Source organism: Trachypithecus francoisi, unplaced genomic scaffold (genome assembly GCF_009764315.1).
Source record: "Trachypithecus francoisi isolate TF-2019V2 unplaced genomic scaffold, Tfra_2.0 Lachesis_group21, whole genome shotgun sequence".
NCBI lineage: Eukaryota > Metazoa > Chordata > Mammalia > Primates > Cercopithecidae > Trachypithecus > Trachypithecus francoisi.
Window position 1 is genome coordinate 8287551 of NW_022681467.1, and position 71281 is coordinate 8358831.

General features: G+C 47.2%; 1 protein-coding gene and 2 pseudogenes across 2 annotated transcripts; 1 reads left to right on the plus strand and 2 right to left on the minus strand.

Moving 5' to 3' along the window:
* Positions 1–7146: 7146 nt before the first annotated feature.
* LOC117068418 lies at positions 7147–8336 on the minus strand (annotated as a pseudogene). The gene has a single exon (XR_004431115.1). The product of XR_004431115.1 is annotated as a thioredoxin-like protein 1 (transcript).
* Positions 8337–16773: 8437 nt separating this feature from the next.
* Positions 16774–52161, plus strand: OVOL2 (ovo like zinc finger 2). The gene is made up of 4 exons (XM_033185529.1): positions 16774–17663; positions 18322–18542; positions 34704–34893; positions 51466–52161. Exons 1-4 carry the CDS (start codon positions 17564–17566, stop codon positions 51780–51782), a joined length of 828 nt encoding a protein of 275 aa, XP_033041420.1. The 5' UTR covers positions 16774–17563; the 3' UTR covers positions 51783–52161.
* An 11496-nt stretch (positions 52162–63657) lies between these two features.
* On the minus strand, positions 63658–64587 carry LOC117069088 (annotated as a pseudogene).
* Between the last annotated feature and the right edge of the window lie 6694 nt (positions 64588–71281).

Below are 71281 nucleotides of genomic sequence, written 5' to 3' on the forward strand. Positions count from 1 at the left end.
CAAAAGTTAGCCAGGCATAGTGTCCCGCACCTGTAATCCCAATCCCAGCTACTGGGGAGGCTGAGGAGGGAGAATCACTTGAACTCAGGAGGCAGAGGTTGCAGTGAGTCGAGATCATGCCACTGCACTACAGTCTGGGTGGCAGAGTGAGACTCTGTCTCAAAATAAACAAACAAACAAATAAATAAATAAATAAATAAAATTTGTGTATCTCTAATGAAGAGCTTAAAAGCAGGAACTTTTGACCTTTCTAATCCTTTGTTTTCTCACTTGAGAAATGGGTATGAAAAGAGTACTTCTCTCCCACAAGGGTTGCTTAGGGAACAATATCCCAGAGCATATTACCCAGTAGCTAGGTCACAGAGAGCACTTGATTAACATTGGTTATTGTCTTTTTTTTTTTTTTTTTGAGATGGAGGCTTGTTCTGCCGCCGAGGCTGGAATGCAATGGTACAATCTCAGCTCACTGCAACCTTCACCTACTGGGTTCAAGTGATTCTCCTACCTCAGCCCCCTGAGTAGATGGGATTACAGGCATGTGCCACCACACCACCACACTTGGCTAATTTTTGTATTTTTAGTAGAGACTGAGTCTCATCATGTTGGCCAAGCTGATCTCGAACTCCTGACCTCAAATGATCCAACTGCCTTGGCCTCCCAAAGTGCTGGGATTATAGGTGTGAGCCACTGCGCCCAGCCTTGTTATTTGAACAGTAGCATAATTCTTCCTACAAGCACATACACAAATATCATCCCATTTGATTTTCCTAGTGTGATGGCTAGTATCAGGTGTTGGCTTGACGGGGTTGAAGGATGCCTAAATGGCTGGTAAAGTACTGTTTCTGTGTGTCTGTGAGGGTATCGCCAGAGGAGACTGACATTGAGTCGGTTGACTGGGAGAGGAAGACCCACCCTCAGCATGGGTGGGCACCATCTATGAGCTGCCAGCAGGGCTAGAACAAAGCAGGTGGAGGATGGTGGATGAGCTGGCTTGCTGAGGCTTCTGGCTTTCATCTTCCTCCCATGCTGGATCCTCCCTTCCACTCCTTCTGCCCTTGGACATCAGACTCCAGGTTCCTCGGCCTTTGAACTCTTGGACGTGCACCAGTGGTTTGCCAGGGACTCTAGGGCCTTTGGCCATGGACTGAAGGCTCCACTGTCAGCTTCCCTGCTTTTGAGGCTTTCAGACTGGACTGAGCCACTACATCCCTAGAGCTTGTCAGTAGCAGAGCCAGGTTTCAAAGCCAAGTCACTGGCCTTTCAATGCAATCTCCTTCTCATCCCCCATTCAATCAAATGCTAATCAGGAACATTTGAGGACTACCTGAAGTGAGCCTTCCAGAACAATACAGGCTCTTCATGCCAGTCGAAATAGTCTAGAACCACTGTCCAGTAGAAATGCAATGTGAACAGCCAGGCGCAGTGGCTCACACCTGTAATCCCAGCACTTCTGGAGACCAAGGCAGGCGGATGATGAGGTTAGGAGTTCGAGAGCAGCCTGGCCAACATGGTGAAACCCTGTCTCTACTGAAAATACAAAAACTTAGCCTTGGTGGAGGGCGCCTGTAATCCTAGCTAATTGGGAGGCTGAGGCAGGAGAATCACTGGAACCCAGGAAGCAGAGGTTGCAGTGAGCTGAGATTGCACTGCTGCACTCTAGCCTGGGTGACAGCATGAGACTCCATCTCGAAAGAAAGGAAGAAGGAAGGAAGGAAGGAAGGAAGGAAGGGAAGGAGGGAGGGAGGAAGGGAAGGGAGGAAAGAAAGAGAGAGAAAAAGAGAGAAAGAAAGAAAGAGAGAGAGAGAGAAAGGAAGGAAGAAAGGAAGGAGAAAAGAAAAGAAAGAGAAAAGGAAGGAAGGAAGGAGGAAGGAAGGAAGGAAGGACGGAAGGAAGGAAGGAAGGAGAAAAGAAAAGAAAGAGAAAAGGAAGGAAGGAAGGAAGGAAGGAAAGGAAGGAAAGGAAGGAAGGAAGGACAGACTGTGTGAACCATGGGTGTATTATTAAATTTCCTAGTATCCACACAGAGAGTTTTTTAAAGAGCCACACATGGTGGCACGGCCCTGTAGTCCCAGCCACTAGAGAGGCTGAAACAAGAGAATCCCTTGAGCCTAGGAACTCGAGGTTGCAGTTAGCTGTGATTGTGCCAGTGAATAGCCACTGGACTCCAACCTGGGCAACATAGTGAGATTCCCATCTCTTAAAAAAATTTAAAATAAATAAAAGTTTAAAAAATTGATTTTAGTAATATATTTCATTTACCCTGATGTATCCAAAACACTATCATTTCAACATGTAAATGAATATACAAATGGTTAATGTTTTACTTTTTTTTTTTCATGTTAAATATTTGGAATCTGGTGTGTATTTTACCCTTATAGCACATCTCGTTTCAGACTATCCACCTGTCAATTTGGCTCAATAGCCAGCAGCCACATGTAACCAACTGCAGTTCCCATTTGGACAGTGCAGGACTAGAGGCAGATTAGGCATAAATTTAGGACACCAAAAAAGCAGGAGGACAAAGGAGAGGGGCTGAGAAATAGAGAGAGACAAAGAGAGAGAGATTCTGCTTTGATGAGTTTAACCAGAACCTTGCAAAATAGCCTAGAAAGTGGAGATTTAAGATAAGCATAGGCCAGGCATGGTGGCTCACATCTGTAATCCCAGCACTTTGGGAGGCTGAGGCAGGCAGACCACCTAAGGTCAGGAGTTCGAGACCAGCCTGGCCAACATGGTGAAACCCTATCTCTAAAAATACAAAAATCAGGCAGCATGGTGACATATGCCTGTAACTGGGGAGACTGAGGCAGGAGAATTGCTTGAAGCTGGGAGGTGGAGGTTGCAGTGAGCTGAGATCGCACCATTGTACTCCAGGCTGGGTGACAAGAGTGAGACTCTATCAAAAAAAAAAAAAAAGAAGAAGACAAGTACATATTTTGTGGTTTAGCATTGCTTTTATTTTGAATTGCGATGGGGTGGGGACGATGAGACACCATGATCTTGTCCTCGATCAGAAGACAGCTGAAGGTCTTAATGCTGTCCTAGGGCACCAATGGCAGAATCAATGACCCAAGATGTGGCAGCAGAACCCACTGCAGCCAGTTGAATCAGAAAAGGAATGTGTAAGCACTGCTAGGTAGTTCACGGAATCTCGGGAGATGGAGACTCCATCTTGGAAGGGAGCGTCCTGAATCGATGCTCAAATTAAAGTGCAGGCCACTCCTGTGAGGGCATCTGTCTCTGCCATCTCTGGCCAGGATGCCTGAGTAACTAACTACCATTCTTGCTGAGCACAGGGCTCGACCACCAGGAACCTGGCCACAGCACCCTCCAAGCTGCGGACGTCTCTCTCCATCACCCTTGTCCCAGCAGACACTGGCAGCTCCTCTTGGTTCACGTTGTTTATGTTGTTTGTTTTTAACTGGAGTCTATGGGAAAATCCTTGTCATAGAACCTGCGTTACACGCTTGCATTCAGTAGCATGGAGTCTGGGAAAGTAATGTGCAGACTCTGTTGTGAGGAAGTGAACTCATAAGTGTAAAATTGCCCAAGCATAAAGGTGTGCAGCAGGTTCCTAAAACCATGACGCGTGCCCACTATGCTAACTGATTGGGTTTTCTCTTTTAAAAATTACTGTGACAGCCAGGTGCAGTGGCTCACACCTGTAATCCCAGCACTTTGGAAGGCTGAGCCAGGTGGATCACCTGAGGTCAGGAGTTCGAGACCAGCCTGGCCAAATAGTAAAACCTTGTCTCCACTAAAAATACAAAAAGTAACCCAGTGTGGTGGTGGGTGCCTGTAATCCCAGCTACTCGGGAGGCTGAGGCAGGAGAATCTCTTGAACCCAGGAGGTGGATGTTGCAGTGAGCCAAGATCATGCCATTGCACTCCAGCCTGGGCAACAGAGTGAGACCTTGTCTCAAAAAAAAAAAAAAAAATTCTTGTGACAATCAACAAAAGGAGAAAGCAACCCATGGAATAGGAGAAAATGTTTGCAGTTCATATATTCAATAAGAGTGTACCCAAAATAAATAAGGATGTCATGCAACTCAATAAAAAAAACCCCAAATAACCCAATTAAAAAATGGGCGAAGGACATGAATAGACATTTTTCCAAAGAAGACATACAAACTGGCTTGACAGGTACGTGAAATGACTAACAGTGATGTAGTCAACATCACTAATCATCAGGGAAATGCAAATCAAGACCACCATGAGATACCACCTCACAACTGTTAGGGTGACTATTACCGAAAAGGCAACAAATAACAAGTGTTGGCAAGGATGTGGAGAAAGGGGAACCCTCAGAAATTGTTGGTGGGAATGTAAATTGGTACAGCCATTGTGGAAAACAGTAGGGAAGTATCTCAAAAAAATAAAAATAGAACTACCATATGATCCAGCAGTCCTACTTCTGGGTATATATCCAAAGGGAATAAAATCAGTATCTCGAAGAGATATCCCATGTTCACTGCAACATTATTCACAGTAGCCAAGATACAGAAACAACTGAAGTGTTCATCCACAGATGAATGGATAAACAACATGTGTATATATTACATGGTGTATATATATATTTTTTTAATTAATTAATTATTTTCTAGATGGAGTCTCACTCTATCTCCCAGCCTGGAGTGCAATGGCGTGATCTCCACTCACTGCAACCTCTGCCTCCCAGGTTCAAGCCATTCTCCTGCCTCAGCCTCCTGAGTAGCTGGGATTACAGGCATGAGCCACCACGCCTGGCTATATTTTATTTATTATATATAATATATATTTCCTTTGGATATATACCTTTCTTTCGTGACTTGTTAATATATAATATATAAACATAAAATATATATATAATATACATATATAATGGGATGTTATTCAGCCTTAAAAAAGAAGGAAATTCTGCCATTTTCTACAACATGGATGAACCTGGAGGATGAGAAGTACAGATATTGCATGATCTCGCTTACATGTGGAATCTTAAAAAGTCAAATTCATAGAAGCAGAAAGTAGAAGGGCGGTTACCAGGGGGATGGGGTGGGGGAAAAGGGATGATGTTGACCAAAGGTTACAAACTTTCTGTAATTAGATGAATAAGCTCTAGAGATCTAATGTACGGGATAGTGACTATAGTAAATAATACTGTATTGTATACTTGAAATTTGCTAATGGAGGAGATCTTAAGTATTCTCACCACACACATACACACACACATGTATCTCTGTGAGGTGATGAATACGTTAATTAGCTTGACTAAAGTAATCATTTCACAGTGTATATGTATAGCAAAACATCACCTATACCTTGAATGTATACAATTCTTGTCAATTTTACCTCAAAAAAAATTGTTGTAAAATATATTTTACAGACAAGAGTGTGTGTTATATATATATATACACAGTGAAACAATAATAATTATTCTGGCTGGGCACAGTGGCTCATGCTTGTAATCCCAGCACTTTGGGAGGCCGAGGTGGGTGGATCACTTGAGGTCAGGAGTTTGAGACCAGCCTGACCAACCAGATGAATCCCTGTCTCTACCAAAAATACAAAAAATTAGCCTGTAATCCCAGCTACTTGGGAAGCTGAGGCAGGAGAATTGCTTGAACATGGGAGGCAGAGGTTGCAGTGAGCTGAGATCATGTCATTACATTTCAGCCGGGGCAACAAGAGCAAAACTCCATCTCAAAATAATAATAATAATAATACTTTTTCTTACTTTCCTGGTTTAGAAATCCAACATTACCAGCCTGAAACCACAGCCTCTCTTTGTCCTTCCTTGGAATTTTTGTTGAAGTTTTTTGAAAACCCAGCCTCTCTTTGTCTTTCCTTGGGATTTTTGTTGAACTTTTTTGAAAACTCAGCCTCTCTTTGTCTTTCCTTAGGATTTTTGTTTTGTTTTTTTGAGACAGTAATAAGGATTCTTATTGTCAGAACAAGAGATCATAATAGAAGACACAATTAAATTAATTTTCTGATAATTTTAGACTCCAGGGCCTCTCTATGGAAAGTTCAGCTTCTTATTCAGAGAAGATACTATCCAAAACAAAAAACAGGTATTTGAGACAGTGTTCAAGACAATGACTGAACTTATACATGGTAAGGAGAAATAAAAAGGCAGTTTCAGCTGGGCATGGTGACTCACGCCTGTAATCCCAGCACTTTGGGAGACTGAGGCGGGCAGATCACTTGAGCTCAGGAGTTTGAGACCAGCCTGGCCAATATGGTGAAACTCCATCTCTACCAAAAATACAAAAATTAGCTGGGTGTGGTGGCGTGTACCTATAGTCCCAGCTACTTGGGGGGCTGAAGCAGGAGAAACGCTTGAACCCAGGAGACAGAGGTTGCAGTGAGCCAAGATGGCACCACTGCACTACAGCCTGGGCAACAGAATGAGACGCCATCTCAAAAAAATAAATAAATAAAATAAAAAGGCTGTTTCCCTATTTCCTTTAGTGTGTGTGTTTTGCATAAAGGGATGAGGCTCATTTTGGTGAAAAATGCTTTCATACAGAAAATGTTGAATTCTTTTGCCTCCCCCATCGCAGACGTTTCAGGCCCTGAACTGATCAAGGAAATCAAAATAAGGTAACACTGGTTTCACATGAACCTCAAGACTATAATCTAACGGTACCTACCAACTTTAAAGAAAGTTTAAAGTCCATTTACCTATTCCAAATCAGTAGACTAAATTTTCTCTTTTAGGAAGTTTTTAACCAAATTGGAATTAACAATCTCACTTTAAAGTGAAAGAAAGGCTTTGCAAGACTGACTAGTGGTTTGTTCTGTGGCAAAGAAAGAGGAGCATGCTTCCCCCAGGACCGGCCTAACAGGTACCACATGAAGAACTGGCTGCAGAGCAGTAATCCATTAGATCTACCAAAAGGAACAGGACTCAAGGTTCAACCTAGAAAGAGGGGTTGCTGTCAAGTCTGACTCTTACCAGACAACCCAGGTCCCAAACAGATCTTGAGTCCCCTAACTGAGAAGGCTGGAGCACAGCGTCAGCAGTCAACAGGGCCAGAGTCATCTCAACAAGTCAGTGAGCTTTGTTGAAGTTATTTATTTATTTTTTTATTTTTTAAGCTTGGCAAAAGTAGTGACTTTAATTTACAATTGGACGTGTCAAGATTACAATGGAAACACTAGTGGTACTATTTGAACAAAAGCAATGATTTATTGGTCATGGCAATGAATGAAACATTGACAGTCTCTGGCGAGAATCAAGCAATTATCCAGAAGCTGTAGATCTGATTGCAATATGGTTGTCCAGTGTCTTTTGCACGTTAGTGGCTTTCTCCTTTTTTGCCAACTACTCATTTGAAGTCATTCATATTTGTTGTCTGGACTGGAGTACCAATAAAAGTAAAATATGAAATTCTTGTTGTTTCCTCTTCACCTTGATTCGACTGAACAAATATAGTTACACTGTTAACATTCTGAAACTTAACATAACAAAGTGGAACAATGCCATCTTCTTTAATATCATCCTCTTGTCAGTTCCAGAGCTTGAGTTGGTTCACTTCTTTCTGCCTCTTCAAAATCCATAGATCGGGGTAGGTTGATAAAAATTTTTACATATTTAGGGCCCTGACCATTATCTGGTCCTTGAAATTTCATGGAATAAAGCTTAACAGGCTGATTGAATGCCACAGTAATAAGTAGCTGTTCATCACAGTCAGATTCCAAGAAGGTCGTGTCTTCCTAAACCGTTGTCAAATCCATGCTCATCACTTTCATTAAGACATTCACAACCAGCTTTGTTAATAAAAGGCATTAAATCCATATAGCCTTTTGGAATATCTGTGTCTTCACTGCTTCCAGGGTCATTTTCTAAGTGCTGCTAGATCTTTTCTTTTAATCCCACAGCAACTGCTCCTTGATATTGATCAATTCTCATTTTGTTTCGAAAAAACAAAAATGTAGGTGTTACTGATATATTGTTGCTGCTGTTCCCTGACATTGATGTACATCGACTTCCAAGAAAACAGCCTGTGGATATTTATTACTCAAAGAACTGAATGCTGGGGCAATCCTCAAACATGGCCCGCACCCTTTCATGGTGAACTTGACCACGGCGAGTCTGGAGCCCGCGCCGCCCAGCTCTGGCTGGAAATCTGGGTCTCTCCCGACGGGCTTCACCTCCACCATCCTCATAGAGAGCCCGGCAGGGTGGCCGCAACGCCACTGGCTTCGAAACTGAAGGAGAAGACGATCTGGGAGAGGAAGCAGAGACGCTCAGGAAGGCCGAGGCCTGGACAGAAGAGGTGGCGACCGCGGCGTCTTCTCCCGGGACTCTCAGTGCCGAGTCATGCCAGGGTGCGGAGCGGCCCAGGGGGCGGGGAGGGATCGTTGAATTTATTTTTAATTTTTTTTTTTTAGTAGAGACAGGGTTTTGCCATGTTGGTGAACTCTTGGCCTCAAGTAATCCGCCCATCTTTACCTCCCAAAGTGCTGGGATTACATGCGTGAGTCACCGCGTCTGGCCATTTTGTTGAATTTTTTTATTGACATATGATAGTTGTACATATTTTGGGGGTACCTGTGATATTTTGATAGATGTATACAATGTGTGATGATCAAATCAGGGTAATTGGGAAATTCATCACCTCAAACATTTATCTTTTCTTTGTGTTGGGACACTCCTTGTGTATACCCTTTCCTCTCCCCCTGATAGTCACTACTATCCTGACTTTTGTTATTAATCATTTTCTTACTGTAACTAATGATTATTTAAATTATTAATTTTGAGATAATACAAATTCATAGGCAGTTGTGTGCCCTTTTCCTGTCTTCTCCTATCGTAAATCTTACAGAATTAGAGTATGATATCACAAGCAGGATATTGACATTGAAACAATCCACAGCTTTTATTCAGATTTACCCCATTTTACCTGTACTCATTTGTGTGTGTGTGTGTGTGTGTGTGTACTTAGTTCTATACAATTTCCCCACGCAATATAGGCTTGTATATCAACCACCACAGTCAAGATACTGCACAATTCCAATGCCACAAGAATATTTTGTGTCTTCCTTTTACAAATCCTTAACTCCTAGCAACCACTAATCTTTTCTCCATTTTTGTAATTTTGTCATTTCAAGATGTTATATAAATGGAATCATAAAATATGTAAACTTTGAGATTGGCTTTTTTCTTCATCATAATTCTTTTGATATTCTTCCATAATTGTCCATTGTTGCCTAATAGTTTTCTTTTTGTTGTTGTTGTTTTTGCTTTTTTTTTTTTTTTTTGAGACAGAGTCTTGCTCTGTTGCACAGACTGGAGTACAGTGTTGGGATCTTGGCTCACTGCAACCTACGCCTCCTGGGTTCAAGCAATTCTCTTGCCTGAGCCTCCCGAGTAACTGGGATTACAGGTGTGCACCACCATGCCCAGCTAATTTTTGTATTTTTGTAGAAATGGGATTTTGTTATGTTGGCCAGGCTGGTCTTGAACTCCTGGCTTCAGGATTTGAACTCCTGACTTCAGGATCCCTCAGGGGATCTGCCCACCTCGGCCTCCCAAAGTGCTGGGATTAAAGGCCTCAGTCACCATGCTTGGCCTGTTGTGTAATGGTTTTAACACATATGTTTGCTTTCCTAAATAGCCTATTATTCACTTTTATTTTAAAAGTTATATAAAATTATTTTAAAATTAATTTGAATATTATAAGTTGTTTTGTAATTTATTTTTTTCATTCAACTATATTTTTGATTGTGTGGCTTTGTTGATGTGTGTGGCTGTGGGGTCATTTATTTTTATTGCATAAATTTATCACAATTTATTCATCCAATTAGTTATTGACAGATAATTGGGTTGTGTCTTTTATTTTTAGGTTGAGTTTTTATTTTTTGGAATATTATGAATGAGGATACTATGAATATTCTTGCCTGTGACTCTTGGTTCACTAATGTATGACTTTTTCTAGATTAAAAATGTGGATTGGAATATCTGGCTCAATTTTACTAAATAAAGTCAAACCTATTGCTTAGTGCCCTCACCAATACTTGGTATTTTCAGACTTCTCGATTTTGTCAGTCTGACATAAAACAGTATTTCATTGTCATTTTAATTTGCATTTTATTGTTTATGAATTAGATTGAGCATCTTTTATATGTATGTTTATATATTAATGTTTTCCTGGAGACGCCCGTTCATGTCTTTTGCCATTTTTCTATTGAGTTTGTCTTTTTTTTTCATTGATTTTCATAAGAGTTCTTTATATATTGTGGATTCTCATCATTTGTAAGAGAAATGTGTTCAAAAAGTTTACTCAGTTTATTGTTTAGCATATCATTCTCCTTATTGTGTGTTTTGATAAAGACATTCTTAATTTGTCTACAATTAAATTTATCAACCTTTTCTTTTCTTTTTGAGACAGAGTATGGCTCTGTTGCCTAGACTGGGGTGCAGTGACATTATCTCAGCTCACTGCAGCCTCTGCCTCCTGGGTTCAAGCAATTCTCCTGCCTCAGCCTCCTGAATAGCTGGGGCTACTGGCACACGCCACCACGCCTGGCTAATTTTTTGTAGTTTTAGTACAGACGGGGTTTCACCATGTTGGCCAGGATGGTCTCGATCTCCTGACCTCATGATCTGCCTGCCTTGGCCTCCCAAAGTGCTGGGATTACAGGCGTGAGCCACCGTGCCTGGCCCCAACCTTTTTCTTTTCTTTTTTAAGTTCACAATTCTTCAAGGTGAAAACCATTTTTCTTTTGTGGTTTATTTTTTGGGTCTTATTTAAGAAATTCTTTCTTACCCTGTGGTCATAAACATATTCTTCTACATTGTCTATGTGCATATACGTGTATATGTATTCACACACATCTAAATGTTTAATCCACCAGAAACTGATATGTATTATTCAGTTTCCTTTATTTTTCTTTTATTTTTCCCAAATGGATAACCACTTGTTCCAATTCCATTTATTGAATATGACATCTTTCCCTGATGCACTGCATACCCTCTCTCATAAATCAATGCACACATATGTGTGGGGCTGTTTCCAAGCTCTCTCTCAGGTACCACTGGTCCCTCTGTGAATGAATGCCACATCATTTTAATTACTATTGATATCTGATCGAGCAAGTCTACACACCTTGTCCTTCAGGAGTGTTTCGACTCTTCTTTCACATAAACTTTGAAAGACATTTATCATGTCCCACAAAAAGACTGTCAAGTATTTTTTAAAATTGTATTACAGCGACAGATGGATTTGGAGATTTTTGGCCTCTTTGATTCTGAATCTTCCAATCCATTAATATGGTAAAACTTTCTATTGATTAGTGCCTTCTTTAATGTCTTCCGATAAAGATTTTTGTTGTTGTTGTTGTTTGATTGTCTTTTAGACAGGGTCTTCTTTTTCTGTGGCCCAGGCTGGAGTGCAGTGGCGCCATATAGGCTCACTGCAACCTCCACGTCCCAGACTCAGGTGATCCTCCCACCTCAGCCTCCCGAGTCTCTGGGACTACAGGTGCACACCACCACGCCCGGCTACCAATAAAGTTTTCTAATTTTATACACAAAGAGCTTGCACAATACTTTTAAAAAATCAATTCCAAGGGGCTTTGTATTTTTGTTGTGTTTTAAATCATTTTTTGATTAGTCTTTTTATTTTTCTGACTGTTGCTGGCATGTAGAAATTTAATTGACACTCAAACCTTACACACCCAGATTTTCCTTCCCTCCCTCCCTCCCTCCCTCCCTCCCTCCTCCCTCCCTCCCTCTCTCTCTCTCTCTCTCTTTCTTTCTTTCTTTCTTTCTTTCTTTCTTGACGGAGTCTCGCTCTATCACCAGGCTGCAGTGCAGTGGTGCGATCTCAGCTCACTGCAACCTCCACCTATTGAGTTCAAGTGATTATCCTGCCTCAGCCTCCCGAGTACCTGGGACTAAGGCACGCGCCACCACGCCCAGCTAATTTTTGTATTTTTAGTAGAGACGGGGTTTCACTATGTTGGCCAGGATGGTCTCAATCTCTTGACCTCGTGATCCACCCACCTTGGCCTCCCAAAGTGCTGGAATTACAGGCATGAGCCACTGTGCCCAGCCCACATTCAGATTTTCTACACTGCGACCTTGCTAAACTCTCTTATTAATTCTAATAACTTATCTACAGATTCTTTTGGGTTTTCCATAGACAATGATATTGACTACAAGCAATAGTAGTTTTGCTGTTTTCTCTTATAATCCTTATATTCTTATTTCTTCTTTTTTGTGGATCACCTGAGGTTGGGAGTTCGAGATCAGCTTGACCATCATGGAGAAACCCCATCTCTACTAAAAATACAAAAAATTAGCCGAGCATGGTGGTGCATGCCTGTAATTCAAGCTACTCGGGAGGCTGAGGCAGGAGAATTGCTTGAACTTGGGAGACGGAGGTTGCAGTGAGCCAAGATCCTGCCATTGCACTCCAGCCTAGGGAACAAGAGCGAAACTCTGTCTAAAAAAAAAAAAAAGTTTAAATAAAGTTTCCTTAGGAATATTTTCTCAATATCTTACCCTCTCCTTATTGCTCTGTGCTCCAGGGATGCCACTGAGCAGGTTTGTACCTGCCTCCTTTCAACCTGACTATATATTACTGGAGAAAAGAAGTCTTAAGTGAGGGTGCAGATGGCTGCTTTCAAGAATTTGAAGAACTACCAGGGGGAGGGAGTGCAGGAGGAGGAAGTGCAGAGGGAGTCTCAGCAGCCCTGGGTGACAGAATAAAAGGGGAGATGGAAGGGCAGGAAAGCAGATTTCCACAAGCAGAAAGAGAAGCTTTTTAGCATCATTGTTGTCTAACCAGAGAATAGGTTGCTTTTTGAGACAGTGAGCTTCCCAGCTCTGGAAGTACTCAAGCAGGGCTAGATACACACCTACCAAGGATGCTGTACAGACCCCTCACCCCCAATATTGGGTGGGGTGTGGACCACATTCTGTCTCCTGTCTCTTCGAACTTCAGTCTTGAAATTTGTAAAGAATTGGATTCATTTCTTCTTTTTTTAAAATTGAACTTGGTTTTATTAACATCTTGTGGGTGTTTTTAAGTTCTGAGTATTCAACTTTGACTATGACCAAAATGTCTACATTTAAAGAGGTAACAAGGTATTTAACACATTGTGTAATATGAGCCAGATAAATTGCTTTCATAATGAGGGCTCCGTCCAAATAAGGCAGAGGCCACGATCCCAGGTGGAAGGAATGGAAATGAATCTATTTCAAGGCCAATAGCTACACCCCAAATTCACTCAGCTCTACCAAACGTACCTGCACTGTCTCAGCAACTCATCTCTACGATTTGACAAATCAAAAGTACATTTTGTACTTAATGTAATAAGAGGCTCAGATATAAATGTCTACTTTTATATATTTTTAACTTATGCAGATAGTTTGTTATTTAACAAATAGGTTAAACTGACTTTGTTGCAAATGAGATATGAGGATGTGCATATGAAGAATAATTGGACTGGGAGCAGTGGCTCACACCTGTAATCCCAGCACTTTGGGAGGCTGAGGCGGGTGGGTCATGAGGTCAGGAGTTCGAGACCAGCCTAGCCAAGGTGGTGAAACCCCATCTCTACAAAAAATACAAAAATTAGCCAGGCATGGTGGCGGGCACCTGTAATCCCATCTACACGGGAGGCTGAGGCAGGAGAATCGCTTGAGTCTGGGAGGCAGAGGTTGCAGTGAGCTGAGAGCATGCCATTGCACTCCAGCCTGGGCAACACATTGAGAATTTTTTTAGACAGAGTCTTGCTGTCACCCAGGCTGGGGTGTAGTGGGGTAATCTTGGCTCACTGCAACCTCTGCTTCCTAGGTACAAGTGATTCTTCTGCCTCAGCCTCCCGAGTAGCTGGGATTACAGGCATGCACCACCACATCTGGCAAATTTTTGTATTTTTAGTAGAGATGGGGTTTCACCATGTTGGCCAGGGTGGTCTCGAACTCTTGACCTCAGGTGATCCGCCTGCCTTGGCCTCCCAAAGTTCAGGGATTACAGATATGAGCCACAGCGCCCGATGGAACTTGAATGCTACTTAGTTTCTCATAGCCTATTTTCCCTCCTTCTTAAAAAATGGGACAAATAATATTACCAAATGAACGTAAATAAAGGCATTTAGGAAATAATGTGAAAAAGTTTTAAAGTGTTATTTACTTTTTCTTTTCTTTTTTAATTTTAGGTTCAGGGGGTACATGTGCAGGTTTGTTACATTGGGTAAATTGTATGATGCTAAAGTGTGGGCTTCTAATGATCCTGTCTCCCAAATTGTGAACACAGGCCGATCGTGGTGGCTCATGTCTATAATCCCAGCACTTTGGGAAGGCGAGGCAGGCAGATCACTTGAGCTCAGGAGTTCAAGGCCAGCCTGGCCAACGTGGCAAAACCTCGTCTCTACTAAAAATACAAAAAGTAGCCCGGTGTGGCGGTGCATGCCCGTAGTCCTGGCTACTTGGGAGGCTGAGGCACGAGAATTGCTTGAGCTCAGGAGGCGGAGGTTGCAGCGAGCTGAGCTCTCACCATTGCACTCCAGCCTGGGAACAGAGGGAAACTACGTCTCAAAAATAAAATGAAAATAACAACAAATAGTGAACATAGTACCTGATAGGTAGTTTCTCAAACTTTTCCCCCTCTCTCCCTCCTCACTTTTGGAATCCCCCTTGTTAATTGTTCCCATCTTTGTATCTGTGTGTACCCAATGTTTAGCTCCCACTTCTAATTGAGAACCTGCAGTATTAGATTTTCTGTTTCTGAGTTAATTTGCACGGGATAATGGCCTCCAGCTGCACCCATGTTGCTGCAAAGATGTGATTTCATCCTTTTTTTGTGGCAGCATGGTATTCCATGGTGTATATATACCATATTTCCTTTATTCAGTCCACCATTGATGGGCAACTGGGTTGATACTATGTCTGTCCTATTGTGAATAGTGCTGCAATAAACACACAAGTGTTTATTGGTAAAGCGATTTATTTTCCTTTGGTTGTATACCCAGTAATTGGATTGGTGGGTCCAATGGTAATTCTATTCTTAGTTCTTTAAGAAATCTCCAAACTGCTTTCCACAGGGACTGAATTAATTTGCATTCTCACCAACAGTGTATAAGCATATAATAGCAGTGCAAGAAAATAAGAATTGGGTTCATTTCTTATCCTGCGTTCTGGGATACTTCATCAACGCCTCTCATAATACTTAGAAAACCGACCTTACAATGGAGGCAAGTCAACCAGGATGAAAGCTGGTTCTTTGTATATGTTAATAATTTTGATAGACCCCATCACGTCTGATCAAGAAAAAAAAAGAGAAATAAAACACATTAAAATTCCTTTCTCCTCAAGAAGCACCCAGCAAATATAGTAGGTGTGCATCCAGTGATCATAGAATAAAAGTGTTGTTATCCTGTTAAGTCTTCATCCCCAAACCTATACAGGTTGCATTCCTTTGGAGGTTTCTAGCCTTATACCTCATTGTCCTATAATCTTTTTAAATAATACAAGTAGGTAAAGTAGTCAGGGCACTCACTGGTTTGAAAACCTGTGAAAGAAAAAAAAAAGCTTTATAAATGGAGTTGACAGCCTCTTCCGTATAATTGGGACTTCTGAACCAAGTGAAGTTTTGAAGGTTTTTAAAGACTGGGAATAATTCTGTAGCTTCATAGTTGTACTTTATTTTTACTCTTCCATTCACCCAAGCTCCTTCTTTCTAGCAAATCTCGTTTGTTGGCGGATAAAAATACATCTGCAGAGTCTCCCGGAAGCTGCCCCATCAGCCTCGTAGACAAGAAGCCTTGTTTTCCTGCACCGCCACAGAAATGTCTTCCTCCTCCTCCTTCTCCGGCTCACTGGGATCAAAGTCTTTTTCGTTATTAGCTGGTTTTCCTTAGAGAAAAGCTGGAGTTTAGGGTTCAGTTCAGAGAGGGTGGCTCCTTGAGGGCAGACCTAGAGGCGCCGCGCACCGGTCCCGCCCGCAGCCCCGTCAGAGCTGCGCCCCGGCTCCCTGCGCCGCGAGAGTCCGCCAGTAGCGCTGAGAAATCCGTTACCAGGCGGCTGTGTCCCCAAGGGCCATTCAGGGCGGAAGGGAGCAGGGAAAACCGCTGTGTTGATTCCCGGGCGCTGTAGGCTGCGAGCGCAGAGGGTCAGGTTACAGACAGGTGAGGCTGGCTGTTGGGTGAGCCGTGGGCTCCAGGGCATCCCTGGTCAGACGCGCCCCCGCAGCACTCGGCAGCTGGCACACGTCTGACGACCTCCTGGAGGAGGGCGGCCGCAGCGATACAGGAGGCTGGGCCCGTTGTCCTGGGCGCACCCGAACAAGGCCTTGGGAAGGGCAGCGCGCCCCCCAACGTGAGCACAACTGCTTTAGAAACTTGGCATATTTTACCAACTCCCCCTCCTTCTCTCCCTCTCTCCTCCAGGCATAAAGGTTGATAGGAACAAACAGACATAATAATAAATGCAAAGCTTTCCTACCTCCCCGGTAGGGGCGGCGAGAAGATGTAGCCAATGTTCACTATGCTGGCTTCCTGGAAAGGTATTTCCCAGTCTCAGAATTTGGGGATCGGGTGGTTAGGGGAGGCAACGGTGGGAGTGGACGAGGACTGGGGGCTTGTTTTGAGGCTGCATTTGCTTAATATGCTCCTGGCTTTTGTTTCTATTGTGTGTTTACTTGGGGTGAGGGGGCCTCGGGGTGCAACATCTTGTGGGGAGAAGCTGCTTTGGCGGGGCAAGCCTTATTTTTCTTAAATTATATGATACTAGTCAGAAAAATAACGTGTTCTAAAGATGCCGAATTTTAAAATTTATTTTTACTGCTTTTGGGGGGGGGAGTTGTAGTTGATGGATAGCTTAAGCCCCTAAGCCCCCATCCCCCATTATTAATAATCAGAATCCTTGGAAGTCTCCCGCCGCCTCGCCCTTCTGACCTCCCTGATTTCATCAAGCCCCGGGAAGGCTCCACGAGGTCCAGAGGAACTGAGCCATTTTCTGGCTCGTCGAAGACAAATCCACCGGGCGGGGGAGGGGGACAACTCGTGGGAGGCCCCAGCTCACCGGAGGGGTGCCCTGGGAGGCGAACCTGGGGTTTACTTCGAAGAGCTCGCCTCGAGGTGCAGGTGATGGGGGAATGGGGCGGGGGTTGATTAAAAAATGTTCTTCCTTTCTTAAAAAGAGGAGGGGGAAGAGCAGACTTTAAATTCTTTTGCAAACATTCATGCCTAAGGAAGGGCTGGAACAGGCAGCCCCGGCCGCCGGAACCGGTCGGACAGGTAGCGAGCTTGTTGACACCGTTATGTTGCAGGGCGCATGCTCACTCCCAAGTTTCCTGGTGCCTTTTCTATTCCACCTTATGAAACTTTTTCCCCGGCGTGGTCTCACTCGCGATTTAAGGCATAGGTGTCGCCCAGCCGGGAGGCTGGGAGTCGGCAGGCGTGCGGGGGAGAGGCCTGGGCCACGCCGCGGCGGGGGGTGGAGGAAGAGGGCAGGCGAGGCGGGAAGGTGGGCTTTGGCCGCCGGGAGCCGGGGACGGAGCCGCCGCCGTCGCCCCTAGCGGGGAGCAGCCGGGAGGAGGGGGCCGCTGTCGGGAGAGGGGACCCCACCATGCCCAAAGTCTTCCTGGTGAAGAGGAGGAGCCTGGGGGTCTCGGTCCGCAGCTGGGATGAACTCCCGGATGAGAAAAGGGCAGACACCTACATCCCAGGTGAGCGCGCGCGGGGGCCGGGCCTGGGCGCTGGGCTCCCGGGGTGGGGGAAGGGGTGGCGGGTCTTCTCCGCTCATCGGCAGGGGCGGGCTCCCCACCTCATTCCCCTCTTCCGGGGGGCACGCGGGGGTCTTCTAGGCGAGGGAGGGCGGGCAATGAGGGACTGGGATGCCCGGGACTCTGGGCGCCCCCTTCCCCCTAGTGGGAGCCTCTAATTGCCCGGCGGCGGGACCGTTGGCTGCAGCGCGGGCCGAGGTGGCCCAGGAAAGTGATTGAAAGCCAGCAGAGGCTACCCCCAATCTCACGTCCTCATGGGGGTGCACAAAGGCCCGCCAATCCTTCTGGGGCTAGCTGGGGAGAGGTCAGACCCGCCTCCCCCGCCCAGAGAGGAAACTTGGCGCGCAGGGTCCTCCGCCGCGCGTGGCCACCCGGTTCCTCGTGGGCGCCAGGGCTGGGACTGGGAAGAGGCCCCCAGCACTCCAAGCTAGCCGTGGGGGTCGATCCGGGGCTTACTCGCCCACCCCCGCGACGTTGCCCACTTGGCGAGGTGCCCAGGTCCGGGGCGGGGCGGCGGCTGCACCGCCCGCAGGTCAAACTGCCGCGGGCGTACGGGCTGACGCCGAGTGTGTATGTCGGGGCGCGGCCCCTCCCTCCGCAGTGGGCCTGGGCCGCCTGCTCCACGACCCTCCCGAGGACTGCCGCAGCGACGGCGGCAGCAGCAGCGGCAGCGGCAGCAGCAGCGCGGGGGAGCCTGGAGGAGCCGAGAGCAGCTCGTCCCCGCACGCCCCCGAGCGCGAAACCCCCGAGCCCGGCGACGCCGAGGGCCCCGATGGACACCTGGCGGCCAAGCAGCGCCCGGTGGCCAGATCGAAAATCAAGGTACTGTGTCGACTCTGCCCCCGCCGCCACCTGCACCACGCCCTGGCGTCGGGCTCCCGGGGCCGGTGCCCCTCCCTGCCGCGCCCGCCCGCGCAACCCGGCACCCGCGCCCCGAGCGCGCCCGCCGCGCAGCTCCTGCACCTGCCCCTGGGCGGCGGCCAGGGCGCCTCGGCGCGTACTCCCGCCGGCAGGGTAGCTGCTACGCAGGGGCGGCCGGTTCCCGGAGTGGGCTCCGTCCGCCCGGGGGCCCCGCCTGATGCCGAGTGCTGCCTCTGGAACTGCCGAAAAGGCACTGGCATCGCTGCCTTCCGCCAGCAGCCCATTCTGTGCGCCAGGCCTGTAGAATAACCAAGGCCGTCGGAGTTCCCGAGGTCAGAAAGGAAGCCCCGGCGCTCTCAGAAATTCCACCCTCTGAAACGCAGTTCCTGGCGCCGCGGTTCTGAGAGTTCACCCCCCATGCTTATGTTCTGGATATGGGCGGCAGCTTGACACATAGTGGGCCTCTCCCAACACGAGCGGTTCCCAGTGTCTGTCAGACAGGAGGCTTGTGCACGGCACTTTAGATCTGTCGTCTTTCCAATCTTGAATTAAATTGATGGGTAAAAGGGTTCAACTACCGATTTCTCGAGCGCCCTTACCCCAGTGGATTGGAGTGTTTGCTCCCATCTATGGTCGCTTTTCAGGGCCCCCTCGAACATTCTGGAAGCCCACCTGCGCTTTCGGGCAGAACTTCCAAGATGGTCTGCTGAAAGGTATCCGCTACCCACCAAGATTTAGGAATCCCATTCCACTGACTCAGCCATTTGGAGCTAGTGGGTGGTGGTTTATGATAACTTGACCCCACTTTCTAGCCTGGTGGGCCGCAGTGAGACGCTGTGCACCCCCAGACCACCGGTATAGGTGGTAATTCCAGGGTTCTCCGGTGCCCTCCCGCCACCCAGACCGGGAGTAGAGGGTAGGGAGGGAGAGCCTGGGCTTTGCTGTGGATTGAGAAAGCAGTCCTCATTTTCCTGGGAGAGGCCACACCTCCCCTATGCACATTCCATATTCCCAGGGTTTGACTCCGGGGTGGGCTGAAGCGCATTTGGTTATGAATTGAGGTTTGAGGCTTCAGCTGAGATCCAAAGGAAAGACCTCTTTAAAAAAGAAGTGCCGATACTGTGCGGGCCGGTAGCCTAGCGGTAAGTGTGAGGGTGAGGTTCAAAGTCAACTGGCCTGAGGCTTTTCTGGGCCAGGTGGGGTTAAATGGGAGGGAACAATTTGCCTGAGGCTGGTAGCTCTGCCCTTCGGGAAATTCTACAAAGTGTCCCACTTGCATATTTATCACCAGGCTGAAAGGACAATTGCAACGTTGTTTTGGGAGCCTCTGCAGCTAGTTTGCCCCTCTGTCCCCCAATTGCCCAGATTCCCCTGGAGAGAAAGTGACAGATTCTCATCCAGTCTCTTAACCAACATTTTAGGCAATCTTTTCTGCCTCAGGCACACAGGGCCGTTGGAATCCTGGATTAAAGGAAGACGTAAACCAATCTGATTTCCTAGATTAGCTGCCTGTGCTCTGGGGGAAGCGGGGCGGAGAGGCACAATTCACTCCTGAACCGTTAAAAGTCTTCTTTCCATAGTTTCCAGGGGAGTTTTTATTTACTGGGGATGTTTAGCTTCCTTCTTTCTGCCTCTACCCTCAAAAAGGAGACATTTTGGTGTTAATATGCACCAAGCCTCCAGAATTATTATTAGCCGTGGCATTGGCAGTTTTCAAATGACTGAACGAATTGCCTGTATAATTATAAAGTTCTTTCCAAGGCATGCTGAACTCACAGAGTTTCTCTAAGAATTAGTTTCTTTTCTTTCTTTTCTTTTCTTTTTCTTTTTTTTTGAGACAGAGTTTCGCTCTTGTTGTCCAGGCTGGAATGCAATGGCTCAATCTCAGCTCACTGCAACCTCTGCCTCCTGGGTTCCAGTGATTCTCCTGCCTCAGCCTTCCAAGTAGCTGGGATTACAGGCATGTGCCACCACCGCCTGCTAATTTTGTAATTTTAGTAGAGATGGGGTTTCTCTGTGTTGGTCAGGCTGGTCTTGAACTCCCGACCTCATGTGATCCGCCCGCCTCGGCCTCCCAAAGTGCTGGGATTACAGGCGTGAGCCACTGTGTCCAGCCAAGAATTTGTTTCTTAGGCAGTGGGCTCCCAGGACCACAAGAAAGGCAGGTTTGAGCCATTGCCTGGCACAGAGAGGCAACACTCCGCCCATCTAACACCTGGGGTGTGCAAGGCAGCAGGAGGTAAAAATGCTCCCAACCTGGTGTTCCTTCCAGAATCATCTGGCAGTAGCCGTTAAGCATGTAAGCGCTGGCTTTGTCACTTATTAGCTGTGTGACCTTGAGCAAGTGGCTCACCCTCTAGGCCTCAGTTTCCTTATCTGTAAGATGATAATAACGATACCTACTTGATAGGATTGTGAGGATAAATGAGTGGAGGGTAGAACATGGTTTGTGTCCAATAACCGGAGATAGTATTTGGGTTAAAAGGGAGACATAAACATTATTAACTCTGCTGCAGGACCATGAACGTGAAACCAGAATTCCAAGCAAAGATATGACCAGTTTGAGTGGGGAAGGTGTCCTGATGTGGATTTGAAAGCCGGGGAGAAGGGAAGGGGTGGGCCTGAGGGCAGTGTGGGCTGAGTCCCGCAGCTGGAGCACAGAAAGGATAAAGCTGTGGTGGCTGAAGATAGGAAACAGGGCTTGCTGGGGTCAGGGAGAGAGTTGGTGGTAAAGAGCTGGAAATGTAACCAGGACAGGGTGAGATGGTGAATGGGCCAAGCCAAGAAGTGTGGGTGCTCCTGCTGGGCAGAGGAGAAGCTCTGGATGATGTCAGAAGGAAAACCTCAATCGCGTTCCTCTTTTTTTTTTTTTTTTTTTTTGAGAGAGTCTCGCTCTGTCGCCCAGAGCTGGAGCGCAGTGGCACAATCTCAGCTCACTTCAAACTCCGCCTCCTGGGTTCAAGCAATTCTCCTGCCTCAGCCTCCCGAGTAGCTGGGATTACAGGCACCTACCCCAAAGCCTGGCTAATTTTTGTATTTTTAATAGAGACGGAGTTTCGCCAATTTTTCCGGGCTTGTCTTGAACTCCTGACCTCAGGTGATCCGCCCACCTTGGCCTCCCAAAGTGCTGGAATTACAGGTGTGAACCACCACACCCGGCTGGCCAGTTGGGCCCCTCTTAACGGCTATGGTCATGGATACATTATCTCCTCTGGGCCTCAGTTCCTTGATCTGTAAAGTGGAGGACTCAAAGAATCAGCCTCCTACAAGAGTTGCATAGATTAAATGAGATGGTGAGTGTAAAGTGTTTAGCTTTCTGCATATGTGTAAACTGCCCAAGAGGAAGTTAGCTGACAGTGACATATAGCAAGTTTTAATACCCAACATTTTGTTGGCTGCAGTAAGAACACGGGATTCACTAACTTGATCGCGTTGATGGGTGGATCTGGAAAAAGAGTCCGAGGCACAGGTTAAGAAATGTGGCTGGCCTTTCCCAGCCCATCTGCCTTTTGACGGTGTGCCTCAGGGAAGATTGTGAAATTGTCTCTTTACTGCTGAGAATTCTGTAATTTGCCAAACAAATAGGGGTGAGAAGATGACTTACATTCCACAGAGCGTGCATGGCAGGTCCCTTTTGTGCTGGATCCATCTGCCGGTCTCCAGCTGCAGGGTGGAGAAACCCAGGAAATACTAATCACCATTGTCCTGTGGAGGCTTATTAGAAACTAAGTAACTCTGAAGTTAACCCAGTTGACTGATAGTATTCATTCATGATTCTCTGGCTGGTAGGACCCAGGTCCCAGTATGGAGTACCAAGGGAATTTGTCCTCTCACCCTGTCCTATTCTGTTCTTTCTTTTTGCCTTCTTCCATGGGTTCTTCAAAATAAATTAAGTTTAGATTCTTTCCAAAGTATTCTTGGCCTTTTACTCGGCTCTCTAACGAGTCTTGTAGTGGTGCTGATGTGTGTTTATGGAGTAGTCCTCATACCCCCATCACTTTGTATTATTTAGAATCTCAAAGGGGCAGTCGTACGTATCTGCCACCCAGCCCCAACGATCATTAACCCATGGCCATTCCTGCCCAGGCACACCCCCACCCCTTGCCCCACACATGATTTTGAAGGAAATCTAGGACATCCTACCATTTCAACCACAAATAGTTCAGAATGTGCGTTTAGTGGATAAAAACCAAAATTCATGATCACACTCACATTACCAATTGTGTTCACATTACTAATTGTCTCATAAATTCTTACTTTTCCCCTCCAGTTTGCTTAATCAGGTCCACATAATGTCTACTCGTTGTAATTGATTGGCATGTCTTTTGAGCCTCTTTTAATTTCATACATTTTCCCTCCATCAAGTTAATTGTTGAAGAAATGGGTGATTTGTTTTGTAGAGTTCCCAACAGTCTGGATTTTGCTGAGCACATCACCATGTGCCTAACATTCCTCAGTCCCCTAGGTTTTCTCTAAACGAGTAGTTGGATCTGCAGCTGCAGCATCCAGTATCACATGTGACTATCACAGCCGTAGTCAATTAAGAATGAACAATTAGACCAGGTGCTGTGGTTCATGCCTGTAATCCCAGCACTTTGGGAGGCCGAGGCGGGTGGATCACCTGAGGTCAGGAGTTTGAGACCAGCCTGGCCAACATGGTGAAACCCTGACTCTATTAAATAACTACAAAAAAAAATTAATGGGACTTGGTGGCGTGTCCCTGTAATTCCAGCTACTCGGGATGCTGAGGCAGGAGAATTGCTTGAACCCGGAAGGCGTAGGTTGCAGTGAGCCAAGATTGCACCACTGCACTCCAGCCTGGACAACAGAGCCAGACCCTATCTCAAAATAACAATTAAGTTCCTCAGTCCCACTAGTGACATTTTAAGTGCTCAGTAGCCACGTGTGACTAGTGGCCAATGTACTGGACAATAGAGAATATAATTTTTCTGTCACCACAGAAAGTTCTATTGGACAATGCAACTCTCCCTACTTGGTCAGCTCTATTCTATTTCAGCTAGAATATGTCACAGTGGGAGGCATCTGTCTTCATCAGAGGCACTGAATATTTGGTTCTCTCTTTTTCTGATGTTAGCAGCTGTTGATGCTCAGGACCTAAATATTTTGGCTTATTAGGTGTTCTAAAACAGCAATAATCTCATTCTGTCCTCTGTTTATTAACTGATGTATTTCTATAGAGACACACTTTGCCTCATCTACTGCTTGGTTTCTCAGTGGCACAGTTCATTTATGAAAGGCAGAATAATGTTGGATTCACTTTATTTACCTTTATAAATGAAGATAATCAGTTGTTAACCAGAATTCTCCATTGATAGCTAATTAGTTCTTTCTTTTCTTTCTCTTTCTTTATTTTTCCTTTCGAGACAGGGCCTTACTATGTTGCCCAGGCTGTCTCAAACTCCCGGGCTGAAGTGATCCTCCTGTCTCAGCCTCCCAAAGTGCTAGGACTGCAGGCACACGCCACTGAGCCTGGCTCTCAATCTGTTATTTCATTCATTTTGTTATTATGGATTTAAGCTGTTTTTTAAAAACCATTTCATTTGATATTTGGAAGGGAATATAAGCTCCATCTCTGACTCCTTTCCTCTTATTTTTTGTCTCCCAAGACAGACTTGAATACTCCTCCCACTGTCCCCATTGTAACCTGCTGCCCATTTTCTTGGCTGCACATTTGGCCAACGGACTTCTCTTTTCCACTCTAGACCCATTAGAGCCAGGGAACACTTCCGACTGGGCTCGTATTCCCCAGCAACCAGTGCAGTAGTGCCTGGATCACAGAAGGACATAAATCAACATAAAACAAGAATACAGGCCGGGCGCGGTGGCTCAAACCTGTAATCCTAGCACTTTGGGAGGCCGAGACGGGCGGATCACGAGGTCAGGAGATCGAGACCATCCTGACTAACACGGTGAAACCCCGTCTCTACTAAAAACTACAAAAAACTAGCCGGGCGAGGTGGCGGCACCTGTAGTCCCAGCTACTCGGGAGGCTGAGGCAGGAGAATGGCGTGAACCCGGGAGGCGGAGCTTGCAGTGAGCTGAGATCCGGCCACAGCACTCCAGCCTGGGTGACAGCGCGAGAGTCCGTCTCAAAAAAAAAAAAAAAAAAAAAAAAAAAAACAAGAATACAGGCGGGGGAAGAAGTCGACAGTTCCTAGACATGAGTGATAGCATTTGAAGGAAAACGTAGAAAGCAGGAAGAAAAGGGATACTGGAAAAATGCTTGGAATGGATTTTTGATGAAGGTTAAATTAATTAAAAGGGGGAAAAGAAGGAATATGAGAACAATATGTATTAATTACCTGGTTTTAAACTTGAATATAGGTGAAGTAGGTTTTTATTGTTGGAAAGGACTACATAGGCTTAGTTATGAACATCAGAATCCACTATAGCTAGTTTAAGCAGAGAAAGGTATTAAATGGACTAAAGAAAGACCAAGCTGAGCTCCTAGGAATGACTCAGAGCCACAGAGCAGAACTGGACCACCTAGGAGCTGCGGCTGCTGCCCAATCAGGAAGCTGCCACCTTGACGGCTGCCATTGCAGAGTGTAAAACAATTGCCTCTTGCCTGCCTCTGCCCAGTTAACTCGGGACTGAATTCAGATCTCCTGATAGTGCATGCAATTGGTAGAACTCAAGTTACTTCCCAAATCCTCATGGCAAGGGAGTCAGGAAAGTGTAGTTTTCACTTCTCTAGCTTCTGCAGTACAGGAAGGCCCACCAAAAGGAGTTGGGATAGATACTGAGTCCTTCCACAGGAGCGACTACAGGAACCTTTAAAGCATGTATGGCCCCAAATCTTCTTACTTTCAGGGTGAGAAAAATTAAGCCCAGCAAGTTTTTGTTGAGTTCCTCAAAGTTGTTAGTGGCAAAACTCAACCGAAGGATCCTTACCTTTTCAGCATTGTTCCATTGCATTATGGGACAACCGCACTGTCCAGTATGTCAGCCGTAGTCAACATGTGGCTTTGATGCTTTAGCCCTTAGTGTTGATAGTCTGACATTAAGGACTCATGATGACATGAGACAAACAATGGGGTTCATGCCCCCTCCTCCTGCCCCACAGACCTGTGGGCCTGTCCTGAGGGAACTGTAGGCACAAGTTTTGCAGATGACAACCACATTCAAATTTCTCAGGGTGGGCCACTACAAGTCATGTGGCTGTGGGCAAGTCATTTGTCTTTGGGCCTCAGTTTCTTCTTTGGGTTTATAAAGATATATATTCCCTTCATCTTCTCTGCATTTGAGAAGGCTCTCCGTTCTACCATGTAGGGGAGTTGTGAAGTCTAAGGAAATGGTACACAGGACCAGGAGGGGAATCTGAATGCCAAACTAATTGGGGAAATATGCTTAGCACACTTTTAGCGTTCAAGCATCGCAACGTGTCGGTGGAAATCTTGTCCAAATGGCCACCAGAAGGTAGCCTTGGACTCAGAATGTCCTCCCATAGGAAACAGGACCATTAACTAAATGAACTTGTCTGCTAGAAACATCAACAGAAAATAAAGGTTGTTCTTTTTTTGTCGTTGTTTTCACCTTTAGAAGTTTGACAGGTGAATGATCTGAGCCAGCTTTGAAGTTGGTCAGAGGGCCAGGCGAAGGCCCTGACTCCCTGGATGTTCCTGCAGTTTTCAAGCAGTGCAAAGACAATGATTGGTTTGTTTTGCCGCCGAGTCCTGTTTTCTAGAAGAACTTGAGGAGAATTTTACACATTTTTTGAAATGAAAGCTGAGCTCCTGCAGAAAACAGGACAGTGCTCAGAAAAGCGCCAGGCCATGGGGTTGGAGAGCTGTTCATTCTCTCTTCATCTTCATGATCAGAATTAATTTCAAGACCTATGTCATTTTCCTCCCTCTATGGTAGTTTCCCCACCTCATTAATAAGCCTTTTACAAAGTGTTAATTTTGGATTAAGGGTGAGACGATTAAGCTTTGCCAGAAGGTAGCATGGTGTAAAAACCACCCCTGGCAGGCCTGGAGCAGTACCCTATAATTAAATATATTAATAATTTCTATATTAAAACATGAATATTGACATTAAATGGGATAAAGTCTGCAAATATTTTTACATCAGCTCAGGTCAGATTTCACTGTCACGGGAGATAGGAGAGAATGTTGGTTGTCAGAGCTTTTTGTCATATATTTTACTTATTTTATTTTATTTTATTTTTTGAGACAGGGTCTCTCTCTGGTCACTTGGGCTGGAGTGCAGTGGTGCTCTCTCGGCTCAAGCAACCTTCCCACCTCAGCCTCCTGAATAGCTGGGATTACAGGTGTACGCCACCACACCCAGCTAATTCTCGTATTTTGGTAGAATCCGGGTTTCACCATGTTGGCCAGGCTGATCTTGAACTCCTGACCTCAAGTAATCCTCCTGCCTCCACCTCTCAAAGTGCTGCGTTTACAGGCATGAGCCACTATACCCAGCTGTTTTTCAGAGCTTTTTGAATTACAGAGTTGCAGATGAAGGACTGGGGGCTAAGGGCTCCCTTTTTAGTTTAGTTTTTTTTTTTTTTTGTTCCCTTTTTCTTCTATCAAAGAGAGAAAAATTCAAAAGCAAACTGAGAAACATATTTTTTTGTTTTTTTTTTTTTGAGACAGAGTCTTGCTCTATGGCTGAGGCTGGAATGCAGTGGCATGATCTTGGCTCACTGCAACCTCCACCTCCTGGGTTCAAGTGATTCTCATGCCTCAACCTCCTGAGTAGTCGGGACTATAGGCATGTACCACCACACCCAATTAATTTTTGTATTTTTAGTAGAGACGGAGTTTCACCATGTTGGCCAGGCTGGTCTCGAACTCCTGAACTTAAGTGATCCACCTGCCTCAGCCTCCCAAAGTGCTGGGATTACAGGCACAAGCCACCGTGCTTGGCCGAGAAACAAGAAATTTTGACCAATTACCTTTTGTTTAGGACCACAGGATTTTGGAGTTGGTCTAACTATAATGGGACTTACAAAGTACCAGGTCCTTTTTAAGTAGCTTTTAAAATTTAATTTCTTCATTTCTTTTTTTTTTTTTTGAGATGGAGTCTCACTCTGTCGCCTGGGCTGGCGTACAGTGGCACAGCCTCTGCTCACTGCAACCTACGCCTCCCGGTTCAAGCGATTCTCCTGCCTCAGGCTCCCAAGTACTTAGGATTACAGGCGCCTACCACCATGCCTGGCTAATTTTTGTATTTTTAGTAGAGACGGGTTTTGCCATGTTGGTCAGGCTGGTCTTGGACTCCTGACTTCAGATGATCCACCTGCCTTGGCAACCTCCCAAAGTACTGGGATTATAGGCATGAGCCACTGCACTCTGCCAATTTCTTCATTTATTTCTAAGAAGCAATTATTATTATTATTATTATTGTTATATTTATTTATTTTGAGACAGAGCTTCGGTCTTATTGCCCAGGCTGGAGTGCAACGACATGGTCTCAGCTCACTGCAACCTCCACCTCCCGGGTTCAAATGATTCTCTTGTCTCAGCCTCCCGAGTAGCTGGGATTACAGGCGCATGCCACCACACCCGGCTAATTTTTGTATTTTTGGTAGAGATGGGGTTTCATCATATTGGTCAGACTGGTCTTGAACTCCTGACCTCAGGTGATCCACCCACCTCGGCCTCCCAAAGTGCTGGGGTTACAGGTGTACACCACCTCGCCTGGCCATACAAATATTATTATTCACATTTTACACGTGATGAAATTAAGGCTTAGAGAATTTAGGTAACTTGCCTACAACTAAGTTAGGTAACTTGCCACAAACTAAGTGGTGGAGCAGGAATTGAAGGAATTTAGGAAACTGGAAAACAGACCCTGCTCTTATCTTCTTATACTGCTGAAGAGATCATCTAATATCATTTTATTATTTTATATGTGGAGAAATTGTGACATAGTAATGTTAAATGACATTCCATATCACACCCCTAGCCAGATCTAGGGTTTTTTTCAATCCTTCAGATTTATTGTCTCTCTATTCCACTATTGTTTTGTAACTAACATGACTAAGATGTAATTAAGTTTAGTTTACTACTTGTAGAGGAACAAGGTAAGACTGACTCTAACTCTTTTTTTTTTTTTTTTTTTTTTGAGACGGAGTCTCGCTCTGCCGCCCAAGCTGGAGTGCTGTGGCCAGATCTCAGCTCACTGCAAGCTCCGCTTCCTGGGTTCACGCCATTCTCCTGCCTCAGCCTCCTGAGTAGCTGGGACTACAGGCGCCCGCCACCTCGCCTGGCTAATTTTTTTGTATTTTTTAGTAGAGACGGGGTTTCACCGTGTTAGCCAGGATGATCTTGATCTCCTGACCTCGTGATCCGCCCGTCTCGGCCTCCCAAAGTGCTGGGATTACAGGCTTGAGCCACCGCGCCCGGCCAAGACTGACTAACTCTTTTTTAACTTTTAGGAGGTAGTGTTAGGTGTAAACCTATGTAAACATAATAAAGGTGCTCCAGTGAGCAGAGCCGTGATCCTGATCCAGGCAGGCTCAACTGGTCCTCTGGCCCATGAGACATCAGTCCAGGAGTCAGATATGTCTTCTGTACCATGCAGTCCTGGGAGAGACACTTAGAAATGTGGCAGGTCTGGCATCTGGAGAGAATGATATGTTTATTACTGTTCCAATTAACCTATTTCTGTTCCACAAGTAACTCCAAATTTTATAGCTGAAATAATGTAGTATTGTATCATCCATCTCTGTGGGATGACTGGGCTCAGCAGGGCAGTTCTTGCCTTGTGGTTGCAGTCAGATGGCGGCTGAGACTGGAGTCTTCTGGGGGTTTGACTGGGATGGACATCCACAAGGGCTCACTCACATGGCTGGCAGGTGACACCTGAACTGCTTCTAGCCTCTGACCTTTGTCCAGTGCATTAATTGTAAGGTTCTGCCATCATTTTTTTTTTTTTTTTTTTTTGAGACAGAGTCTCACTCTGTCGCCCAGGCTGGAGTGCAGTGGCCGGATCTCAGCTCACTGCAAGCTCCACCTCCCGGGTTTACGCCATTCTCCTGCCTCAGCCTCCCGAGTAGCTGGGACTACAGGCGCCTGCCACCTCGCCTGGCTAGTTTTTTGTATTTTTAGTAGAGACGGGGTTTCACCGTGTTAGCCAGGATGGTCTCAATCTCCTGACCTCGTGATCCGCCCGTTTGGCCTCCCAAAGTGCTGGGATTACAGGCTTGAGCCACCGCGCCCGGCTTTTTTTGTTTTGTTTTGTTTTGTTTTTTAGGCGGAGTTTTGCTCTTATTGCCCAGGCTGGAGTGCAATGGCACAATCTCGGCCCACTGCAACCTCTGCCTCCTAGGTTCAAGTGATTCTCCTGCCTCAGACTCCTGAATAGCTGGGATTACAGGCATGCACTACTGTGCCTGGCTAATTTTGTACTTTTAGTAGAGATGGGATTTCTCTATGTTGACCAGGCTGGTCTCAAACTTCTGACCTCAGGTGATCCACCTGCCTCAGTCTCCCAAAGTGCTGGGATTACAAGCTTGAGCCACTGTGCCCGGCCGTCTGCCATCATTTTTTAACAAGTTCCTATTGATAGACATATATTTAGTTTCCAGTCCTTTGCTATTACAAACCAAATTTCAAGGCACAAGCCATATTAAATATACTTTTGGGGATAAATTCCATGTTTAGGAATTTACAAAGATCCCTTCCTTTCTGAGAAGTGAAATAGTCTATGAGAAGCTGGCTTTGTCAGCCATGATTTTTTGCCATTAAGTAACATTACATCTTTTTCAACAAGGCTCCTGAAGACTTTGAGTGTCATTTGTTAATATCTGATGTCTGGATTGGTCATAAGGGTGGTAAGCAGCACTTAATGGATTGGAGGGTGTGCCACAGGGTGAATTCCCTACATGAGCCACTTCTTGGTGATTTGGCTTTCCATGCTGTGAAATGGGGAGAAATGAAAAAATTGCCTTTGCTGAGGGGTATGTGGAGAATTTTCATTTTTGCTCCAAGAAAACCAGAGGAAAGGTCCCCTTGAGAATTAGGTGTGCCCTGAGTCTCCAGCCCCTTCTCTCCATTCCCATTTTCTCCCCGGTTTTATAAAGCTTCCTGGAGAGTCATGGTGGCTCATGCCTGTAATCCCAGCACTTTGGAAGGCTGAGGCAGGAGAATCCCTTGAGGATAGGAGTTGAAGACCAGCCTGGGAAACATAGTGAGATTTCATCTCTAAAAAAGGTTAGAAACAAACAAAACTAAATAAAATGCTTTCTATGTCTTGGTCAGATGATCTACTGGCCCGGTACTCCCTTAAACTGTCACTGATCTCCCTTCCCTGTGCCCTTTAAGATCTTATTCTTTTCAAACAAAATAATGCCTGTGATTTGAGATTTTCACTCTAGACTGCAATAGAAGACATCTGTATTGCATTCAGAGCATTTTAAAAATAGAAATTTATCAAAAAGATTAAACAAGAGTTCATGCTTGAACTGTGGTTGGTGAGTCCTTAGGGACGTTCTACAAGACTTTCAAAAGACAGTTGCAGGTTTTTACTAATTTTAATTGGAATTATCAGGGTAATTGTCTTTGTTCTATTTCATTAGCCCCTCACTACCACTCAAATGTCTTTGTGCACACTTGGTCTTTAGAAGCTCAAAGTACTTAGTGGAGCATATTTAGTCTTTTCAAATCCCTCCAAGGGTGACTGTGAGCAGGATGAGGTCTGTCGGACAAGGAGGAGAACGTGATCTGCCTGGGTGATAGGAAAGCCTTGGGCAGAGGTGGGCAGCTGCGGTTCTGGGGAGTGAGGCAGTTGATGAGGATCCAGGACTCAACTGGGTCATCGAACTCAGCCCCTGTGATGGTCCCCCTTTGTCTTCCAATGGCTCCCTCTTGCCCTTTGACTACATTCCAGCTCCAGTAGGGCCCTCAAAGTGGACTCCTAAGGGGGTCTTGCTCTTCTCAGCTACCACTGCTGTCTTCATTAACTGCTCTCCCAGGCTCAGGCTAGCCATGCTGAACCACACACAGTTCCCTCTTTCCCACCATCCTCTTCTGGAATGTTCTTTGCCGTGCGCCCCTTTTCCTTCTCATCTTTGCCTGGCTAAGGAGCTCACTTCCTCTGGAAACATCTTCCCTGGTGCTGCAGGTCCAGAGTAGGTGCCCCCTCGGACCCCTGGGCCTCTCAGATGTCAATGGCTGTTGACTTGCCTGCACCCCCACCAGACTCGGTAGCTTCCTATGGACTGGGGATTAAACCATCTCTAACTGTATTGCCTCCAGCTCTAAGCACAGGGCTTGTCACGGATCAGGGACTTCTCAGTGTTAGCTGGGGCAAATTAAGCTCCAAGCAAAGGAAAATGAACTGGTGGAAAAGGCTGACTGGAATACCCTGTTCTGGGGTCTTGTGCCTCCCTTGAGACTCTGCATCCTGCCACCTGCTCCCAGCTGCTGGTCAGCACATACTGATTGTGCACCGGCCCTAGACTAGGCTTGGAGCAGGGGATAGGGAGGCAGGAATGGGACTGAATGCTTGCCGACCATCCTCAAGGTGTTGAGTTGAGAAAACCAGATGAACTGTGTGCATAGTGAATCTTGGGAATGAGATGGAATATAGCATGACTTCTCAGGGCTAGTGTGGCATGTGCACCAGCTGCAGTGGCATCTCCTGGGGTCTGGTTAGAAATGCAGCACATCAGACCCTACCAGACCTCCTGAATCAGGACTTGCATTTTAACAAGACCCCAGGGGAGGCATAGGTATGCTGGAGTCTGAGAGGCACTGGTTTACGTGGGACAGTGAGCAGTTTAGTCATGGGCTGCAGTATTTGGAGAAGGCTGCGTCGGCAAGGGAGAAACTGAGCTCCCTTGAGTCTTGGGAGGGCAATACCGAGGGTGGATGAAAGAGGAGAGTATTTGAAGCTGGGAGAGTGTGGAGCCAGGAAAGGACCAGTCTTCTTGCTAGTGATGAATTTTGGCAGAGCAATGGGATCCATCTTCTAAAGGGTCTGATCTGGTAACATTCAGGTCACATGTTCAAAAGTTACCAAATCAGATACTAAAATTGAACACATCATTTTTATCGCACAGATGTAGATTCTGTGTTCTTCCTCAGCAGTAGCGAAGGTGGTGGAAAGCATTCAGCAGGGAGCCCAGACCCAGGTCTGGTTGTGGTTTTGCTGGTAACAAAGTTGTGGGGTCCTGACCAAGTCACTTTACAAAATGATAATTTTATGCGTTTATGATTTTGTGGGTCAAGACAAAAGCCGTAGGCATGGCTCTGCTAGGCAGTTCTATTCTGAGTAGCATTAGCGGAGGCCACTCATTCAGCTGGTGGCAGCCCTGAGTTGAGCTGGAGAGTCCAGTGAGGCTTTATTCATATCTGGTTCCTCCGTGCTCCCCCATGTGGCCTTTGGCTGTCCACATGGCTAGCATGGGCTTCCTCACAGCATGGTAGCCTCAGACTTCCTATGTGGCAGCTGGCTTACAAGAGGGAAGAAGTGGAAGCTGCAGGATCTCTTAAAACCTGGAACTGACACATCTTCATTGCATTCTATTGATCCAACTGGTCATAAGCCCTACCCAGATTCAAGGGGAGGGAAAACAGTCTCCATCTCTTGGTAAATGGAGCAGGAGGCAGACACAAGGAGGACAGAATTGAGTGTGGCTCTCTTTGGGTACTGTCTGTAATATAACATACCAGGCACCATAACATCATCAGGACCCAAACTCCTTTCTTCTCCTCCATCCTCAGCACGCACTTCCACCTCATGGTCCAAGGTGGCTATTGGTGCTGTAGTCAGCAGGAAGGAGTGAAGGAGGAAGAGGGCACCATTTGCTCCCCTTCAAGGAGATTTCTATTTCATTGGCCGGGTAGTCCATGGCCATGCTGTCTTAGTCCATTTTGCGTTGCCATAAAGAATACCTGGGACTGGCTAATTTATAGAGAAGAGGTTTATGGCTCACGGTTCTGCAGGCTGTACAAGAAGCATAGTGTTGGTGTCTTCTTCTGGTGAGGACCTCAGGAAGCTTCCACTCATAGAAGGCGGAAGGGGAATAGGTGTGTCACATGGTGGAGGAAGCAAGAGAGAGAGGAGGAAGTGCCAGGCTCTTTTCTTTTTTTTTGAGATGGAGTTTCGCTCTTGCTGCACAGGCTGGAGTGCAATGGCGCGATCTTGGCTCACCGCAACCTCTGCCTCCTGGGTTCAAGTGATTCTCCTGCCTCAGCTTCCCGAGTAGCTGGGATTACAGGCATGCACCACCACGCCCGGCTAATTTTGTATTTTTAGTAGGGATGGGGTTTCTCCATGTTGATCAGGTTGATCTCAAATTCCCAACCTCAGGTGATCTACCCACCTCAGCCTCCCAAAGTGCTGGTATTACAGACAGGAGACACCACGCCTGGCCGCCAGGCTCTTTTAAACAGCCAGCTCTCCCATGAACTGATGAGAGTAAGAACTCACTCTTTACTACCGGGACGGCACCAGGTCATTCATGAGGGATCTGCCCCTGTAACCTCCCACCAGGCCCCACCTCCAACACTGGGGATCACATTTCAACACGACATTTGGAGGGGCCTAACATCCATACCCCATCATATGCCTATAGGATGCTATAAGACAGTATGCCCAGCTAGAAGTCAGAGGTTTGTTCTAAGGAAGAAGGGGAGAATTAAAAGTGGGAGGAACTGACCGGGGCACGGTGGCTCATGCCTGTAATCCCAGCACTTTGGGATGCTGAGGCAGATGGATCACCTGAGGTCAGGAGTTTGAGACCAGCCTGGCCAACATGGTGAAACCCTGTCTCTACTAAAGATACAAAAATTAGCCAGGCATGGTGGTATGTGCCCCTGTAGTCCCAGCTACTTGGAGAGCTGAGGCAAGAGAATTGCTTGAACCCAAGAGGTGGAGGTTACAGTGAGCTGAGATCGAGCCACTGTACTCCAGCCTGGTCAACGAAGTGAGACTCCATCTCAAAAAAAAAAAGAAAAAAAAAGTGGGAGGAACCGCCAGTTGTTATTTCACCTTTCCCAAAGCCAAAACCTGCTTGAAAATTTTAGGGGCAGAAGCCGCAGACAGGGCAAGCCCCAAGACACAGGAGGTGGGTCTCTGGAGTGAGCCTACTGGATCTGCCTGCCTGCCTGCCGGGGGACCCTCACGGCCTCTCTCTGCCCCCAGTTCACCACAGGCACATGCAGCGACTCGGTGATTCACAGCTGCGACCTGTGTGGCAAGGGCTTCCGTCTGCAGCGCATGCTGAACCGTCACCTCAAGTGCCACAACCAGGTGAAAAGACACCTGTGCACCTTCTGCGGCAAGGGCTTCAACGACACCTTCGACCTGAAGAGGCACGTCCGCACCCACACTGGTGAGTGGGGAGCACGGGCTTTGTTCTCTGTTTTGTTATTCTGGTCAAGAGCTCCTGTTTCTTCCCCACCAAAGAAGCAGGTCGAGACCGTGGAACAATGTTGTGTTTCTAGAAAGATCACAAGATGGGGATCATGAGGTTAGGAGTTCGAGACCAGCCTGACCACATAGTGAAACCCTGTCTCTACTAAAAATACAAAAAAAATTAGCTGGGCGTGGTGGTGGGCACCTGTAATCCCAGCTGCTTGGGAGGCTGAAGCAGGAGAATTGCTTGAACCTGGGAGGCGGAGGTTGCAGTGAGCCAAGATCATGCCACTGCACTCCAGCCTGGGTGACATTGCAAGACTCTGTCTCAAAAAAAGAAAAAAAAAAAAGAAAGATCACAAGATGAGGGGGCATTAGGGCCAATCCTTCTGGGTTCACCTCCTGACTCGGCCACCTGCCGGCTGTGTCACCTTGGGCCAGGTGAGCCATCTGTGGTAGCCTGCCTGTCACTGCTGCAAAATGGAGATACTGATGTGAGTTCTAGTGAGGCTCAAAACGGATCCCTGGCTGGAAGTATTCTGAGAATCATGATGCATGGCACACACGGGGCCTGCCATAGCTCAGCCCTTTGGTCCTGGCTGCTGGAATGTGGGTTTTGTGGCCCCACAATGAGTATTTTATGCTTCTCTCTTGGGACATAAGCCTGTCTCTGGATAGCATCGTGTTCCTCCTGAGAGACAAAAAGGACCTCATTGCCTTTAGAGCTGACCCGAGCGTCCTACTGGAGCCTGGCAGGCAATCGTCTTCCTCTCCTTGGACCTGCCTCAGTTTCCTGACTTAGGAAGTGGGAATCCAGGTTCTCCCCAGTTCCAGTTCTTCACAGAGTGCTGGGGGTGCCCTTGGCCTCTGGTCTCGGCCTCACTGCTTCTATCTTAGAAACACCTGGCCTCCATGCTTTGCCGCCTGAGCTCCATTGTCCACACCTCTGCCAGAGTGATCCCTCCAGGAGAATTCTAAGGACTCGACTTCCCCAAGAAATCTCCAACTCTGAACAGAACGAAATCCAGACTCCTCATCTCTCATCTTGATGGGCTTCGTGTAAAGGCCTTTACAATGTGGGTCCTATCTTCAAATCCCCATCCTATCTCAGCCCATCCCAGCCCATCACGTCCTATCCCATCTCGTCCTATCACAGCCCACCTCAGACCAGCCCATCTCACTCCAATCCATTTCAGCTCATCCTATCCCATCCCATCTTAACCCATTCAACCCTATCCAGGCTACCACCCACCCTCCCAACAGACTTATAGAATTTGCTACCTGCAGGCTGGGTGCAGTGGCTCATTCTCATAATCCTTGCACTTAGGGAGGCCAAGGTGGGAGGACTGCTTGAGGCCAGGAGTTGGAGACCAGCCTGGGCAACATCAAAAGACTCTGTCTGCCCAAGAAAATTTTAAAATTAGCCAAACATGGTGGTGCATGCCTGTAGTCCTAGCTACTTGGAAGACTGAGGCTGGAGGATCGCTTGAACATAGGAGTTTGAGGCTGCAGTGAGCTATGATTGTGCCACTGCACTCCAGCCTGGACAAGAGAGCAAGACCTGGTTTCAAGGCGGAAAAAAAAGGGTTTACTATCTGCAGTCCTTGAGCCGTTTCAGTCCTTGGTATTTTGGTAGGGATGGGAAGACACTTTCCTCCCTCCAGATGGGGCTCCCAGCTACTCAGCCCTCGTACAGGTTCCTTCTTAGGCCTCTGCATCCTATTTTCTAGTTCATATCATGCGTGATTGCTCTTAGAGGATTGGTCGTGAGCTGCCTCCCTGCTCTGGAAAGAGTTTCTGCCACCTTAGAGAGTGGCTGGAATCCAAACATATTTCTTTTCTGTTTTCCTTTTTTAAAACTTTTTCTTTTCTTCTTTTTTTTTTGAGATAGCGTCTTACTCTCTCACCCAGGCTGGAGTGCAGCCACCAACTCCTGGGCTCAACTGATCTCCCACCTCAGCCCCCCAGTAGCTGGGACTATAGGTGCGTGCCACCACTCCCAGCTAATTTTTTTTTGTATTTTATACTTTTTGTAGAGATGGGATTTCGTCGTGTTGCCCAGGCTGGTCTCAAACTCCTGGGCTCAAGCAATCCACCTGCCTTGGCCTCCGAAAATGCTGGAATTACGGGCATGAGCCACCACACCCAGCCAAAAACTTTTTCTAAAGGAAACTTTTCATTTCAGTTTAACATACATCCAGAAAAGTGCACAGATCCTAAGTGTTGACCTCAGTGAATTTAGAAAGTTTTACAAAGTGAACACACTCGTGCAACTAGCAGTCAGACCAAGAAACAGAGTATTTCCAGCCACTAGAAGTCACTACCCCTCCCAGTCTACCTCTTTCTTTCCAAGGAAAACCACTGTTGCAAATTCTAACAGCTTGTTGCTGTTGCCTGTTTTTGAGCTTGATGTAAATGGAATCCCACAGTGTGCTCTTTGGGTCTGGTTATATGGCTTCTTTTCCTAGCACCAGCGAATCAGTAAAAGTTTGACCTCTGTGAGGCTAAGCTGGCCATCGGGTGGGGGTGAGGAGAATGCTTAGGGAGTGGTGGAGGATCCCTAGGGCAGTGGGGGGTCTTATAAGAGGCCTAGGGGAAGGTCTCGAGGCTGTCAAGGGACCCATCCAGCAGCAGCAAAGCTGGGCTTTCCTCCTGACCCGGGGGCAGGAAATCGGGACCACTCCTGAAGTCGCTGGCCATTGGCGGCCCTGGAGGGTGTCTCAAGGACATCGTCTCTGAGGGTGTCTCAAGGACATCATCTCTGAGGGTGTCTCAAGGACATCATCTCTGAGGATGTCCTTGAGGGCATTCCCTGCCTGGGTGGACTCTGTGGTCAATCCCCCAACCCCGGCTTCTAGGACACAGTGCAAGGGGCCCAGGGAGCATGGCTGGCTGTTGGTACCGTCAGCTGGAGTAAACACTGAGCTGATGGCGTTGCCTCCCCTGTGACTGAGTTAATCCTCCATTGCTGGAGACTAAAGGAAATATTAGGGACTGGCAGCTTCTCAGAGAAGAGTTTACAAGTTGAGGCAATCACATAGTAGTTAAGAACTCCTGATCTGAGTTAACTGACTGTGAGACTTGGTCTAAATTATTCATCTTTCACCTTAGTTTTTCCATCTCTAGAATGGGTGTGATAATTTTAATACTTGCCACTTAAAATGGTGGTTGTGAGGTTTTGGGGCCAGAATTACATAAAAGTGCTTCTTACATTGTAAGTGCTTAGTAAACATTGGCTATTGTTAGTAGTAAAATTGCAACAGTTGGCAGAGGCTTCCTGAGGACCTGATGTGTAACAGGCCCTAGGATTCACCTCGTGCTCATGGAGCTCTCAGCCAACACAGGGAGGAATCACTCAGACATCTGACTGTGAGACAAGTGAAACAGCAGATATGCCAGACAGAAGAAAAAGTGACACATGCCAAAGGGAAGTCCTGGGAGGTGCCGTGTTTCTAACTGCATGTCAGGGAGGCTTCTTAGAAAAGGTAGTGTTTCAGCTGGGCCTTGAAGAATGAGCAAGCTTTCTACAGCAGGACAGAAGGAGGAAGGGCGTTGCTGATGAGGAGTGTCTTCATTTGGGTTGCCCAAGAAGCAGACACTGACATAAGGATTTGAATGTGAGCAGTGTATTTGGGAGGTGATCCCAGGAAACACAGTAGAGGAGGGAGGGGAGGTCGGGAGGGAAGACAGCCACTTAGAGCTCAATGATAATGAGTGGGTTATCACTATGGGCAATGGGAGCTCCATCCCGCTGGAGATCCTCTGAAGAACCATACAGAATGCACCCCAGGTTGCTCAATCAACCCCCTTCCCTCCTGCTTGGGTGTCCATCCTGGACCTCCTGACTCGTAGGCAGTTCTCCCCACCCACTGCCCACCCCAGCCCTTTGCAGGCCTGGAGAGCATCCTTAGGCAGAGAGATGCAGGAACCATCTGAGACGCCTGGCAGTCTGCTAAGGGATATGAACCGGGCATCCACCCTGGGAGGCAGAAGATTTAGCAAGTGAGGAGGGTGGCTCGGCAGAGACTGGGAGACCCTTCAGAGAGTACCACAGCTCCTGCAGACAGAAGCAAGCCACACGTGGTCACTGTCCTTCATGCCAGGCCCCCAGCCTTTATCCTCTCATCTCAAACTACCCCAAGCAGTCAGTGCTGCTGTTCCCCACCTTTTGCAGATGAGGAAACGAGGCTCAGGGAGCTCACACAACCCCTCAGTGGTGGAGCTGAGAACCAGAACTGGCTGGCCTGACGTTCATGGTAGGGTCTCCTTCTCTGCCCTCTTTGCCTCCCAGTGCCTTCCTCAGCCTTCTCCCTGAGGCAAGGGCCTCACCAGCCTGCCCTGTTGCAGTTTCTAGAAGCCTGCTTGCTTCTAGAGGAAGGTGAGATAAAGGGAAATTCAGACCTATTAGTAGCACAAACTGCACACCTCGGCCTGGGGTTTAGTAGGTTATAGAGGAGCCTGTGAGCGTGTGAGTTCAGTGGTGCCAAGATGTCCTCTGCCCACAGAGGAAGCAAGAAAGAGGGTGCCTGTACCCCCTCGGACTCCCAACCTGAGGTTCTCAGATTTTCTCCATCTCCTACTCTTGTAGTGACTCCTGTGAGGGTGCTGAAAATCATTTAAGTTAGTGAATGACGCTTTCCACCTGACGCTTTCCCAAAGGCTTCACAATTATCGCTTTAGGGGAAAGACTAGGGCTTAGGAGGCAGCTAGGAGTGAAAAACCTAGAGGTGCGCTGGCTGGTCTGACGGCCACTGACGGTGGGTGGCTTCTGAGTCTCAGACGAGTGGCTGGTCCAGATTGAGATGTGTTGTATGCACAAAAAAGACACTAAGTTTCAAGTTGTAATGCAAAAAAAGAAGATGTAAAAATCTCGATTTTTTTGTTTTTTTTCTTTTTTGAGAAGGAGTTTTACTCTTGTCACCAAGGCTGGAGTGCAATGACTCGATCTCGGCTCACTGCAACCTCTGCCTCCTGGGTTCAAGTGATTCTCCTGCCTCAGCCTCCTGAGTAGCTGGGATTACAGGGATGTGCCACCATGCCTGGCTAATTTTGTATTTTTAGTAGAGATGGAGTTTCTCCATGTTGGTGAGGCTGGTTTCGAACTCCTGACCTCAGGTGATCTGCCCGCCTCGGCCTCCCAAAGTGCTGGGATTACAGGCGTGAGGCACTGCGCTTGGCCAAAAATCTCAATTTTTAACGTGGATTTTACATTGAAATGGTAGTATTTTGGGCATAATGAGTTAAACAAAATATAGCATTAAAATTCATTTCACCTGTTTCTTCCTATTTGTTTGCAGCTTCTACAAAATGTTAACTTATAAAGCAGCTTGCATTTTAATTTCTATTGGATGGCACTAAGATAACCTACAGATAACATTTAAAAATTTTAGTCGTAATTTTGACACTTAAAGTGATGAACAAATGAAACTGTGGAAATGTTTTAGACCTATTTGCCCCATCCTGACCTATTTTCTGATGAAGGTGTGTCTCCATGTAATAAAAGACCAGAAACAGCAGCCAGGGCTTCCTGACACATCAGCGGGTGGCAAGCTCAGAGGAACAGGCTTGCCCAGCCAACTCTTCAGCTCTGTCCGAAAGAGACAGTTGGTACACAGTGCAAAAATGTGGGTTTCTCAGATGATGTTTTAGTTCATGTGAACAAACTTCACCAGCTCCAAAAGACCTTACTGGAATTCGGTGGGAATTTGGTTTTTGTTTGTTTGCTTTGTTTTGTTTTTTTTTTAGACAGAGTCTTGCTCTGTTGCCCAGGCTGGAGTACAGTGGCTCCCATCTCGGCTTACTGCAGCCTCTGCCTCCTGGGTTCCAGCGATTCTCCTGCCTCCGCCTCCCGGGTAGCTGTAGCTGGGATAATAGGTACATGTCACTACACCTGGCTAATTTTTGTATTTTTAGTAGAGATGAGGTTTCACCATGTTGGCCAGGCTGGTCTTGACTTCCTGACCTCAGATGATCAGCCTGTCTCGCCCTCCCAAAATGCTGGGATTACAGGCATGAGCCACTGAGCCCTGGTCTTGCCTTTGACTGAGCTGTGAGTGCTGTATTTTTGCTGTTGGTTCTTATAAGTAAATGTTGTATTTAGGCCAGAAACAAAGATATAGACACTTAACATAAATACGACAGATAGTTAAATGAGGGGTGTGTTTGTTTGCAGTCCAGTTAGACCAGGCCATGGCCAATTTAAAGACTTATCTGGGACCCCAGGACCCTTTGTGGGAGAATTGTAGCTATAATATTGATGAGGTGGGCAAAGACAGTGAGATAGAGAATCAGGGTTAATATGCACCACCCCCTTCTCCCCCCATCTCTTCCTATCCCCTGCAACTACTGAGCAAACAGGATATCTAAGGAAAGACTCAAAACACAAAGAAACATCTTGAAAAAGATCCAGGGAAACTAGAACCTGAAAATGTCTTACATTAATATTCAAGTAGATAAAAGAAAAGATTAGGACTTCTTTTTTGGCTGTGAGTTCACCCAAGAAAGGTAAATTGGAGGAGTGTGTGTGTGTGTGTGTGTGTGTGAGAGAGAGAGAGAGAGAGAGAGAAAGAGGAGAAGGGAGTGTTAGTTAAATGGTGTGGTGTCTTATTGAAGACTGGAAGAGAGAAACTGACCTGTGCAGAAAAACTCTGTAATATTTTGTGAAAATGTGATCAGCAAACAAGTGGCTATTTTCAATCCAAATTGTTTTAGGTGGGGTTTGGAAGCGGCTTCCCATCAAATGGTTTATTGAGGGAGGGCTGTCAACAGGGTCCTGTGAGGGCAGAGGATGAGCATGGGTTTTGCTGTTAGCTGGAGTGCAGCGTTGACCTCATCCCTGGGGGGATCTGGAGTGTGAATGGACTCCAGGGTGGACCTGCTACAGGCAAGGTGGAGCCAGGGACTTTTTTTTACCCCCATTTCAGTCTGATGTTGGCTGAGGACTGTGTCTGCCCTGGGTAAGGTCAGGCAGACACTCCTGAGCATCTGGAACGTCACTTACCCAGTGCTGATTCCTTAAAGAAGGGGACAGCTAGAAACCGCACAACAGCTGGGGACAGGCTCTGACCCAGAAAAGTGGTCTGGATGGGAAGCCAGCAGCGCAACCACTATATAATTAAGGGAATTGCTGTACTTTAGTGAAGTTGACAGGATCACTGAGGCCAACATGGGAAATCCTGCCTGCTAACCAGCTCAAAATAGAGAGAGGGGACATGAACTTCCAGGAAATGAATGTATTCGGTTCATAGCCTGTGAAAAACATCATGGGCCTTTATCTTTATAGGATATATATAGTATTTATAGGATATTCTTTTGGGTTTATTTCAGTGTTTTAGGTTGAACAGGCTAGGATGCTTCCTAAGAATGGCTCTCTGTTGAAGAAAATTATTTGCTTTCGGAGGAGAGGGAGGCGATCTGTATTTTAGAGGAAAAAATAATAACCAGCCCTTGCAAGCACAAGACTCTGTACTGAGTGTCCACACCCTCCCTACTCAAAGGGTGGTCTGCAGACCGGCAGTGCCAGAGTCCTCAGGAGCGAGCATGCGGACAATGCAGACTATTGCTTCAGAAGTGCCCGATGTGCCAAGCCCATCATGCAAGTCCAGCATTTATGGAAAGTGTTTTATTTTGCTTATTTGTAAAATGACTACATATTCTGTAAAAGATTTCAGACAATATAAAAAACTGCAGAGAAGACCGTGTAAAGGGCCATAAACAGGTGAGAAGGGCACACGCATCCGTGGGGCTCCCGGCTAAGGCTTTGCAGGGAGCCATGTGGCCCAGGGAGGTCATCAACCCACGCTGGTTATAACTTAACAACGCTGGCTGGAATAAAGGAGGCAGTTCAAGGCTCATGTCATTCCTGGGGAAGCTGCTGAGTTCCACAGAGTGAAGCTGAGGAATTCCAATTCTGAGGTCAGGGAGGTGGGGAGGTGGCACCAGCCCCACCCTCTAGGGCGCCTTCTGTCCTTATCTTCCATCGGGGGCTACATTCAGAGGGAGGAGAAGGCACACAAATCCCATCTTGATTAAAGAAGAGAAAACAATGGTGTCTTTGTTTGGAGCCCAAAGGGAAGAATTGACTAGATTGGGAAAAATGCATATTGGGAGACGTTTGAAGTGGGGCAGATGGAGAAGAAAGAATCAAGTCACCTCCACCCCTAGTGGCCTGAATGCTGTCATGCGGAATTGCCTGGTCCAGTTAACAACCCTCGCCTCATTGTTTTATTTTTAATTTGTATTTTATCTTAATTTATTTTTTAGCTAAGAAGGTAGTATGTTCATTAGGAGACAAAAGGAAAGAAAAAAATGTAAACTTCCTTCACATGTCAAGCCCCAGTTCCACGATTTAATTTTTTCCCCAAAACTTTTTAATGCTTATTGCTTTTTTCATATAATATGTATCTTGGAGCTGGGCGCGGTGGCTCACACCTGTAATCTCAGCACTTTGGGAGGCCAAGGCGGGGTGATCACTTGAGGTCAGGAGTTTGAGACCGGCCTGGCCAGCATGGTGAAACCCTGTCTCCACTAAAAACACAAAAATTAGCTGGGCGTGGTGGTGGGCGCCTGTAATCCCAGCTACTCAGGAGGCTGAGGCAGGAGAATTGCTTGAAATCGGGAGGCGGAGGCTACAGTGAGCTGAGATGGTGCCACTGCACTCCAGCCTGGGCAACAGAGTGAGACTCCATCTCAAAATAATAATAATAATAATAAAAGAAATCATGACAAAATTTCCAATATTGAGGGACTGTGCTTTTCTATTCCCCAATTGATGACATTTGCTTCCATTTGCATATTTCCTTCCTTCCTCCCTTCCATCCTCCCTCCCTTCCTTCTTTTTTCTTTTCTTTTCTTTTCGTTCTTTCTCTCTCTCTCCCTTTCCTTTCCCTTCCCTTCCCTTCCTTTCCTTTCTTTCTCTTTCTCTCTCTCTCTCCCTTCCTTCCCTTCATCCTCCCTTCCTTTCTTTCTTCTTTCCTTTCTTTCATTTCAGGCAATCCTACCATGAGTATATCTTATATATCCTTCGCCTCCCTGTGTGAGTCTTCCTGTAGGATAATTTCCCTGATGTGGAATTGCTGGGCCAAAGGTAGATACACTATGATTTTTTTTATGGACATTGCCAAATTGCCCTCCCAGGAGGCTGCCGTAAATGTCCACTCCCACAAGCATGCCTGTAAAAGTCTTCTTGCTGAAGTTCACCTTCGGGTAAAGTTCAGTAAAGGAGCAGTTGACCTATAGCAAGGAAAGCAACTAGAAAGTTCCAAAGTGAAGAATTTTCTTTGGGGATGTATGGCGTGAAGCTTGATTTGCTATTAGGGTAAAAAATTTGAAAACAAACCTTTTTGATAACCCAATAAACAATATTTTTTGGACTAGGTAGGACGGGCTGATGGTACAAAATTCAAAAGGGCAGATGGTGAAAGCAGTCCCCCCTCTCCTCCACCAACCACATTTTAAAAAATTATCCTTTTCTTTTGTTGTGAAATAAGCGACGCATACAAAAGTATACATATAGGTACAGTTTAAAGATAAATCTGCAAAATACTCATGTGCCCAGCAGCCAGTTTATGTTTTTTGGGTTTTGTTTTGTTTTGTTTTATTTCTGAGATAGAGTCTTGCTCTGTTACCCAGGTTGGAGTGCAGTGGCGCCATCTCAGCTCACGTAACCTTCGCCTCCCGGATTCCAGTGATTCTCCTGCCTTGGCCTCCCACGTAGCTGGGATTACAGGCACCCACCACCATGCCCGGCTAAATTTTTTTTTGTATTGTTTAGTAGAGGCAGGGTTTCACCATATTGGCCAGGCTGGTCAGCAGCCAGCTTATGAATGAGGCTTATCTGCATTACGTTGAGCTGTATCCAATTGAGAACTTAATGTATCTCAGCTAATCCTCACAGCAGCCATGCAAGAGCTATGATACCCCGTGACAGGTGAGGAAACGGCCTTTTGGACTGGAGCAGCCTGCCCCTGTTTCAGTTAATGAGCAGCAGATCCACAGCCTGGCTTTTCAGTGGCCTTGGACTCACAGTCATGTGGGTGTCAGTAGGTTAATGATGTCTAGTGCATGGGTGGTGTTCTTCAGTTCCCATGTCCTGCTTTAGACACAGGCACGATTGGCCTTTGCGTGAGGGCACCAAGATGGGTGAGCCTCAGTGGTGGGAGGGGCCTTGGCATCAGTCCCTCTTGCCCAGGACTCCTCTCTGGCCACCTTTGTCCCCCTGAGTGTGTGGGTAATGGGGGTGCTCTGGGAGGGAGGTGCTTGTTCCCAAACCTAGAAAGGGTCACCAAGGGGCTGCCGCATGGCAGTGCCTGCACCAATGAATGAGGGGTGAATGGTGGCGTTTACACTAGAAAATTGGGAAGCAGAAGTGCTGGGGCACAGAGCAGTGCATTTGGCAAAAGTCAGAAGTGCCGTAACTAGAGCTTTCTGGGCCTATGTCTCCTTTCCATCTCTGCCTGCGAGTCACTCATCTTCCAAGCCAGGCTCTAACTCCACCCCCTCCCTGGAAAAAAATCCCCCACTGCCATCATCTCTGTTGTTTGCATGATGCAGGGCTTTGGAATCTTCTAGCCTTTGCTATCCAGGCTTTACTGGGTACTCTGCTCATAGAAGATGCTCAAAGGATGTGTTGACTGAAGAGAGGAAGGAGATGTGGCCCTGTGCACACGGGGCTGAGTGGTGGCCTGGCTGGCCTCTCCTAGGGGGCAGATCACCTTTGAGGATGGGAACCTCCAGGAGTTTTTTGTATCCAGGTTAAACCCTGATGTAAGTGTGCCAGCTTCCCCATATTTTTAGTTTGGATGTTTTAAAACAACAGCGGGTTATGTCTACTAACTGGTGAAAGGAGCAACTAATCTCTGGGTGGATTTCTGCTCTGACAAGCTGAAGGTTTGAAGTCAGGTTTGCTGCTTGATCTGCTGGATAGTGGGAGCCCAACTGCTCACTGCTGCATGGGCCTCGAAGGCCGGGAAAACACCAAGTCTGCATTACAGTGCAAACATGAAAGCTAGAGCGGGCGCATTCCTTAGGAGAGAAGCCTGTAGCCCTTGCCTGTGTGGAAAACTAGTCCCAAAGATGTGACCTTTCTTTCCTGGTACCAATAGAGTTCATTCACTCATTCAATATTTTGATTTTTTAAATATTGCCTTAAAACTTTCTTAACCTTGATTGGTGAGGATTTTTTTGTTTGTTTGTTTTTTGTTTTTTTGAGATAGGGTCTGACTCTGTCACCCAGGCTGGAGTGCAGTGGCACGATCATGGCTCACTGTAGCCTTGAACTCCTGGATTCAAGACATTTCTCCCACCTTAGCCTCCTGAGTAGCTGGGACCACAGGGGCATGCCACCATACCGAGCTAATTTTTTAGTTTTTTGTAGAGATGGGGATCTCCCCATGTTCGCCATGCTAGTCTCGAACTCCTGGACTCAAGAGCTCCTCCTGCCTTGGCCTGCCAAAGTGCTGGGATTACAGGCGTGAGCCATACACCCATCCTAGAATAGTTTTAAGAGAAAAGGTGGGAGATTCATTGTCATTCCACTGCCCAGAAGGAACCACAGTTAATATGAAAATTATTATCATTAATACTGGCAGGTGGTTGGAGATGGGAAGTAGTACAGACAGGGATGCAATGACAAGTGTAAGCTTTCACCACCCTCCAGACCTGCTCTCCAGAGCCCCAGGTTTATGTTTCAGAAAAATATACATACGTGCATATGCCAATGTGAATGTGCATTTATTTAGAATGCTCGTTTTCATACTTGGCTGAACACTAGAGCTTCCTGGGGAAGCTTTAAAAAATTCTCCTGCTCAGGCAACACCCAGAGATGACATATATTTATTAATCTTAAAATATATATGTAGGCCGGGTGCAGTGGCTCACGCCTGTCATCCCAGCACTTTGGGAGGCTGAGGCAGGTGGATCTCCTGAGATCAGGAGTTCAAGATCAGCCTGGCCAACATGGTGAAACCCGGTCTCTACTAAAAAAATACAAAAATTAGCCGGACATTGTGGCAGGCACTTGTGGTCTCAGCTATTCGGGAGGCTGAGGCAGGAGAATCGCTTGAACCCAGGAGGCGGAGGTTGCAGTGAGCCAAGATCATACCACTGCACTGCAGCCTGGGAGACAGAGCGAGCCTCCTTCTCAAAAAATAAAATAAAATAAAATGTATGTATATATAATTTGTAGAAAACATGAAGGATCACAAGAAACTTGAGAATCAGGACTAGGGAAGGAGAGGTGCATGGGTGACAAAGGGATCTTTTCTGTTTTTTTTTTTTTTTTTTTTTTTATTTATTTTTTTTTTTTTTTTGAGACGGAGTCTCGCTCTGTCGCCCAGGCTGGAGTGCAGTGGCCGGATCTCAGCTCACTGCAAGCTCCGCCTCCCGGGTTTACGCCATTCTCCCGCCTCAGCCTCCCGAGTAGCTGGGACTACAGGCGCCCACCACCTCGCCCGGCTAGTTTTTTTTGTAATTTTTAGTAGAGACGGGGTTTCACCGTGTTAGCCAGGATGGTCTCGATCTCCTGACCTCGTGATCCGCCCGTCTCGGCCTCCCAAAGTGCTGGGATTACAGGCTTGAGCCACCGCGCCCGGCCTTTTTTTTTTTAATTTACTGCTGTTTTTCACCATAAAACTGGGGGTATATTACTTTTAAATTTAAACAACTATTAATAGTAACCTTTTATTATTTATTTTGTTTATTTATTTATTTAATTTATTTATTTATTTTGAGAGAGGGTCTCGCTCTATTGCCCAGGCTGGAGTGCAGTGGCACTATCTCAGCTCACTGCAGTCTCTGTGTGCTGGGTTCAAGCAATTTTCGTGCCTCATTCTCCCAGGTAGCTGAGATTACAGATGTGGGCCACCACACCAGGCTAATTTTTGTATTTTTAATAGAGACGGGGTTTCACTGTGTTGGCCAGGCAAATCTTGAACTCCCGACCTCAGACAGTCCACCCAGCTCAGCCTCCCAAAGGGCTGGGATTACAGGCGTAAGCCACCGCACCCAGCCTATTTTTTATATTTTAATAAAAGGTAACTATTAGGGCCAGGCACAGTGGTTCACGCCTGTAATCCCAGCGCTTTGGGAGACCAAGGCAGGTGAATCACCTGAGGTTGGGAGTTTGACACCAGCCTGGCCAACACAGTGAAACGCTGTCGCTACTAAAAATACAAAAATTAGCTGGCTGTGTCTGGCACGGTGGCTCACACCTGTAATCCCAGCACTTTGGGAGGCTGAGGCGGGCGGATCACCAGGTCAGGAGATTGAAACCATCCTGGCTAACATGGTGAAACCTTGTCTCTACTAAAAATACAAAACATTAGCCAGATGTGGTGTTGGGCACCTGTAGTCCCAGCTACTCAGGAGGCTGAGGCAGGAGAATGGCGTGAACCTGGGAGGCAGAGCTTGCATGAGCTGAGATCGTGCCACTGCACTCCAGCTTGGGCGACACAGCGAGACTCTGTCTCAAAAAAAACAAAAAATTAGCCGGCTGTGGTGGTGGACACCTGTAGTCCCAGCGACTCGGGAGGCTGAGGCAGAAGAATTGCTTGAACTCAGGAAGCAGAGGTTGTGGTGAGCCGAGATCGTGCCGCTGCACTTCAGCCTGAGTGACAGAGCAAGACTCAGTCTCAAAAAATAAAATAAAATAAAGTATTAAAAATAAAACTGCAGCTTCCTAGTCCCAGCCTCTGACCTAGTGCCTGAGGTCCCTGAGGCAGGTCCAGGAATCTGTACAGGGTCTGCGGGTTCCTCCAGGTGGCATCCCTCCTGTCTCTAGGCTCTAAGATGGTCTCGTGGCTGTGGCAGTGGCCCCTTTGTGCTCCATGCACCCCCAGTACCATATTCACCCTCTCTCAGCTTCCATGCTTTTGTGACTGTGTCTCCTTCACAGCCATAACCTCTCTTTGAGAGCCTAAGTTAGACCTTACTATGGTGATTTCTTAATTTTATTTATTTATTTATTTACTTATTTATATTTTTGGAGACGGAGTCTCGCTCTGTCGCCCAGGCTGGAGTGCAGTGGCATAATCTCGACTGACTGCAACCTCTGCCTCCTGGGTTCAAGCAATTCTCCTGCCTCAGCCTCCCCAGTAGCTGGGATTATAGGCATGTGCCACCATGCCTATCTAATTTCTGTATCTTTAGTAGAGATGGGGTTTTTCCAGGCTGGTCTCAAACTCCTGACCTCAGGTGATCCACCCACCTCAGCCTCCCAAAGTGCTAGGATCACAGATGTGAGTCACTGTGCAGCACCCGGACAATTCATTTCTTAAAGCCCAGTAAAACTTGCTGATATGACCTACAGGAATTTCCTAGAATCTGTCATGTGAGATTTCGGCTTAGCGTGCTTGCTTCTGTCACATACCAGTCTCAACCTTTTAAAAAAAAAATTCAACTTTGATTTTAGATTCAGGGGGTGCATCTGCAGGTTTGTTTATATGGGTACATTGCATGACGCTAAGATTTGAGGTCCCGATGATCCTGTCACCTAGGTAGTGCACATAATACCCAATGGGAAGTCTGTCAGCCCTTGGCCCCTCCCTCTGGTAGTCCCCAGTATCTGTTGTTGCATCTTTAAGTCCCAACCTTATTTTTGAGTGTGAGCCTCCTGTTCAGCCACTGGCTCGAGGGATGACCTTTGCCGGTGTAGGGTACTGAGCTGGGTGTGCTTTGAGGTCTCTGCCCTGCCACTACCTTACGTGACCTCAGGCAAGACCACAACGAGAATCTTAAAGACCATAATCGGTAGCTTCTGAAAGCCAAGTTAAACGCTGAAATATCCAGTGACGTTTGTTAAAAATAGATTGCTGGGCCTGGCCCGTTGGCTCGTGCCTATAATCCCAGCACTTTGGGAGGCCGAGGGATCACGAGGTCAGGAGATCGAGACCATCCTGGCTAACATGGTGAAGCCCCATCTCTACTAAAAATACAAAAAATTAGCCGGGAGTGGTGGCGGGCACCTGTAGTCCCAGCTACTCGGCAGGCTGAGGCAGGAGAATGGCGTGAACCTGGGAGGTGGAGCTTGCAGTGAGCCAAGATCTTGCCACTGCACTCCAGCCTGGGCAACAGAGGCAGACTCTGTCTCAAATAAATAAATAAATAAATAAATAAATAAATAAATAAATAGATTCCTGATTCCTACCCCAGACCCACTGAGTTGGTCTTAGGAGAAGTGAGTTAAGATTTTCAAAAGCTCTCCAGGTGATTCTGAGGCTCTGGCAAGTATGTAAAATACTGCAGTGTCCAAGCTCATCTAAATAGTCTGTTGCATACACGCAGAGTCGATGTTTATATTCTTTATCTGACATTCTGCCACACACATCAGGGTGAGTACCAGTCATGGAGGTAGGAGCGGCAGTGCTTTGATGAGGCTGAACTCCCTGCTCTATATTGTACCTGTGAAATCTCAGCTAGAAGGCAGGTCTAATGTTAGCCCAGTTCTAACGCCAGCATGATATCTTGTTTGGAAATGATTTTCATAACTGCAACAAATGCCTCAGTATCCTGCCAATGGCCTGGGCATCTGCCATTTCTGGGCACACCAGTCCAAGTGGCAACTGTCCACCCTTGCACCTCTGCTGGAGAGGTTTCCTGCTGGAGCCCAGTGTGCCTGCACAAGGCAGGCAGAAGTGCTGGGGATGGAGAATCAAAGCCACCCAGGAGCAGCCGGCAGCCAGTGACTGACCTCAGCTCCTGGAGGGGCAAGATGACGCCAAGGTGTGTGCCACACTGTCTCCCTGCATTGAACAACAGGACTGGACCCTGGTAACTGGCTGGGTAGCTCCCCCTGTACTGGATCCTACCCCTCCCTGCCTCACATCTTTGTTGCCCTATAGGTTATTCCCAGGATCACCTCTCAAATAAACTACTTGTACTGGAATCTTTGTCCCAGGCTCTGTTTCTGGGAAAACCCAAATTAATTTTTTTTTTTTTTTAATGGAGTCTCACTGTTGCCCAGGCTAGAGTGCAGTGGCTCAATCTCAGCTCACTGCAACCTCCGCCTCCTGGGTTCCAGTGATTCTCCTGCCTCAGCCTCCCGAGCTGCTGGGACTACAGGTGCCCTCCACCATGCCTGGCTAATTTTTTGTATTTTCAGTAGAGACGGGGTTTCACCATGTTGGCCAGGCTGGTCTCGAACTCCTGACCTCAAGTGATCTGCCTGCCTTGGCCTCCCAAAGTGCTGGGATTACAGGCGTAAGCCACTGCACCTGACCTGAATTAATTTTTTTTAAAAAAGTGTACTTTGCTCACAATAATATGAAAACATTAAGGTACGCGAGTTGGAAGAATAAAAACCTTCCTCCCTAAAGCTAGTGGTTTTTGTTTGTTTGTTTGTTTTTGGCTTTTTTCCCTATGTTGGCATCTGTTTGTGTTAGGTTTGCTCAGGTGGATGCTATGATTTTTTGTAGACAGTTTTGTCTCCTGTTGTAACCATTGTCCTCATGCTGCCATGAATCCTTGGTCAGGATGACTTTTACTGGCTTCATAGTTGGGTGGTTCTGGCTTGGCCATGACCAATCGATGCTGTTTCTGTCTCTCGTCCTTGCAGGCATTCGTCCCTATAAATGCAACGTCTGCAATAAAGCCTTCACCCAGCGCTGCTCTCTGGAGTCCCACCTGAAGAAGATCCACGGGGTGCAGCAGCAGTACGCCTATAAGCAGCGGCGGGACAAGCTCTACGTCTGCGAGGATTGCGGCTACACGGGCCCCACCCAGGAGGACCTGTACCTTCACGTGAACAGTGCTCACCCGGGCAGCTCGTTTCTCAAAAAGACATCTAAAAAACTGGCAGCCCTTTTGCAGGGCAAGCTGACGTCTGCACACCAGGAGAATACCAGCCTGAGTGAGGAGGAGGAGAGGAAGTGAGGAGAAGGAAGGGGAGGACAGACGTTCACACTGCCACGTATGTCTACGTGGATTTTTGGTTTTCAGCGTCCCCCACCCCACTGGCTCTTCTTAATTAGAAGTGACCAGTTCACGTCTGTGTCCTTTTGAAACATCAGCAGTAGGGTCCGTTCCAGGGTTGTCAGTTACCGTAGTGACATCAGGCCCTGTAACCTGTGTCCTGTCTGGCGCAGTTGCTCGCATTCACCAAAGTTTGTTTTCCATGATCCTGATGGCCAAGAGCACAGTGTGGGATTTTTTTTTCCCCCCAAGGATTTTCACACATGGAAGGAGAGGTATTTCTTAGAGAGATCATCATTTTATGGTGCCTTGAAATAAAAATACTTCTACTTGAAATGCTGTTTAAGCAAGGAAAATGAATTTTGTTATTCTGAAAGAGTTTACAGAAACTATTTTAATAAATGAAATGTTCTTGTGAAGCTTTTAAAAGCAAAATGGAACATTGACCTACAGCTCTTTGTTCAGGGCTTATTGTGTGATGTTTAATTTCAGGTTATTGAGGTGGGGAGGTTGATTACTTTGTATTAGCTGTGTGGGTTTGAAGAAGCAGCTCTTCCTCTCTTTTTTTTTTGTTCTTGAGACAAGTTCTCACTCTGTTGCCCAGGCTTGGAGTGCAGTGGCACCATCATGGCTCACTGCAGCCTTGATCTCCCAGGCTCAGGCAATCCTCCCACTTCAGCCTCCCGAGTAGCTGGGACTACAGGTGCATGCCACTATGCCCAGCTAATTTTTGTATTTTTTGTAGAGATGGAGTTTTGCTATGTAGTCCAGGCTGAGAAGCAAATCTTGAGTGTTGGGTGGAAGAACAAATGGCCAATTGGAAAAACCTGCACTGAGGGACTGGCTCACGCAGGCTGGTGGGCAGAGATGCCTGGGGGTGGCATGGCAGGGAACTCAACTCTTGGGTCTCTTTTTATGGGCCTGGTCTGTTTTTCTGCAGAGGTCTTGGCTTTCTGCGGTTAGGATGCACTGGCTGAAGGCTCTTCTCCCTCCCTTGAATGGGCTTTGGGGCCAACCCTGGAGAATGAGGAATGCTGGCTCCTCACTTACAGGCGGGATAACAATGCCAGAAGTTCCCTCAGGGTGCGTGACAGCCGAGTGCAGTGACCTCTGCTACCTCCATCTTCTCAACTTGAAGGCCTGCGTCAGAGCCATGAGAGGCATGACCCTGATAGGGTAAAACGTGTGCAGCTGGCCATGCGAGGCAGGGGAGGAGGTTTCCTCATCCTGTCTGCCTGGGGGGGTATTTGCCTCAGGCTGGGAGCTGCTGCCTGAATTGAGTAGGAAGTTTGGATCACCTACACCCCAATCACCTACACCCTAATCACCTACACCCCAGTCACCAACACCCTGATCATCTACATCCCTATCACAGATACTCCAATCACCTACACCCCATCACCTACACCCTGATCACCTACACCATGGTCACCAACATCCCATCACCTACACCTCAATCACTTTGACCCTGATCACCTACACTCCATCACCTATACCCTGGTCACCTACACCCCGATGACCTATACCCCAGTCACTTACACCCCATCACCTACACCCTGATCACCAACACCCCATCACCTACACCTCTGTCACCTTGACCCCAATCACCTACATCTCATCACCTACACCCCGATCACCTATAACCCATCACCTACACCACGATCATCTACACTCCATCACCTACACCCTGATCACCTATACCCCAATCACTTATACCCTGGTCACCTATACCCCGATGACTTACACCCCATCACCTATACCCTATCACACCCTGATCACCTACACCCTGATCACCAACACCCCATCACCTACACCTTGATCACCTTGACCTCATCACCTATACCCCATCACCTATACCTCAGTCCTCTACACCCCATCACCTATACCCTCATCACTTACACCCCATCACCTACACCCCAATCACCTACACCGTGATCATCTACAACCTGATCACAGATACTCCAATCACCAACACCCCATCACCTACACCCTGATCACCTACACTATGGTCACCAACACCCCACTGCCTACATCCTGATCACCTACACCCTGGTCGCCAACATCCCATCACCTACACCTCAGTCACCTTGACTCCAATCATCTACACCCTGATCACCTATATCCCATCACCTACACCTCGATCATCTATACTCCATCACCTACACCCTGATCACCTACACCCCAATCATCTATACCCTGGTCACCTACACCCCAATGACCTATACCCCAACTACTTATACCCCATCACCTACACCCTGATCACCAATACCCCATCACCTACACCTCTATCACCTTGACCCCATCACCTACATCCCATCACCTACACCCCAATGACCTACACCCAAATCACCTACACCCAAATCACCTACACCCCATCACCTACACCCTGATCACCTACACCCCATCACCTACACCTCATAACCTACAACCCATCACCTACACCCCATCACACCCTGATCACCTACACCCTGATCACCAACAACCCATCACCTACATCTTGATCATCTTGACCCCCATCACCTATACCCCTTCACCTATACCCTCATCACCTAACCCCATCACCTACACCCTATCATGTACACCCTGATCATCTACACCCCGGTCACCTATACCCCACCACCTATACCCCATCACTTACACCCTTATCACCTACACCCGGATCACCAACACCCCATCACCTATACCTTGATCACCTTGACGCCATCACCTACACCCCATCACCTACACCTTGATCATCTATACCCCATTACCTATACCCTAGTCTCCTACACCCCATCACCTACATCCTGATCACCTATACCCTGATCACCTACACCCCATCACCTACACCCCATTGTCTTTTTTTGCCCACTTCCTGTCCCCTGGGCACCACCTGGGCCACTTCTTGGTCTAGGGAAACATCCAGATGAGGAGGCCCTTGTCTTATTTTCTGTCTCCCCGCTTCCTCCTCTCTTCCCTTTCCCCTCCCTCCTTTCCTTCCACCTTCTTCTCTCCTTCTCTCCCACACTGTGCGCCAGGCATTATGCCAAGATCTGGACATTTTCAGTGACATATCCTATAGCTTGAATCAACATTTCTCTTTCAGTTCAGTGCTTTGGTTTCAGAAGAAAAGGAAACAAATGCTTTTTGGGCAGTGAGCTAGGTAGCCCTCACTGGGCAGATGTTTTCTGGAAGAATCCTCAGAGCGCCCCTGGGGTCACATCCCTGTTTCCATGAGTAGATGAGGCAACTGCAGAGGCTGTCCTCTGGCGGTCAGAGGCAGAGGCCAGGAATCCTAAGTCTAGTTAGAACACCTCTATTTTCCCCCTCTCTCCTCACCCTCCCTTCAAAAAAGAAAGCAAAGGCCTAAGGCTGGACTGGGACCATGCAGAGGCAGGTATGAGACCAGGGCTGACTAGAGGGTCCTCACCCCTCCAGTGTTTGAACTGGCAAGTTTCAGGGACCATGGGGCCTTGCCCTGCCTCATCTGAAGTTCTGGGTCCCTGGGCTGAGGCTGTGGCACAAAACAGTTTAAATGGCCCCATTCAGGCAGCAGCAGCAGCAGCAGCAGCAGCAGGGGTTGAAGCTGGCACTCAAGTGTGTCACAGGTGCAGCCTCCCAAGACAGCCAGCGCTGAGGCTCAACCCTGACTCCAAAGGGCAGAGTACTAACATTGTGTTCTCTCTTAGTACCTGCTGCCCAGGAAGGCACTGCTGGAAGGCGGTTGATTTGCTTTCTTCTTGGTTATCTGGGTCATGTAGACAACAAAAGTGAGCATTCTTAGAAAGGAATATCCAAATGACAGGCTGGGGCAGCTGGCCTGTGCCTGTTTTGCACAGGGAATTGTGAACCAGCTAACATTCTCTTTAGGGTCAGGTTTTTATTAAACAGAGCTCTTGGTTGCAAGGGACAGAAACCCAGTGTAAAACAAATTTAGCAGAAAAGGGAATGTAGTAGCTGAAAAGCCTAGGGTTGTTCCAGTTTCAGGGGTGGCCAGATCTGGTGCTTATGTGATGTCATCTTCTCCTACCTCCCTCTCCATCTTTTAGCTCAATTTCCCCCATAGTGACTTCTTCCTCAGGCAGGTGCAAATGGAGGCTGGATGGCCACCCACAGCTCTGGACTTCTGCCTCACAGTGCAGTCACTCAGTAGGAGGGTTTCTCTTTCAGGCTAAGATCTTGGGCAGATTTGGCTCTGGGACCCACCCTCAACTAATTACTGTGCCCTGGGAAATGTGTGGCTCTCTTAGCCCAGGCCTAAGCCCCTCTCTCCCCTGAACTGAGTGGAGAGAGCCCAGGTCAGCTACACCCCTGGTCTGGGAGCAGTGGGAAAGGGATTCTCCAGGAGAAAATCAGGACGCCATGGCCAAAAGAGGAAGTGGATGTTGGGCGGCTATGCTAGTTAAGATAAGGCATGGCTGGGCGGGGTGCAGTGGCTCACACCTGTAATCCCAGCACTTTGGGAGGCAAAGGCGGGAGGATCAGTTGAGGTCAGGAGTTTGAAACCAGCCTGACCAACATGGTGAAACCCCATCTCTACTAAAACTACAAAAATCGGCTGGGCGTGGTGGTGGCATGTGCCTGTAATCCCAGCTACTCAGGAGGCTGAGGCACGAGAATCGCTTGAACCCGGGAGGCAGAGGTTGCAGTGAGCTGAGATGGTGCCACTGCACTCCAGCCTGGCAACAGAGCAAGACTCCATCTCTAAAAAAAAAACAAAACAGAAAAACAGATCAGGCATGGCTGCTGTAACAAAGATTCCCAACACACCTACGGCTTAAAGAGAGAGTGTTGTTTCTCACGTAGTTGTTCTGGGTTGGGAGTTCTCCATGCCATCACTTGAGGGCCCAGAGTTTTTCCTTGTGATGGTCTGCCATGCCCTAAGATAATGCCATCATATGCGTGGTAGAAGCTGGGTTTCTATGGGTCTCAGCTGATAGGAGAGTTGTCTTGAAGAAGCAAATCTTGAGTGTTGGGTGGAAGAACAAACAACTGATTGGAAAAACCTACACTGAGGGTCTCACGCAGGCTGGTGGGCAGAGACACCTGGGGGTGACTTGGCAGGGAGCTCAACAATTTGGGCTCTTTTTAAGGCCCGGTCTCTCCTCTTTTAAATGTATTTTTCGTTCACCCAGAAGTCAATTCTGAGGCAAGGATTAAAGTTCAAGTGGATTGTTTAGGAAGCAATCCCAGAAAGTATCTGCAGGGGATTGGGGAGATGTGACAGGAAGACAAGTGCCCATGTGGGGAACAGAATCAAGGAAGTTACTGCTGTGGGTAACTGTGCTTAATCGCCCTGGGCCCTCTGGGAGGCAGTACAGCACATGTCTCCGAGTTATCCCACTGCAGATGCGTAGGACACTGTCCGCAACTTTCCATCCATCATTGGTTGAAGGCTGCTGACATGAGGGCCCTTCCAACTTGCCCTGTGCACTGGCCAAGCATGCTTCCTATGCCAGGAAAATCTCCAGAGGTTAGCTGTAAGCAGCTTTCAGCACATAGACCTAAAAGCTGGCAAAACCCAGCGAGATGATGATTGTGTCTGGTACAGGTGGGGAAGGGTCACAGCCCCCACCTGAAGACACTGGCCTGGCCCTTCCATTCCCATTCCATAGGGAGAATTTAGTCACATTAACTAGAGGGGTGGAGAAAAGCAGGCGTCTCAGCCACAACACTTCTGTGCAGCAGAATGGGGATGGATTATGGTGGGTGACTGAAAGTCTTTACCATGGCAGGCAAAGCCAATTGACGTCCACTCTAGCCTTTTTTGCTCCCTCCTCCTCCCAACTCTATTTACCTGTCCTGCTCTCAGCCAGTTGCTTGGAAATCCAGCCAAAGTGCCCAAAATCATGACTTAGGGTTCTCAGGCTGGCAGCCCTGGAGCCTTGGGTCTGAAGGTGCTGGGGATGGAGACCCATGGGCTATAACTTGTACCGAGTCCACCCAGCACTATCTGCTTTAGGTTGGTGTTAGTTCAGCACCGTGCGGATATGCTGACGCTTGGGCTAGTCAGAAGTGCCTACTGGTCTTTCATTTTGGAGAAAGGGATCTGTTTTCAATCAATGTGATTTATTGTGAATGTCTTAAGTTGGGTCCTAGAAGCGAAGTCTGAGACAAGGATTCTGGGGTAAGTGATTTATTGAGGGAGGCTCTCAGGAGAAATCAAGAAGGAGGTGAGGGAAGTGAGGTACAGCAGAGGAAGGAACTCAGCAAAGATACAGGGTCGGCTGACGTCCAGCCTCGGCCTGATTCCAGGCACCTCTGGAGTATGAATGGCACGACCAAAGTTGTCCCACCTTGAGGCAAGGGGGCCCGTCATCAGCTATGGGCTATCCCTGGTCAGGGAAGGCATAACCACTGGTCATTTCCAGCAACAGCAACTGTGGGCTGTTTAGTAGTCAGCGCTCTGAGCAGCTGCAGGCTGGCTTTCTAAAGCTCACCAAGCAGGGGAAGAGAGAAATCACAGGGACAGATTCTTAGGGGTGAAAAAGAGTGAGGTCCACAGAATCTGGCTACATCCCTCTGGAACATTTGCATTTTGATAAAGGACTTGCTTTTGGAGCTAAGGAGTGAATCACTTATTGCAAATTATGTGGCATTTTCAGAAGAAATACAATAATATATAAAAATGTACACAAAGGAAAGTCGAATCTGCAAATGCGTCCCTTATCTGCCAAGCCTCTACCTTTGTAATTAACCACTGTTATTAGCTCCTCCTGTAACTTTCCTGTTTCTTTATCCATATATAAGCAAACATGAATGTGTGTATTCTTGCCATCCACTGTTTCTTCTTCTTTTAGCATTTTAATTAGCAGATAGCGTACTATACATACTGTTTGGCACCTTGCATTTTTTTTTCTTTTAAATTTTAAATTTTAATTGTTGGTACATAGTAGGTATATATACATTTTTCTTTTAATAGTACATCTAGTAGTTCTTTCCAAAACAGTACAAAAAAGTGTTCTCATACAAAAAATTAGCCAGGCATGGTGGTGTGTACCTGTACTCCCAGCTACTCGGGAGGCTGAGGCAAGAGAATTGCTTGAACCTGGGAGGCAGAGGTTGCAGTGAGCCAAAATTGTGTCACTGCACTCCAGCCTGGGCGACAAAGTGGGACTCCATCTCAAAAAAAAAAAACAAAAAAAAGTGTTCCTATTATTCTTTATAGCTATCTGGTATTGTATTATATGGATGTGCCATAACTTAGGCTATCAGTCTTCTATTGATAGGCAGTAACATTATTTCCAATGTTTTGCTACTACGGAGAAGGCTATAATGAGTAACTTTATATATATGTCATTTCATATAGGAGCAAATATATCTGTGGGATAAATTCCCAGAAATGCAATGGTTAGAGCTAACAATTTCATACAATTAAGGGTCATTTGTAGTTCCTTCTGTGAACTGCCTAAATGCCCCTTTTTCCACTGGGGTGTTGGTCTTTTTCTCTGCCTAACTTCTAGGAGTTTTTTCAAAACATATCAGGAAGTTTGGCCCATTATGATGTAAGCTACTGGTTTTTATAATGTTGATGGATGTGTCCCAATTACCCTACCCAGAGGTTGTACTGTTTGTGATGTGTGAGAGTACCCGTGACCTCATCACCCTGCCAGTGTTGTCTTGCCATGGTTTGGGATGTTTGCCAATCTGATATGGAAAAAATAGTTTTTTGGTGTAGTTTTATTTTATATTTTTGTTATATTTGAGAGAGAGTGAATGTTTTTTCATATGATTAAGGGCCATTTGTACAGTCTATGTCCACAGATGCTCAAGTCCTTGATATAAAATGGTGTAGTATTGGCTGGTTACCATGGCTCACACCTGTAATTCCAGCCCTTTGGGAGGCCAAGGCAGGCAGATCACTTGAGCTCAGGAGTTTAAGACCAGCCTGGGCAACATGAGAAAATCCTACCTCTACCAAAACGACAAAAAATTTTCCAGGCTGGTGGCATAGGCCTGTAGCCCCAGCTACTCAGGAGGCTGAGGTGGGAGGATCACTTGAGCCTGGGAGACAGAGGTTGCAGTGAGCCGAGATCGCTCCACTATACTCCAGCCTGGGTGACAGAGTAAAACCCCATCTCAAAAAAAAAAAAAAAAAAAAGGTGTAGTATTTGCATATAACCTACACACATCCTTCTATATATATATATGTGTGTGTGTGTGTGTGTGTATCCATATATATATATGGATATATAACTTCTAGGAGTTTGGGGGATCTTTTCAAAATATATCGGGAAGTTTGGCCCATTATGATGTAAGTTGCTGGTTTTTATAATGTTGATAGATATGACCCAATTATATATATACACACACACACACATATATACACACACACGCACATATACACACACACACACATATATGTGTGTGATTTTAAAGATGAGGTCTCGGCCGGGCGCGGTGACTCAAGCCTGTAATCCCAGCACTTTGGGAGGCCGAGACGGGCGGATCACGAGGTCAGGAGATCGAGACCATCCTGGCTAACACGGTGAAACCCCGTCTCTACTAAAAAAATACAAATATCTAGCCGGGCGAGGTGGCGGGCGCCTGTAGTCCCAGCTACTCGGAGGCTGAGGCAGGAGAATGGCGGGAATCCGGGAGGCAGAGCTTGCAGTGAGCTGAGATCTGGCCACTGCACTCCAATCCCGGCGATAGAGCGAGACTCCGTCTCAAAAAAAAAAAAAAAAAAAAAAAAGATGAGGTCTCACCATTTGGCCCAGGCTTGTCTCAAACTCCTGAACTCAAGTGATCCTCTCGCCCCAGCTTCCCAAAGTGCTAGGATTACAAGCATAAACCACCATACCCAGCCACCACACCCAGCCCTTCCATGTACTTTAAATCATCTCTAGATTACTTACAACACCTAATACTATGTAAATGCTATATAAATAGTAGTTATGCTTTATTGTTTTTTATTTATATTATTTTTATTAGGTTTTTTTCCTTCTTTTTTTTTTTGTTTTATTTTTTGAGACAGGGTCTCATTCTGTTGTCCAGGCTGGAGTGTAGTGGCACAATCTCGGCTCACTGCAGCCTTGACCTCCCAGGCTCAGGTGATCTTCCTGCCTCAGCCTCCTGAGAAGTTGGGACTACAGGCGTGTGCCATTACACCCAGTTAATATTTTGTATAGACAGGGTCTCACTATGTTTCCTAGGCTGGTCTCAAGCAGTCCTCTAACCTCGGCTTCCCAAAGTGCTAGGGTTACAGGCATGAGCCACTGCTCCTGGCTCCAAATATTTTCAACCTGTGATTGGTTGAATCCACAATGTAGAACTCTTGGATACACAGGGCTGACTTTATAGTCCCATTTTCTGTGAACTGCCTGCCTGAATGTCCATTTTCCCACTGGGTTTCTGCCTAGCTTGATATTTTTTTTCTGCCTAATATCCAGAAGTTTTTTGTTTCTTTGGTTTTTTTGTTTTTGTTTTTGTTTTTGTTTTGAGACAGAGTCTCACTCTGTCGCCCAGGCTGGAGTGCAATGGCGTGGTCTTGGTTCACTGCAACCTCCGCCTCCCAGGTTCAAGCACTTCTCCTGCCTCAGCCTCCCGAGTAGCTGGATTACAGGCACTCACCAGCACGCCTGGCTAATTTTTGTATTTTTAGTAGAGACGGAATTTCACCCTGTTAGCCAGGCTGGTCTCAAACTCCTGACCTCATGATCCGCACACCTCGGCCTCCCAAAGTGCTGGGATTACAGGCATGAGCCACCACACCTGGCCTGATTTTGCTCATTCTGTTTTGTTGTTGTTATTGTTTTCGTGACCAAGCAGAAGTTTTTGATTTTTATGTACTTCGAGTTGATCCATTTTTTCTTCCTTCCTTCTTTCCTTTCTTTTCTTTTCTTTTTTTTTTTTCAGTAGAGATGAGGTCTTGCTATGTTGCCCAGGTTGGTCTCGAACTCCTGAGCTGAAGCAGTCAGCCTGCCTCGGCCTCCCAAAGTGCTGGGGTGACAGGTGTGAGCCACCACACCCGGCCCATCTTTTTCTTTAATGGCTGCTGGAGACTGAGTCGTAGCTAGAAAGGCTTTCCTACTCCAAGCGACATCAGAATGCTACGGGGCTTTTTTCTAGGACTTGAATGGCTTCATTTTACCATGTATAAATCTTTGATCCGCTTGGACTATTTCCTGGTGTATAGTGGGAGGTATGGATCCAACTTTATCATTTTCCAGATGGCTGACAAGAGATATTTTTTAGCAGGGAGCTGGTCCAAAACACACGAGAGAACACTTTCTTCAGGAAAAGGTCACATGCCTCAGCAGAAGGTGTTGCGAATTATAGTAAGGAGCAGTTTTCTTTAATTAGCAGTTTTATTTAATTCATTTGTTCAGCAAATATTTTTCAAGTGCCCACTGTGTGCTAGGTACTTTTCTAGATACTGAGGCTAGAAAAAATAGACAAAAGTTTCTGCCTTCAAGGAACTCACGTTCTCTTGGTGGGGGGTGTGGGTAGACAATAGAGAAGCAAGTAAATACACATTATGTTAGACACTATAGAGAAAAATTAAATGAGGTGTACTGGTTACTATGGCTGTGCAACTAAATGGGCCCAAACTTATGGATTCTGTGGGTCAAAGATTTGGACAGGGCCTAGCATAGGGGCACAGAGCAGCTTTCCCTGCCCCACCATGGCTGGGACCTCAGCTGAAAGACTCAAAGGCCGGGGCCTGGGCTTCATCTGAAGGCCCGTTCTCTCGTGCACCTGGTAGTTCATGCTGGTGGTTGGCTGGGGGCCTCGATTCCTCTCCACACGGACCTCTCCTTATGGTCTCCTCTCTGTGTGGGCTGGTTTGGGCTCCGAGGACATAGTAGGTTCCAAAGGTGAAGGTCCTAAGAGGAAGAGTCAGGTGGAGGCTGTGTCACAGATCAGGAGCTGGCCTCAAAAGTCCTGCAGCATTGCTTCTGTCACAGTCTGCTTATTAGAAGCCAGTTATGAAAGGCTGGTCTATATTCATGGGGAGAGAAAGAAAACTCTCCTGGCCAGGTGTGGTGGCTCACGCCTGCAATCCCAGCACTTTGGGAGGCCGAGGCAGGTGGAGGCTTGAGGCCAGGATTTGAGACCAACCTGGCCAACATGGTGAAACCCCATCTCTACTAAAAATACAAAACTTAGCTGGGTGTGGTGGCATGTGCCTGTAATCCCAGCTACTCAGAAGGCTGAGGCATGGGAATTGCTTGAACCGGAAGGTGGAGGTTGCAGTGAGCTGAGATTGCACCACTGCACTCCAACCTGGGCAACTGAGCGAGACCCTGTCTCAAGAAAAGAAGAAAAAAAGAAAACTCTCTTGATGGGAGGAGTGGTTCTAGAAGAGCTTGTGGGAACATAGTAACTGTAGCCATTGTTAGAAAATTTAATTTACGAGGTAAGAGAAGGAGAGCTGGGATGAGGTGGAGGTGATGTTGATAGAGATTGGTGTCATTTTGTTTCAATTTTTTGATACAGGTCTTGGTCTGTTGCCCAGGCTGAAGTGCAGTGGTGCAAACATGGCTCACTGCAGCTTTGAACTCCTGGGCTCAGAGGATCCTCCTGCCTCAGCCTCCCTAGTGGCTAGAACTACAGCTATGCACCACATTGCCCAGTTAATTTGTATGTATTTTTGGAGAGATGGGGTCTTGATATGTTGCCCAGACTGGTCTTGAATTCTTGGCCTCAGGCAATCCTCTTGCCACAGCTTCACAAAGTGCTGTGATTACAGTCATGGGCTGCCGCCCCCGGCTGATGTCATTTTTGTTGTTGTTAGAACAATTTGGGAAAATAAAATTCCTGTATATTGTTGGACAACATTGTTTCACACATACCTCAAATAGGCAATAAATAAATAAATAAATAAATAAACAGCAACTCCATAGACGAAAAAGAAGAAATCTTTTATCTTTGGCCCTTTTAACCATCTCATACAAACCAACTACTTACAGTACAGCTAAGTACATACACAAAAAAGTTACTGGAATGCTTGGAATAAGACTGGTTTTCTGTTGTCGTTTTTGCTTTTCTTACAAGGTTTTTTTTTTTTTTGTCCTTTGAGATTATAACGAACACGGTCACACCACAAGTGAAGTTAGAAGCAGGACAGAGAACACTCTGAAGGCTGGTTTGGTCATCTGAGATCATTGAAAATGGTTGACCCTAACAATATGTACAAAAATATAAAATGTAAATTAAAAAATACAGACAAATTTCCTTTTTAAGGTATTTTTAAGGAAAAAAGCAGGGTCTTGGGAAGTTTTGGTTCTTTTTTCCTCCCCTGTTGCAAATTCTCATGGTTTGGGTTGGGTGGTGGAGAGCACATGTCATCTGCGGGTGGCACTGCCCACAGTGGGCGGGTGGACGGGCCTCAATACACAAAGGTGACCATATGTAGATTCTGAGACGGGAAGTGGAGGGTGAATAGCTTACCCTCCTAATGTTTCCTTTCTTGCTGTCTAGTCATCCTCATCGGTCTTCTGCTTTTTGGTATCGGCATCGTCATCCTCATCATCTTCAGCTGCCCGCTTACCCTAGCAGACTCAGCTTCCTTGTCTTCATCTCCATCCCCTTCCTCACCATCAATTTCTTCTTCCTTCTTCTTTTCCTCCCCATCTTCTTCCTCTTCTTCATCTACTTCATTGTCAGCCTCCAGCTCCCCATTTTTCTCATTAGCATTCCCATTAGCAGGGGCGTCTCTTCCATTTTCCTCCTCTTCCCCAACTTCCTTCTTCTCCTTTAAGTTCTTGGTGGTGATTTCTGAGCTGGTGTCTACGGCTGTGTCTGATATGGTGGGGCACCCCGGTGATCCAATGCGGAGGATTAAAAAGAAAGTGAGAGTTCAGGGACTCTGGCGGTAAAGTGGCCGGAATCCGCGGTGGCAAAGGTGGCTGCGGTGAGCAAGGAGCCAGACAAGGAACAATGTAAAGGTGGCTTTTCAGAGCAGCCAGTGGGTGATGTCATTTTTTTATACGGGAGTCAGGGACATGTGACCAGAAAGGAGTGAAAGAGGAAGCCCTGTCGTTATGTGGGAAGCATTCCAGACAGAGGGAAGAGCAAAGTCAAAGGCCAGGCAGAAGTGGGAGTGTGCTTGACTTACCTGGAGAGTGTGAGGACTGGTGTAGCTTACGTGGAGTGAGAAGAGACGGGGAATGTGTGGATGAGATCAGAGCTGTTGCAGGGAACAGATTGCTGCTGTAGGCCATTTTGAAGACTTCAGCTTTTCCTCTGAACGGTCGAGTATTTTCAGCAGAGGAGTAACACGATCTCACTTATTTTTAACGGGCTTACTCTGGCGGCTGTGAAAACAGATTTGGGGGTCAGAGGCAAGTCTAGAAGTGGGGGATCAACTAGGAGGCCATTGCAGAGATAAAGGCAGGACACGATGAATGCTTGGACCAGGATGATAGTGGAGGAGGTGAGAAATGACCGGATGTTGGATATGTCTCTTAAAATAGAGCTAACTGGATTTGCTCATGGATTGGGTGTGGGTTAATGGATAGACCGTACATCTTATTTGTCTGGGGAAGTTCAGGTTTATATAATGAATTATATAGTCACTCTAGTACTGAGAATAAGAGAGGAGCCAAGAATGACTCCAGACCCGCATGGTGGCTCACACCAGGAATTCTAGCACTTTGGGAGGCCAAGGCAGGAGGATTGCTTGAGGCCGGGAATTTGAGACCAGCCTGTGCAATATAGCAAGACCCCATCTCTACAAAATAGTTTTAAAATTAGCCAAGCACCTGGCACTAACCTGTAGTCCCAGCTACTTGGGAAGCTGAGACTGTAGGATTGCTTGAGCCCTGGAGTTCGAGTCTAGCCTGGGCAACATAGGAGACCCTGTCTCTTGAAAAAAAGAAAGAAAGAAAGAAAGAAAGAAAAGTGTTGTAAGCATCGTTACAAATATCGCCTGTTGCCAGGTGGTTTGCTGGCACAGCTTGGAGAGCTGCTGAGGCCCACGGGCTGGCTTGTCCCTGCCGTGCAGCCCTAGATGGCTCTGCTCGGAAAATCGCCCCGCTGACCTACCACATTTGCATTTTGAGTTTTCTGTCCTCCCCTCACTGACAGCTGGCATTTTCCTTCTTGTCCCAGGCCTCTCCTCCTTTAATCCAGGGCTCACCAGGCTATGACTGCTTGATAACTGACTTATCGAGTATACCAGGATCACAGGTGAATGAGGGTCTGTCCTGTGACTGTCAGTGATGGCGTGGGCTACTTTGAAGGCTTTTTTTTTCTTCTTCACTTTCCCTGGATAATTGCTTACTTGAAAGCAACTTTTGGATAAGTTGAGTAGAACTATAAAAATTATTTTGTTGGCCAGGCACAGTGGCTCACGCCTGTAATCTCAGCGCTTTGGGAGGCCGAGGCGGGTGGATCATGAGGTCAGGAGATTGAGACCATCCTGGCTAACACAGTGAAACCCTGTCCCTGTTAAAAATACAAAAATTAGCTGGGCATGGTAGCGGGGTCCTGTAGTCCCAGCTACTCGGGAGGCTAAGGCAGGAGAATGGCGTGAATCCAGCAGGCGGAGCTTGCAGTGAGCCGAGATCACGCCACTGCACTCCAGCCTGGACGACAGAGTGAGACTCTGTCTCTTAAAAATATATATATAGGCCGGGCGCAGTGGCTCAAGCCTGTAATCCCAGCACTTTGGGAGGCCGAGACGGGCGGATCACGAGGTCAGGAGATCGAGACCATCCTGGCTAACACGGTGAAACCCCGTCTCTACTAAAAATTACAAAAAACTAGCCGGGCGAGGTGGCGGGCGCCTGTAGTCCCAGCTACTCGGGAGGCTGAGGCAGGAGAATGGCGTAAACCCGGGAGGCGGAGCTTGCAGTGAGCTGAGATCCGGCCACTGTACTCCAGCCTGGGCGACAGAGCGAGACTCCGTCTCAAAAAAAAAAAAAAAAAAAATATATATATATATATATAAACTATTTTGTTGGGGTTACAGAGATGGGCTGGTTAGTTCATTGGTACAACAAATACTGTTTAATGGTTGTGAGCCTATGGATGAAACAGACAGGCATCCCTGTCTGTTTCAAGTTTACATTCTAGAGGGAGAGGGTAAACAAGACAATAGGGACATCAGCAAAATATCAGGCATGCAGTGGTGCCGAGCGCCACAGAGAGACCATTAGGCAGAGAGGCAGCTGGAGGGTGCTGCATTTGAAACAGGGCCATTCTGGGCAGCATGCAAACCTGGCGGTGGGGACGGGGCAGGGATCTGTCCCCAGCTTCGGAAGCCACCAGTTGTGAGTCAAGGCAGGTCCAGTGCTTCTCATCCCACTAGGAATAACTCCTGAATCCCTCTCCGTGGCCTGTGGCCGGGACAGTCTGGCCCCTGGCTGCCTCCTGGCCTCGTCGCTTATCTCTCCTCTCTGCTGTTCAGCTCCCGCCACAGTGGCCTGTTTCTTTCCTCGCTGCTCCCGCAGCACAGCCCTGACTCAGCGGCCTTTGTGTGTCCCCTCAGCGCTGCAGGGCCCACTCCTTCCTCTGTCCTGGTCTCTGCTCAGCCGGTACACGGTCAGGGAGGCCTGGGTGGTTAGCCCTCAAGGAGCCAGGCCTCCCAGCACCCCTCCCTTGTGTAGCCTCCTCCCACACGGGATCTCAGCCAGTACTTGCTTCAACTAACAGGACGTGGCAGGCGTCATGCCCTGCCAATTCCAGACCTAAGCCTTGACACAGCCTGGCAGCTTCTGCTTCTGAATTTCAGGAGCCCTGAGCTGTCATGTAAAGAAGTCTGGCTGCCTTGCTGGAAAGGTCACATGGAGAGACCATGTGAGAGGCCACGTAGACAGGCATCATGGAGAGAGAAAGGTGTTGAGACCACCTGGAGAGGGAGCCCAGTTGACCAAACACCCCCACTGAGCCCAACCCCCCAGCCATCCCTGCCAGGACACCAAACATGTGAGTGAGCCATCCCAGCGTTGCAGCCTGGCCAAGCACCAGTGGACTGTTGCTGCAGAGGAAATCTGCATAAAATAAAAGAACCCCCGAGTTGAGCCCAGTTAGTCCACAGAATCATGAGAGATAAGCAGATGATTGTCGTTTTGAATCACTTAGTCTTGAGGTGGCTTAGCATGCAGCAAGAAGAGATGACTGGAATGCCTGCCCTGACCACCCAAACTCAAATTGCATTTTCTTTCCTCTGCTTTTCTTCTTCTTCTCTTCCTCCTCCTCTTCTTCTTCCTCCTCCTCTTCCTTCTTCTTCTTCTTCCTCTTCTTTTTTTTTGAGACAGGGTCTGGCTCTATTGCCTAGGCTGGAGTGCAATGGTACAATATTGGCTCACTGCAACCTCCACCTCCTAGATTCAAACCATTCTCCTGCCTCACTCTCCCAAACAGTTGGGACTACAGGTGTCTGCCACCACACCCGGCTAATTTTTATAGTTTTAGTAGAGACAGGGTTTTGCCGTGTTGGCCAGGCTGATCTCGAACTCCTGACCTCAGGTGATCCACCTGCCTTGGCCTCCCAAAGTGCTAGGATTACAGGTGTGAGCCACCACACCTGGCCCCTGTGCTTTTCTTCACACTTAAAATCCCCTGACATTTGTACATGTATTTGTTTACTGTCCAGTCCTCCCACTGGTCTGTAATCTCGATGAGGTGGGGAATTTTGTTGAATTTGATCACTGCTTTCTTCCTGGAGCTCAAGACAGTGCCTAGATCAACACAGGCACTCAATAAATATTTGTAGAATGAATGTATAAGTATCCATGGCAGGCATGGTGGCTCACACCTATAATCTCTGCACTTTTGGAGGCCAAAGCGGGTGGATCATTTGAGCCCAGGAGTATGAGAACAGCCTGGACAACATAGGGAGACCTTATCTCTAAAATAAATTTTTAAAAAAATTGGCCAGGCATGGTGGCTCATGCCTGTAATCCCAGCACTTTGGAGACAGAGGCGGGCAGATCACAAGGTCAGGAGTTCGAGACCATCCTGCCTAACATGGTGAAACCCCGTCTCTACTAAAAATACAAAAAAATTAGCTGGGTGTAGTGGCTGGCACCTGTAGTCCCAGCTACTCGGGAGGCTGAGGCAGGAGAATGGTGTGAACCCGGGAGGCGGAGCTTGCAGTGAGCCAAGATTGCACCACTGCACTCCAGTCTTTCAGCCTGGGCAACAGAGCGAGACTCTGTATCAAAAAAAAAAAAAAGTTTGAGACCACCCTGGCCAACAAAGTGAAACCCCATCTCTACTAAAAATACAAAAGATTAGCTGGGCATGGTGGCGCAAGCCTGTAATCCCAGCTGGTTTGGGGAGGCTGAGACAGGAGAATTGCTTGAACTGGGGAGGCGGAGGTTGCAGTGAGCTGAAATCAACCCATTGCACTCCAGCCTGGGTGACAGAGCGAGACTTCATCTCAAAAAAGAGAAAAAAAAATTGAAATAATAAATAAATATCCAGTCTTCTAAGATCCAAACAGTCCTGCTTTTAGAATGACCCCTTTTCTCTGAGAAAGCAAAACAGAACAAAGCACCCAATCGCCAGCTCATAAGTGCACACACTATTCTGCGAGGTACATCCTGCAACTGGCCTCAGGCATGAAAATCCACACATTTTTCTTGAACTGCACCATGTAAGATTGATTGGAAAACGAACTGATGAACATTTAAAAATAAACGACTTTAAACAAACTGAGTTCTATGTTTGGACAATCCCCTCTGTTCTGGGAGGAAGGGGTGAAGAGCGCCCAGGGTGGAGGCCCTGCTCCAGCTGCCCCCGAGTCCCAGGGCCCCCTCCCTGCAGCCTTTGCCACCTACCAATTCCCCCTCGAGAGGCCTCCTGAGCTCTGGGAGTCCGGCCTTCCACGCAAAGGGGCAGATTTGTGCGGCCACCACCGTCCACACAGTTGCTATTTTGGTTCTCTCCCTTGTTCTGTCAGCCTGACATTTCCCCAGCCGATTCCAAGCCCAGTGTACCATTTTAGCTGACGTGGGTGAGCGTTTCGTGGGGACAGCAGATGGATGGAATGACAAATAGCAGGATGGTGGGGACAGCTGAGAAGTGCTTTTTCCTGTGTCGGATCTGTTGGCTGTGCACGTGCCCCGACGTAGTCTAGACACACTGTGGGGGCAGTGCGTGTGCCAGGGCCCAGCCGGCGCGCGGGCTTCCATTTCTTTCTTTGCTGCTAATCATGCCCATCCACACAGACAATCAACCAACTAGCCAGTTGTCTCGGTTTGAGCTCCACCAGAAGCAGACCCCAAGATAGTAGTTTCTTTGACCCAGGAAGCGTGAGACGGTAGAGGGGAAGTGAGACTGGAAGAGAAGGAGGAGTGGTTATGAGCAGTCACTGCTGTGGACAGCCAGGGCTCAGTGCTGCTGGGTCCGGCCAGGTGACTGTGCAGAAACTGCCCCAGGGTTGTCCCGTGCTGAGCTATTCATCCACTAACTGCTTAAGTGTTGCCCCAGGGTGTTAACTCCATGGAAATTTGGCCTAACCTGCACCCAGACAAAACCCGCAGGCAGAAATTCTCAGGTTCTTAGTAAGAAGCCATCATCTGGAATAGCAAGTGCTGAAGGTATGGTCATTTGTAACACTGACCTGTGCATCTGCCACATACCAGGCACTGAGTTAGACCAGCGGCAGAGGAAACATAAAATGGGAGGTTTAGGCCGGGCACCATGGCTCATGCGTGTAATCCCAACACTTTGGAAGGCTGAGTCGAGTGGATCATTTGAAGTCAAAAGTTCGAGACCAGCCTGGGCAACACTGTAAGACCCCTGTCTCTACAAAAAATGTTAAAATCAGCCAGGCATGGTAGCACATGCCTACAGTCCCAGCTACATGGGAGGCTGAGGTGGGAGGATCACTAGCATCCAGGAGTTCAAGGCTGCAGTGAGCCATGTTGGCGCCATTGCACTACAGCCTGGGCAACAGAGCAAGACACTGTCTCAAAAAAATAAAATAATAATAATAATAATGATAATAAAAAAGTTGGAGGCTTGCCCATTGTCTAGTGGGGAGATAGATACGAAAGCAGATATGGTGAATACCTTGGCAGAGGCCCGTGTCAAATGCAACAGGAGGCAGAACAACCACGGAGCATTCCTGGGAAACTTCACAGCGCAGGGAACATGAGCTGGGTCTTGCGAGCCAGACTTGAGTTCAGGGTTACGTAAGTGTAGTTCACAGTTCACAGTCTCTCCACACATATGGTGGCTGCCTTCCATGATGGGACAGCTGGGACTCCCTGTCAGTTAGAAGTTCTTGGAATTCCTAACCAGGGAGCTGTTTCTTGAGCATTCAGCAAAGGAACCTACCAAAGGAAGGGGCAGAGGTCTCTCCATCAATTCCATGTCCTGGGGTGACACCTGAGCTGCCATGCAGGGAGTGAGGCCTGCCTGGTCATCCTGGTGACAAGCTGGAGGTCCTGGAGCTGGAAGGCAGTTGGAGAGGCCACCGGTCCTCTCATCTCTTGGCTGGCTCCTTGATTTTAGAGGCCCTCATGGATGGGGGGGTGCCATCACATTGCCATTTGTTCCCCTGGTTAATGAGCTGGTGC

What these genes read in the sequence shown, in the direction of transcription:
- OVOL2 (XM_033185529.1), top strand. Translation starts at nt 17,564, where the DNA reads ATGCCCAAAGTCTTCCTGGTGAAGAGGAGGAGCCTGGGGGTCTCGGTC. An exon ending in TGGCCAGATCGAAAATCAAG is followed by an intron (nt 18,543 to 34,703) that starts GTACTGTGTCGA and finishes CTCTGCCCCCAG; the next exon opens with TTCACCACAGGCACATGCAG. An exon ending in GCACGTCCGCACCCACACTG is followed by an intron (nt 34,894 to 51,465) that starts GTGAGTGGGGAG and finishes TCGTCCTTGCAG; the next exon opens with GCATTCGTCCCTATAAATGC.